Consider the following 72089-nt stretch of genomic DNA (forward strand, 5'->3'; position numbering starts at 1 on the left):
CCGAAATCCCACCAGACCACATCAAAATCGAGAAAAAGGAAATAGGGCGGATGGCCTTCCTAACCCCTTTAAACATTATTTATACATCTACACATATATGGGCATGCAATTGATAATATAAAGGCATAAATAAGCTTTCATAAGACATTTGAAACATAAATATTATTTCAAGAAAAGATCGACTTGATGTCAATCTATAAAACAATTTGAAGGCATAAGTTGATAAAACAGTTTAAGTATAAGGAATATATGTTGAATCACAGTTTGTAAATAAGTTTGGAAAGTAAAAGAGTTTGTAAAACATTTCAAAGTAAAGCAGTTTGATAAATAGTTTGAACAGTGGTAAAAATCATTGATTTCCTAGTTATTAATCACATGTGATTAAATGCAATCACATGTGATTGAAGCAATAACTATAAGTGTTTGACTTGTATTCCCCCCATAAAGTATTTAAAACATTTAAAATCATTTCAAAGGTTGATTAAAGGGGTATGAACTCACTTGTGGTGAGCTGTTTGAATTGCAGTGTCGGATACCGTGCTAGGTGGCAAACGGAGACTTGGTTACACGCACGAGCCTAGTTATCATATAATAAGCATATATATAACTAATTAGCCAAATAATAACTTAACAAATAAGTTAAGACACTTAGGAACATGTAAAACACTTTGCATAAGTGTTAAAGGTCCTAATGGTTGCATCTAAGTTGCTACGGGACAAGGCAAAAGGGTTTGAAGCATCAAATGACCTTGTATAAGAGTTCACCACCCAAAAAACCCCACCTTTGGAGTTTACGGCCGTAAACTCATGGGTTTATGGCCGTGAACTCCTCACTTGGTGGTTTTGGGTGTCCTAAGGTGTTATCTTGATCCTAGAATTAACCTAGCTTTGTTGGAATAATCCTTGAAGTAGTTTAAGGCCCTAGAATGCCCCATTGAGGAGTTTACGTCCTAATGACCATATCCCCAAGTGTTTACGGCCGTAAACTCCTATGGGGTGTTGGTTTTAATTTATTTGAGGCACTTGCACATGTAGGATAGCTTCCATGTTTTTATCTAACGCTGAAGGGGACAAGAGGCACACATTTGTGCCTTTACTTGGAGTTTACGGCCCAAGTGATGTTCCTTGGCCGTAAACTCCCTTTAAGGGATGGTTTTGATGTCTTTTACTCCCCATTCAAGTCCTATGTGTTCAAGGGTATTTGTCTTAAGGCCTTAGGGGTGTTTAGGATGCATTTCACCCTTAGAAAAGGGGTTTACGACCCAAGAGCATATCTTGGCCATAAACTCCTAAAACTTAATGATATTGAAGTGTTTTGGTGTCCAAAATAGCCACAAGCATTAGAAGGTAAATGTACTTAAGCTTTAGGGGTGGTTTAGGGCACTTAAAGCCCCTAAAAAGGGTTTATAGCCCAAGATATATCCTTGGCCGTAAACTCCAATAACTTGTGTTTCTTAAATGATTTCAAGCCTCTAATGATCATACATTAAGTCCCTAACTAGTTGTCTATCAAGGAAATGGGACTAGGAAGCTTATAGGCCTCGTTTTGGAGTTTACTCCCCAAGAACGTTCTTGGGCGGTAAACTCCCGGATCCTGTGTTTTAGACATGTAATCTATGTTATAAAGCATAAAACAAGTAATAAAACACATCTAGGAAAGTAGACTCACAATCTGGGATGAAAACCCGAAGATCCGTGAGAGAGAAAATGGCTTTTCTCTATATGGAATTGTGAATAATGAATTAATTAAATTCAGAAATCTATTTATAGTCCTGAAATATTTTAGCAGAAAATATTTTTATTCTGGAAATAGGACTGCAACATTATGAAACTTGGAATGCTCAAATTTCACAAAACCAGGAGCATCCACTCTCCTGATATCTCCTTAAACGTAAACCCTAATGTACACAAACTTGTTCAGAAAAGTATGAAAATCACTGAAACTGGACTAGCTTCTATTGAATAGATAATGTTGGTACAAATGGAAATTTCGGGTTGTCACATCATCCCCCCGTTAGAAGGAATTTCGTCCCGAAATTAGAATTTAAGCAAATACGAAGTTACAAATAATTAAGCGAAAAGATGAGGGTATTTCAGTTTCATCTGATCCTCGCGTTCCCAAGTGAATTCCGGTCCTCGCTTGGCGTTCTAGCGAACCTTCACGATAGGGATACGACTTTGCTTCGTCTGCTTGACCTCACGGTCCATGATCTCTACAGGTTCTTCCACGAAGTTGAGGCCCTCGTTGATCTCGATCTCGTCGAGTGGGATTACAAGAGTCTCGTCGGACAGACACTTTTTCAAGTTAGATACGTGAAATGTAGAATGTACGTTACGAAGGGTGTCGGGTAGGTCGAGTTTGTAAGCTACGGGGCCGACTCTTGCAAGAATCTCGAAAGGCCCTATGTACCTCGGATTAAGCTTCCCACGCTTGTCGAAACGTATCAAGCCTTTCCAGGGTGAGACTTTGAGAAGGACTCGGTCTCCCACCTGAAAATTCCAAAGGTTTTCTTCGTTTATCGGCGTAGCTCTTCTGTCGGTCTCTTGAGGCTTTCAATCGTTCACGGATTTGAACGATCTTCTCTGTCGTTTCCCGAATGATTTCCGGACCGGTGAGAGTAGTGTCGGAAGCTTGCCCCTAGCTAATTGGGTATCACCCACCTCAGCCCAGCACAGAGGGGATCTGCACTTTCGGCCGTAGAGAGCTTCGAATGGAGCAGCCTTGATGCTTGTGTGATAACTGTTATTATAGGAAAATTCGACAAGGGGTAAATGAGTATCCCATGCTTTCCCAAAATCAATCACACAGGCTCGCAACATATCTTCCAATGTTTGGATGGTCCTCTCACTCTGTCCGTCAGTCTGTGGATGGTAGGCTGTGCTCATGTCCAGCCTTGTTCCTAGGGAATGTTGTAGTGATTGCCAAAATCTTGAGGTGAACCTACTATCTCTATCGGAGATAATGGACATAGGTACACCATGTAGTCGTACGATTTCCCTAATGTATGTTCTCGTAAGTTTCTCCATCTTGTCGGTTTCTTTGATAGGCAGGAAGTGTGCAGACTTGGTCAATCTATCAACGATGACCCATATGGTGTCAAGTCCACCCGTTGTCTTGGGCAACTTGGTTATGAAATCCATAGTGATCCACTCCCACTTCCATTCTGGGATCTCTGGTTGTTGCAATAAACCAGAGGGCTTCTGATACTCGACCTTAACCTTTGCGCAAGTAAGGCATTTACTTACGAAGGTAGCAATCTCTGCTTTCATATTAGGCCACCAGTATAGCTTTTTAAGATCCAGATACATCTTATCTGAACCTGGGTGGACGGAATACCGAGTGTTGTGCACCTCGGTCATGACCAAGTCTCGGAAACCACCGTGTTTCGGTGTCCAGATCCGGTTCATGAAATATAATGCTCTGTCACCCTTGGCCTCTAAATTCTTGTCCATTCCCCTAAGGGATTCACTCGTCACATTTTCAGGTTTCATGGCTTCAAGTTGAGCCGCCTGAATTTGCTTAGACAAGTGTAAATGGATGGTAATTGATAATGACTTGACTTTGCGACCAGAATATTCCTTCCGACTTAGGGCGTCTGCTACTACGTTGGCTTTGCCCGGATGATAACAAATATCGCATTCGTAATCACTGAGTAGTTCGACCCACCGTCCCTGTCTCATGTTGAGCTCCTTCTGATCGAAAATATGTTGTAAACTCTTGTGGTCAGTAAAGATAGTGCTCTTCGTTCCATACAAGTAATGTCTCCAGATCTTCAGAGCAAACACTACTGCTCCTAGTTTAAGATCGTGGGTCGTGTAGTTAACCACATGTGTCTTCAACTGTCTCGAGGCGTAGGCGATGACCTTACCTCGCTGCATCAAAACACATCCGAGTCCTTGATTTGAGGCATCGCAATAGACTACGAAGTCTTCTATCCTTTCGGGAAGGGATAGTATTGGTGTGGTGCACAAGGCTCGTTTGAGCGTTTGGAACGCTGTTTCTTGTTTCTCTTCCCAGTCAAAGGCCACGCCTTTCTGGGTCAGGGTCGTAAGAGGTTTCGCTATTCGGGAGAAGTTCTGAATGAACCTGCGGTAGTAGCCAGCGAGACCTAGAAATTGACGAATTTCTGTAGGCGTTTTGGGTGCTGACCAGTTCTCAATGGCTTTTATTTTGGATGGGTCCACGTGGATTCCCTCTTCGCTTACCACGTGTCCTAAGAATTCGACTCTTTGAATCCAAAATTCACATTTCGAGAACTTCGCATAAAGTTTCTCCTTTCGTAAAGTTTCTAGGACTTGTCGCAGATGATCGCCGTGCTCTTTCTTACTTCGGGAGTAGATCAGGATGTCGTCAATGAAAATGATGACGAACTGATCTAAGTAAGGTCAGCATACTCTATTCATCAGATCCATGAAGACTGTGGGCGCATTGGTCAATCCGAATGGCATCACCACGAACTCGTAGTGTCCGTAACGAGTTCGGAAGGCTGTCTTCGGCACATTCTCCTCTAGCACTCGTAACTGGTGATATCCGGATCTCAGATCAATCTTGGAAAAATAGTTCGCCCCTTGCAGTTGGTCGAATAGATCATCTATGCGTGGCAGAGGATAACGATTATTGACCGTCAGTTTGTTGAGTTCTCTGTAGTCGATACACATACGGAATGATCCGTCTTTCTTCTTAACGAACAAGACCGGTGCTCCCCAAGGTGAGAAACTTGGTCTTATAAAGCCCTTGCTGAGCAGTTCGTTAAGTTGACCAGAGAGTTCCTGCATCTCAGCTGGTGCTAAGCGGTAGGGCGACTTGGCTACTGGGGTAGCTCCTGGGACTAAGTCGATTCTGAACTCGACCTATCGTTGCGGAGGTAACCCGGGTAGTTCTTCTGGGAAAATGTCAGGGAAGTCGCTCACTACTGGGATGTTCTTTAGTTCTTTCGTTTCTAGGCTCGTGTCGACGACGTGAGCAAGGAATGCGTGGTATTCTTTGCGCAGGTATTTCTGGGCTTGAATACTCGATATAATGCGAAGACTCGCACCAGGTTTGTCGCCGTAGACTATAAGAGTTTCATTAGATGGGAGGTTTAGACGGACTGCTTTCTCGTAGCACATGATGTCGGCGCGATGAAGACTTAACCAATCCATGCCGATAATAACGTCGAAAATTTTTATTGAGACCGGCATAAGGTCGATTGGGAATGAATGGTTATCTAAAGTTAGGGTACAACCCAAGTATATGCTATTTGTACTTTCAGTTTTCCCATTGGCCATTTCTACTGTGAATTTATCATTAAGTGTGTGTGGTTGTTGCTTAAGCATGCGAGCAAATTTGTGGTTTACGAAGCTTCGCTCCGCTCCACTATCAAACAGAATGCATGCATAGGAGTTATCAAGGAGGAACGTACCAGTCACCACTGTCGGGTCAGCAACTGCTTCCCCGTGGCCTATAGCTAGTACCCTCCCTGCTCCTCCAGCATTCCTCGCTTTGGGGCAGTCCCTTTTAAAGTGGCCTGTTTCGCCACATCCATAGCAAGTTGGGCTCGCGCCTGAGCCAGGAACTTGGGAGATCGGTCGTGCCGGGAATTTACAGAAACGGACGGTGTGTTCTTTTTTGTTGCAGTTAGAACACTGCATTTCACGGCAGGCGCCGTTGTGATGGAAGTTGCATTTGTTGCACTTCGGCAAACTTCCAGCATACTGCTTCCCCAGAGTAGTAACAACAGTAGGGGTTACCGCGGCATGTACTGCCAGGATTTGCTGCCTTTTGGCAGCTCGCTGTTTCTTCTTCTCATCCCAGAATTTCCGCTTATTGTCAGCGGGTTTGGAGGGTTCTGGGATGGCTAGGGTGGTTATGGTTGCATGGGTCTTGACTCCATGGTCAATGAGTCTTTGTGCCAAACGCTTGGCATTGTCGAAGGTAGCGGGGTTTGATGCTAAGACATTCCCCTGATACTGAGGCACTAGCCCCCATATGTACCGTTCGATCTTCTTCCCCTCAGTGGGAACCATATTGGGGCATAGGGCCACCAGTTCGCTAAATCTGGCAGTGTAAGCGATCACATTGGTGCCCTTCATGGTCAGGTTCCAGAGTTCATGTTCCAACTTCTAGACTTCGCCCCTCGGGCAGTATTCCTCATTCATGAGGTCCTTCATCGTTTCCCAGCCAATGTCGTTAGCCACGATGAGTGTTAGGGCTTTAACGTGGCCGTTCCACCACGTTAGGGCTTTCCCCTCAAAGGTGCATGCGGCATATTTCACTTTGCACGTAGCAGGGCATGAACAGATTTCAAAGACTGATTCAGTCTTCTCGAAGCATTGCGAGAGGGCAATGACTCCATCGGTGCCATAGAAAGGCTTCGGCTTGCAGTTTGTAAAATCCTTGTAAGAGCACTCTCTCAAGCGCACAGGGATTTCGACTGGAATAGATTCAACAGGGGTTCCACCTCTGCTGGCATCGGATGAGTGATACTGAGCCATGGCAGTTGCCACTGCTGCAGCTACGGCAGCATTCAGGGCTGCAGTATCGATGACCGGAGGCAGTGGAGGTGCAGGATTATTCCTATTCCTGGGACATTTGCGAGGAGGCGTCTTTCAGCTATAAGTTTATAAAGATAAGAAAAATGGTAAGAATCAATTTGTAAGTAATGTGAGAGTGGCACATGGACTAACTAACCATAGCCCAACTGTTGAATGAGTGTTTGAAATCACAAAACGGAATATTAGTAGGAAAACACAAGTGTACAGGTTTTTCCCACAGATTAGATAGGTTTCAATAATACTGGTATTACAGATGTAATAAGTTCAGGAAAAATCGACCTAGCAGTAGGTCTTACATCATACCAAATGGATAAGTTCCACAGTTCTTAGATTCCTAATTAGAGTACCGAAAGTTAGGAATATTTTACAGACAAGTGCTACTTAGAGCACTGATGTTTAAAGGCTAATCCCTAATCAAAAGACAGAGATGTACTAGACATCATCTAATGGCAATGGGAATTCCCCGGGCGAGTCCTGAGGTCGGACACTTGACGAAACACCTCTTGAAGGTGTCGATCCTAAGCCCTCTGATGAGCTCGAAGTTCCAAGATTTCAGTTCGTGAGGCAGCCAGCTGCTGCTGCAGGGTTTCATCGGTTCTCCGGGTCCGTTCCATGTCTTCTTCAAGACGGCGGATGCGGACTGTGTTGACACCTGAATTGGCATCAATCTCCATGACCCGGTCGATGGCTGCTCGACCTTACTCGACATTACGAGCTATTCTGCGGATAATGACAGGCAGAGCTCTGTCAGCAGAGCCACCATCGCTGATGTTGTAAAAGGTTCGGTCCCCAAAGTACGGTAAAGGTTGACCCTGCTCATCACTCCAGCGATTCATGTTGGTTGCCCACATGGGAGTAGGACCTGGAAAAGTTGGTCGGGGATTGTTGTTCGGGGCTTGACCTATAAGCGGTAGGTTGTTGACTTCAGGCTCGAAGTCGGATCCATCAGAAAAGCCTTCTGCGAGGTGATCATCCAAAGGGATTGGATGCTCATCTTCGGGCTCTTCATCGATCCACCCGGCATTGCCTTCATTTGGAAAGTACGGGTCGCCATGATGGAATCCAGCCATTTAGATCTACGTGAGAAGAGAGGTATAAGAATATAGTATACGTGTAACTAGTAGTACAAAATACACCTATTGTATTTTAAGTTTAAGTTCTACTGATCTTCTTGTGGTATTGTTGGTAAGTTTTTAGACTTGTTAACATATCACAACCATTCTAGGGCATATGCTAATCACTCCTAGGACCAGCATAGTTGATCAGGCTATGCCATTCCCAGGACTGACCATACATCCCCGAGCTCACTTGTGATATTTAACAATCGTAATACTTTTGTTCTTGTCATTGTGACACTGATTTTAGTATGAATGCAGACTAGTATACTTAATTAAATATTTTAATATTTAAAGTATAGACTCTTGGTCAGAGTGTTTTAATCCCTTTTGGGTTTATAGTTTAGTATATCTTTTATGGGTTGATATACTTGATTCACTATAAACAGTGCTCTGATACCAATCTGTCACTCCCCAAAACCAAGAACGGCGGAAACGTTCTGGGGCGGAGGACGTCATGTATAGTATCACAACACAGTAAATGTAAATAAGCAAACAACATCATCCATTGCATTAAATATATAATTTTAATACAAGCATGTTCTGTACAGATATAGACACCAAAATAATGTAAGTCAAAATAATCAGATGAGTCTTGAATGCGCTCCATCTTCTAAAAAAGTGGCCTCGGTACCTGTCTACTGATGACCTGAGAATACAAGTTATTTTGAAAGAGTTTATCAGCATTAAGCTAGTGAGTTCATAAGTATTTTAGTGTCAATGTTTGTTGTCAAAACGTTTGAACCTGTCTCAATGTATAAGTTTGTAAAAATGTAAGTAAGTGTTTGAAAGTGTTTGTAAAAGTTTGAATCTCTCAGAAAATCCTATATTTTCTATTAAAGTAACCTTCTACCAAGGCTTAACTGTTTTGTATACTCGATTGTTGTACAAGTGTGAAATTTCCCAAGTGTAACTATCTTTTAATAAAATATAGTTTGTACATTTATGCTTAAGTGAGGTTATCACTAAAATATGTAATGGGTAAATCATGGTAGTACTGTAGTTTTGTATGATAGGAACTACTGATGTACTAACTACCTTAAACCGGATTTATATTAAGGTAATATGTGATAAATTGCACCATGCTATCGACTGGTAACAACGACATAATGAATGGTCGTAATAAAGAAAATGACGTTTGGCACCCGCAGACCTGCAGGTCCGGCTGTAGCTAGCAGCAAGGTGTAGGATAGTCAATCCAGTATAGATCTATACGTAAACTCACGCTCTCCCTCCAAGAGAATTCTGGCTACAACTCGGGCCATGACATTTAAGGCATGCTCCGACACAGTGGATCACAATTGTTAACGTGTTCATGTATATGTAATGTTTCTCGTTCTAGTATAATTGTATATGTTCTCCTTCTAGTATAGATGTATATGTCCTGTTTCTAGTATAGATGTATATGTTCATGTTTCTAGTATAGATGTATATATTCATGTTTCTAGTATAGCTATATATCTTCATGTTTCTAGTATAGCTGTATATGTTCATGTTTCTAGTATAGCTGTATATGTACTCATAGTATAGTTGTATATGTTCATGTTTCTAGTATAGCTGTATATGTACTCATAGTATAGTTGTATATGTTCATGTTTCTAGTATAGCTGTATATGTACGATCATGTGTTACCCCGATGGTAACTAACTAATGATGTGTCTAGTACGTAAGTATATGGAAGTACTTTTATGTCTATATATGTATATTTGATATATAATTAATATTGAAACGACCTTCGGATGGTCATCCGAAATCCCACCAGACCACATCAAAATCGAGAAAAAGGAAATAGGGCGGATGGCCTTCCTAAGCCCTTTAAACATTATTTATACATCTATACATATATGGGCATGCAATTAATAATATAAAGGCATAAATAAGCTTTCATAAGACATTTGAAACATAAATATTATTTCAAGAAAAGATCGACTTGATGTCAATCTATAAAACAATTTGAAGGCATAAGTTGATAAAACAGTTTAAGTATAAGGAATATATGTTGAATCACAGTTTGTAAATAAGTTTGGAAAGTAAAAGAGTTTGTAAAACATTTCAAAGTAAAGCAGTTTGATAAATAGTTTGAACAGTGGTAAAAATCATTGATTTCCTAGTTATTAATCACATGTGATTAAATGCAATCACATGTGATTAAAGCAATAACTATAAGTGTTTGACTTGTATTCCCCCCATAAAGTATTTAAAACATTTAAAATCATTTCAAAGGTTGATTAAAGGGGTATGAACTCACTTGTGGTGAGCTGTTTGAATTGCAGTGTCGGATACCGTGCTAGGTGGCAAACGGAGACTTGGTTACACGCACGAGCCTAGTTATCATATAATAAGCATATATATAACTAATTAGCCAAATAATAACTTAACAAATAAGTTAAGACACTTAGGAACATGTAAAACACTTTGCATAAGTGTTAAAGGTCCTAATGGTTGCATCTAAGTTGCTACGAGACAAGGCAAAAGGGTTTGAAGCATCAAATGACCTTGTATAAGAGTTCACCACCCAAAAAACCCCACCTTTGGAGTTTACGACCGTAAACTCATGGGTTTATGGCCGTGAACTCCTCACTTGGTGGTTTTGGGTGTCCTAAGGTGTTATCTTGATCCTAGAATTAACCTAGCTTTGTTGGAATAATCCTTGAAGTAGTTTAAGGCCCTAGAATGCCCCATTGAGGAGTTTACGGCCTAATGACCATATCCCCTAGAGTTTACGGCCGTAAACTCCTATGGGGTGTTGGTTTTAATTTATTTGAGGCACTTGCACATGTAGGATAGCTTCCATGTTTTTATCTAAGGCTAAAGGGGACAAGAGGCACACATTTGTGCCTTTACTTGGAGTTTATGGCCCAATTGATGTTCCTTGGCCGTAAACTCCCTTTAAGGGATGGTTTTGATGTCTTTTACTCCCCATTCAAGTCCTATGTGTTCAAGGGTATTTGTCTTAAGGTTTTAGGGGTGTTTAGGGTGCATTTCACCCTTGGAAAAGGGGTTTACGGCCCAAGAGCATATCTTGGCCGTAAATTCCTAAAACTTAATGATATTGAAGTGTTTTGGTGTCCAAAATAGCCACAAGCATTAGAGGGTAAATGTCCTTAAGCTTTAGGGGTGGTTTAGGGCACTTAAAGCCCCTAAAAAGGGGTTTACGGCCCAAGATATATCCTTGGCCGTAAACTCCAATAACTTGTGTTTCTTAAATGATTTCAAGCCTCTAATGATCATACATTAAGTCCCTAACTAGTTGTCTATCAAGGAAATGGGACTAGGAAGCTTATAGGCCTCGTTTTGGAGTTTACTCCCCAAGAACGTTCTTAGGCGGTAAACTCCCGGATCTTGTGTTTTAGACATGTAATCTATGTTATAAAGCATAAAACAAGTAATAAAACACATCTAGGAAAGTAGACTCACAATCTGGGATGAAAACCCGTTATAAAGCATAAAACAAGTAATAAAACACATCTAGGAAAGTAGACTCACAATCTGGGATGAAAACCCGAAGATCCGTGAGAGAGAAAATGGCTTTTCTCTATTTGGAATTGTGAATAATGAATTAATTAAATTCAGAAGTCTATTTATAGTCCTAAAATATTTTGGCAGAAAATATTTTTATTCTGGAAATAAGACTGCAACATTATGAAACTTGGAATGCTCAAATTTCACAAAACCAGGAGCATCCACTCTCCTGATATCTCCTTAAACGTAAACCCTAATGTACACAAACTTGTTCGGAAAAGTATGAAAATCACCAAAACTGGACTAGCTTCTATTGAATAGATAATGTTCGTACAAATGGAAATTTCGGGTTGTCACAAAACTCAAATCCCAAGTTCCTAGTACCATTACACGTCCGTAGATGTCACCCGGGTCACTCCAAACACTCATTTTGAGGTGTTTAACCTCATTGGAGTGTAATGTTCCATCTAATTAGTGATTTTAAATCTAATTAGATATATATGGACATTATTTCATTTTACATAGGGACATCGCGAGTAATCAAGCCCCGAACCAACATTTAGTGTCCGAAACCATCGCATTTCCTAGCCTGGTGAGTTCATACCCCTACCCTTTTCACTGTTTTTCACTGTTTTCAGTGGGGGAACACAAGCAAAGTACAAGGGATTAATTATACTCAAAACTTGTTTTCGTGTGTGTGTTTCACATTTTATATGCTTTTAACACTGATTGATACAACTGATAACCGTTTGAACATGCAGATCACGTAAATATATTATTTGTGAAATGGGTTTATAAACTGTTATTTTTTATATATTTCACAAATGGTTTCTACATTTTATAAGTTAAAAGCATGTCATTAGAACATTTGAAACATAAAATTTGTACACTGTTTGTCATCGGTAACACTCCACAGAGATATGCGGGTGGAGGATTATCATATTATTACTAGTAAATTTGTTAGTCCTGTATGATTGGAGAAAAGTCCTCGGCGAACACTCCACAGAGATACGCGAGTGGAGGACTACACCCGTAACCAGAATCTCTGGGATTAGAGAGCGTGACTTGAGTGTATAGATCTATACGGGGTTGACTACCCCACACCTGGCTGCTAGCTACAGCCGAACCGAAATGGTTCAAGGGTGACGAAAGTCATAAGGAGATGTGGACTACTTATTGCCATATCTAGTGTATCGTATGGTTATGGAACTCGCAATTAGGATAACAATGATTTACTTAATAGTAATAATGAATAACTTAACACATTTTACAAGATAACCGGGTTTCAGAATACATCTTTTACATTGATAACCAACATTCAGGAAAGCATGGGGCTTTCCTGGGGAAAACGTTTACATAACTGGAAAAGTGTAACAAACCGGATAACTTTACATCTTTTACAATTCGTAAAACACAATTAGGAAAAAAAACAGTTTAACAAACCATATAAAGAAAATGTTTAACAAACCATATAACAAACCATATAACAGTTTAACAAACCATATAACATAACTGTACATTTTCACAAGGGTAAACGTGTTTTCAGTGTACAACTTTACTTTACATGTTGAGAACAAAACCCAACCTTATTAAGAAAATGTGAGATTTTCTTGGTGTGTGTAACCTTTTCAGAAACATAATGAAAACTCGAAAATTTTCACAAAACAGAAACCGCTTATGAACTCACCAGCGTTATGCTAATTTTCAAACCGCTTGTGTTCTCAGGTCAACGTTAGAACAGGTACCAGAAGATCATTTTGTTTCCAGGTTGGAGTGCGCAGAAGACCAGTTTGTTTTGTTATTATATACTATGTATCACAACTGTATAACTTTACTTTTGAAACAAATGTAAAACTTTTCTATATGTAATGTAATGGTTGTTCTACTTTACTTACTATGTGCATTGGATTTGATACTCATCGTAGAGTCAACTCCGGAAATGTTTCCGCCTTCGGTTTTCGGGGTGTGACATAACCTTTATATATACATATATATATATATATATATATATATATATATATATATATATGTATATATATATATATATATATATATATATATATATATATATATATATATTCTAGTGTTTAAATCTTACGGCTATAGTTAACACATGCACTCTTTTAAATTATAATTTTTTTTGCATGATTTTGCGATGCTGCTTTTATGTTATTGTTCTTTAAAAGCAATGATTGATTTAGAAAAATGTGCCAGTGATAAAGAGGTTCTGGAAAAGTTAAGTTCCATAAAGATTGCTAAATGTCTTGATGACGCGGCTTCCAAATATTGATGTTGTGCTACAATTTTCACTAGGTTTAGAACATATAGCTCCTGGTTTAGCATCTAAGTTTAACTAACTTTGTATGGTCCCACTCATTACACCATGCCCTTTGTTGATTAAAAACGCTAAAAAGACAAATATACCCTCCTCTTATTGATCTAAAAAATATCTTTTTTCTACGGTTTGTGAGAACTTGTCCCTAGCATTTGCAAAATTTAGACCTAAAGTAAACCCCAATGTAAGTTTCCAATCTTTTTATATAACCTAATCCATACATGTATTTAGAATTTTATGCACCTGCTTTTTTTATCATTAGAGATACATGTTTTTTTTGTGAGGTCACTCCAATAACTTAATTAAATTCACAACAAATTACAAAAATGGACATTGTTTTCTGTATGGAAGTCGAACTCTCATTCATAATTTTGGTTTTATTTTATTGTGGAGAAATAGTCTAAATTACAATCACTATTTTGTTTCCTTTTTTAGTACTTTGTAACAAAAAGTAAAACTAAGAAAAATAGCTCTCGCTCGTGCTCTCTCTCTCTCTCTCTCTCTCTCTCTCTCTCTCTCTTCACGTTCATGTTCATGTTCACCATGTTATCATCGAAAAAATAAATCATAGCTGCACAAGACTGAAACTCCACCTACCAATTAAAGATTCAACATGCTATAAGATAAAATGCACACTATATTGTCATCGTTGTTTCTTTCTAACCGTATAGTTTAACTCGCCAGAGCTCAGCATAATTGGTTTGACTTTGAAAATAAATGGAGTTAATAATCCAACTTCCTCAAACACTCGATGAAACTAGACTTCGTATTTTTGGTATCTTGAGATACATTTTGTTTTCTTACTTTTTGATAGTTGAAATATTTAAGTAAATACATAAAATATTAATGAATATATTTTATAAACCTATATCACTATGAGGTCATTGTCAAAACAATCAAAATAATAATGAATATATTTTCTTATAATTAACTATTTTTTTAATTTATTTTAAAAAATGCTCTCATATAATGTGTCATCTTTTCACATATTAGTTATATTTTCAAAAATTATTACTTGACATTAGTATTTAACTAAGTAAAAGAATTTTATAATATAATCAATGTTAGAATAATATTATTTAATATTTGATGTTTGCGTCATATGAAAGTTTAAAATTAACGTTCTTAATCATGTAAATTTCAATGAAATATATTCAATTAAATAGATAAACTCATCATAAAATAATAATTTTTAGGGATACTTTCATATATATGCTCTTCATAAACATCAAAATATCATATTTGTCCAACTTAAATTTTTATTATCATATTTACGCTTTATAAGCCTTTAAAATATCAAATGCCCAAATCTTATTTTTGTAATGTTTTGAATAGTTTACAATCATTTTTTTATATCTTAAAATTGTTATAATAATTTAAAAAAAATTGACCATATTATCCACGTATCTATAACAATGGAACGTTTAATTCTAAATTATTGTAATGTCGATCTCTTGAAAAACATAATGCTTCATCTTCAGCCCTCTTTATGGAATGTACGCATTGATTGTTTAGTTTCTGTTAATACTTTAAGATAATTTGATATGTAAGAAGTCATATATGACATTTTGATGTTAACCAAGGGCATACATGATGTTTTAAAATTTTCTATTAGATAAATATGATATTTAGACATTAATTTGGACAAATATAATTTTTTTATGTATAATAAGGATATATATATATATATATATATATATATATATATAATATATATATATATATATATATATATATATATATATATATATATATGAAATTCTAACTAATATATAAATATTTAAATATTAGTATGGCATAATTTATTATTAAATGTACGGTCTAAAATAGAAAACAACTACAAAATGATTAAAATAATGAACTTTATTAACTAGTTGGAGAGTTTTCTTAGAAAAAACTCTTGTGCCCATTTATATATAATTTCAAAAAACTTTTTGAAATAATAAATAAATTAATATTAAAATGTCCTAAACAAGTTATTGTCCAAATATTCAATATATATATATATATATATATATATATATATATATATATATATATATATATATATATATTCTAAAACATATATTTTCTACAATGAATACTTATCAATGAAAGCATTGCATTTGTGCACATAAGCATCGTTTGGAAGATTCAGTTGAATTTTTATTTTATTTTATTTTTATAAAACTGCTAAAGTTTTCAAATCAAAAAACATAGCAAAAGCATAATAAAATATTAGAAAGGAATGGTCAATTTGTCTAATAAAAAAATTTACAGATATATTTCATATAACTTATAAAAATGATCATCTGTCATGTCATTCTCCGCACGACTCCATTTTTGCTAGGAAATACGTGTCGCTTGAACATACCACTTAAAAAAGGAAAAAAATAGAAAAAGTTGATTGTTTTTTCTTAACCGGCAATGGAATATGCTGAGAGGGAAAAATGGGATTATAACATATGTTAAGAGACGTCATGTAAGCATAACGTAACTGACGTTAAAACCATACTGGATAACCTAAATGAAATTTGGTGCCTTTGCCAATTGTTTGGAAAAAAAATGACAAAATATTTGGTTTCGACTTTAGAGTTTATTGTTTTTTGTCTCACAAATGATTTACGAAGTTAACTTAATGAATATCGTAAATGAAAGAAACGTTTTTCATAATTTATATAATGCATGTCCTAAATGAAAGAAACTTTTTTCAAAATTACTCAATGCATATCCTAAAGAACAAATTATTGAAATAGTCCTTATGCTTTACAAAATTTCATGTTTGGTCCTTACGTTTTCATTTGCACTCGGAGAGCCCCTACGTTTTGGTTTTATTGCGTTTTTCATCCCCTTGTAGAGACGAAAAGACCATATTGTCCCTCGTGTGACATTAACATTGTCGGGGACGATGGGATAGGGTCAGGGTTTGTCGTCTCGACAGAAGGTAGAAGCGGAACGACAAAGGGAGTGGTGAAGGGCTGTGGCAGAAAAGGTGGACTTCCATGGGGTCGACCATCTAGTTGAGAGGGAAGAACAGGTGGTCAGTGACATACTTTTTGGTTGCAGCGACAGTGTCATGAGGGTGGTGCTAACAGAGGCCTGCTGAAGGTTCAAGAGAGTAAGTATAGAGACAAAAGAGATGTGGGAGAAACGATGGCATGTAGATGATATTAGGGGTTTCCACGTTTAGACATAGGGACGTGTAGAGATGGGGAGAAGGTACGTCTTCATTATGCTTAACAGATTTGTACATATTGTTAAAACAGGTGTACCTCTTTATATTCAAGAAATGGGCAATATGTTTAATAATATAGTGTGTATATATATATATATATATATATATGTGTGTGTGTGTGTGTGTGTGTGTGTGTTCAAATAAAAACAGTAAATAGTGTGAAACATAAACACATTATGTTTATGTTATTATATGTTGTATATGTGTATTGTTGAAGTAATTCTAATATGAATATTAACATTCGATTATTCATATATTCAATAAATGTTATTATTCTATTACAAATATATGTATGTGTATTTTTGTAGTAAATTGCAATTATAGCTTTAACCTGTAAGTATTCATTTATTCATTGCTAAATAATGATATAAAGCTATGCATACAAAAATTCATTGTAAAATAATAACATAAAAGTAGTGTTTTTATATTTTTTTTTGAACTCTCTCTCTCTCTCTCTCTTTATATATATATATATATATATATATATATATATATATATATATATATATATATATTCTAAAACATATATTTTCTACAACTAAGACTATCAATGAAAGCACCACCCTTGTGTAAATAAGTATCGTTTTGAATATTTTGTTGAATTTTTATTTTTTGTAGAATAGCTTAATTTTCAAATTAGAAAAGTAAAAAAAAAAAAAACCCTAACAAAACATTAGAAAATAATGGTCTGTTTGTCTAATAAAAAAATGTACAAGTATATTTCATATAACTTATAGGAATATATTATATAAAACTTGTAGAAATAATCACCTGTCATCTCATTTTCCTCACGACTCCATTTTTGCTAGGAATACACACCACACCATCACACCACTTAAAAAGAAAAAATAATAAAAAAAGTTGATTATTTTTCTTTTCTTCACCAGTGTTGGAAAATGTGAGGGCAAAATGGCTGAACACCACAAGAAAGCAAAACAGTTTTCACATAATATAACATATGTTAAGAGATGCCATGTAAGAATATTGTAATTGACGCTAAAACCATACCACAAAGCCTAAATTATATTTGATGCCTTTGCGACTCGTTTTGAACAAAAAGGATTAAATATTTTGTTTCGACTTTAGACTTTACTGTTTGCCTCACAAGCGTTTTACATAACTTGATGCATATCATAAATGAATCAAACATTTTTCATAATTTAGATAATTCATGTCCGAAATGAAAGAATCTTTTTTGTAATCACTCAACGCATACCCTATAAAACGAATTACGGAAATGGTCCATACGGCTTCTAAAAATTTCACATTTGGTCCCTATGTTTTCCTTTGCACACGAACGGTCCCTAGGTTTTGGTTTTATTGCACTTTTCATCTCCTCATAGAGATGAAAAGACCATATTGTCCTTTGTCTTTATCTTTTTAGTTTTTTTTATTATTATTTGTTTATTATTAATGAATATAAATGCTTAAAATTACGAAGGACAGCAAGGGTGACTGCCTATGCTTATTTTGAGCATGAAAGAAAGCACATAATCACAAAGACCCGTTGTTTTTCTACATAGCACAGATGCATGCAAAGAGTGGCTACACCCATTACTTTGAGGTATAAAATTACAACGGTAGACTCGTCATTTATTTCATTTGACAAAAGACTTTGATTTAATGAGTTCTTTTTAATTCAGGTTTACACTTCACGTAGATATATTTCAGTGGTCATTGGTTCATGTAACCATGGAGAACGTACCAAAAACCACACTGCCTATGAAGATGTGAGCATTGAAACTTTTTGTATTTGATTTATGCAAAAAAAGAATATGGCTAAATGCCAAAAAATAAGAAATAGCAACATACTTTCATAAATATTTGTTTATTACAACATCCTACTTTGCAAAACATCTATCCAATTATAGCAATGTGATTCATATAGAAACCAATTTTTTTGTTGGCATAATTAGGAAGACTTTTGGTAGTACAATGGAGAATATACTAATTATCCTTCATGATCTCAAACCATAAAGATAATTTTAGTTTCATATATTATGGATCCAGGCTCTAGTTTCATCATGGAAAAGAGGTGACACAATTCCATTTGTCTATGACACATTCATACTTCTTCACAATTGAATTTTTCAAATGTCATTCATTATATATTGTTAACATTTTTATGTTTTAGGTGTGGGACCTTTTAAATTTGGTAAATTCTCTAACCAAAAGAGATGATATAGACCATTCCAAGATAGGAATCTTTGGGATATCACTTGAAGGTTGAATTTTAATATATTATTAAACACATCATCTTGCAATAGTAAGAGCATGTGTGTGTGTGTGTGTGTATATATATATATATATATATATATATGCTTTTATTATGAGTTATCATGCATTTAATTCCATAACTTATTTATTGATATGTGATAAAGGAATGCATGCATGGTTTGCTGCTTTTGTTGATATACATTATTTAGGTATTGTTTCTTTTTTTGACTTAATGGGCTTAAACACTTAATCTGGCCTGATGACTATATATGAATGTGTAGAACTTTCGGTAGGCCGTAGATAATGACCAATGGCATGCTCAGGTAAATAGTATTAAATCTGTGTTCGAAGGTAATCAAGACAATACTTTACAAAATAAATATAAAATCTAAAATCTATATTTTTAACTATTTTTAATCATCACTTCTATGTTGAATAAAACACATAAGTTATATATGGGTGCTTTTTTTTACTAAATGCAGATCAAAAGAACAATTTTCAGTTGTAAATTTTTAATAATTTCCCTTATTTATATTCTCAAATATATTTATAAAAATTGATTAAATATTACCTTTATATATACATACATATATATATATATATATATATATATATATATATATATATATATATATATTCTAGTGTTTAAATCTTACGGCTATAGTTAACACATGCACTCTTTCTAAATTATAGTTTTTTTTTTGCATGATTTTACGATGTTGCTTTTATGTTATTTTTCTTCAAAAGGAATGATTGATTTAGAAATAGGTGCCAATGATAACGAGGTTGCGGAAAAGTTAAGTTCCATAAAGATTGCTAAATGTCTTGATGATGTGGCATCCAACTATTGATGTTGTGCTACAATTTTCACTAGGTTTGGAACAGATAGGTTCTTGTTTAGCATCTAAGTTTAACTCACTTTGTATGGTCCCACTCATTACACCATGACCTTTGTTGATTATAAATGCTAAAACGACCAATATACCCTCTTCTTATTGATCTAAAAAATATTTTTTTTTCTACGCTTTGTGAGAACTTGTCCCTAGCATTTGCAAAATTAAGAGCTAAAGTAAACCCCAATGTAGGTTTCCAATCTTTTTATAAAACCTAATCCTTACATGTATTTAGAATTTTATGCACCTGCTTTTTTTTTTATCATTAGAGATAAATGTTTTTTTGTGAGGTCACTCCGATAACTTAATTAAATTCTCAACAAATTACAAAAATGAACATTGTTTTCTGTATGGAAGTTGAACTCTCATTCATAATTTTGGTTTTATTTTATTGTGGAGAAATAGTCTAAATTACAATCACTATTTTGTTTCCTTTATTTAGTACTTTGTAACAAAAAGTAAAACTAAGAAAAATAGCTCTCTCTCTCTCTCTCTCATGTTCACCATGTTCTCATCGAAATAATAAAACATAGCGGCACAAGACTAAAACTCCACCTACCAATTGAAGATTCAACATGCTATAAGATAAAATGCACACTATATTGTCATCGTTGTTTCTTTCTAACCATATAGTTTAACTCGCCAGAGCTCAATATAGTTGGTTTGACTTTGAAAATAAATGAAGTTAATAATCCAGCTTCCTCAAACACTCGATGAAACTAGACTTCGTATTTTTGGTATCTTGAGATACATTTTGTTTTCTTACTTTTTGATAGTTGAAATATTTAAGTAAATACATAAAATATTAATGAATATATTTTATAAAGCTATATCACTATCAGGTCATAGTCAAAACAATCAAAATAATAATGAATATATTTTCTTATAATTAACTATTTTTTTAATTTATTTTAAAAAATGCTCTCATATAATGTGTCATCTTTTCACATATTAGTTATATTTTCAAAAATTATTACTTGACATTAGTATTTAACTAAGTAAAAGAATTTTATAATATAATCAACGTTAGAATAATATTATTTAATATTTGATGTTTGCGTCATATGAAAGTTTAAAATTAACGTTCTTAATCATGTAAATTTCAATGAAATATATTCAATTAAATAGATAAACTCATCATAAAATAATAATTTTTAGGGATACTTTCATATATATGCTCTTCATAAAAATCAAAATATCATATTTGTCCAACTTAAATTTATATTATCATATTTAGGCTTTATAAGCCTTTAAAATATCAAACGCCCAAATCTTATTTTTGTAATGTTTTGAATAGTTTACAATCATTTTTTATGTCTTAAAATTGTTATAATAATTAAAAAAGTTTGACCATATTATCCCCGTATCTATAACAATGGAACGTTTAATTCTAAATTATTGTAATGTCGATCTCTTGAAAAACATACTGCTTCATCTTCAGTCCTCTTTATGGAATTTACACATTGATTGTTTAGTTTCTGTTGATACTTTAAGATAATTTGATATGTAAGAAGTCATATATGACATTTTGATGTTAACCAAGGACATACATGATGTTTTAAAATTCTCTATCAGATAAATATGATATTTAGACATTAATTTGGACAAATATAATTTTTTTATGTATAACAAGGATATATATATATATATATATATATATATATATATATATATATGAAATTCTAACTAATATATAAATATTTAAATATTAGTATGACATAATTTATTATTAATTGCAAGGTCTAAAATAGAAAACAACTACAAAATGTTTAAAATAATGAACTTTGTTAACTGGTTGGAGAGTTTTTTTTAGAGAAAACTCTTGTGTCCATTTGTATATAATTTCAAAAAACTTTTTGAAATAATAAATAAATTACTATTAAAATGTCCTAAACCAGTTACTGTCCAAAGATTCAATATATATATATATATATATATATATATATATATATATATATATATATATATATATTCTAAAACATATATTTTCTACAATTAAGACTTATCAATGAAAGCATTACATTTGTGCAAATAAGCATCGTTTTGAAGATTCAGTTGAATTTTTATTTTTTATTTTTTTATATAAAACTGCTAAAGTTTTCAAATCAAAAAACTTAGCAAAACCATAATAAAACATTAGAAAGGAATGGTCAATTTGTCTAATAAAAAAATTTACAGATATATTTCATATAACTTATAGGAATGATCATCTGTCGTGTCATTCTCCGCATGACTCCATTTTTGCTAGGAAATACGTGCCGCATGAACATACCACTTAAAAAGGAAAAAAAATAGTAAAAGTTGATTGTTTTTTCTTAACCGGCATTAGAGTATGTTGAGAGGGCAAAATGGGATTATAACATATCTTAAGAGACGTCATGTAAGCATAATGTAACTGACGTTAAAACCATACTGGATAACCTAAATGAAATTTGGTGTCTTTGCTACTCGTTTGGAACAAAAAATGACCAAATATTTGGTTTCGACTTTAGAGTTTATTTTTTACCTCACAAACGATTTACGAAGTTAACTTAATGAATACCGTAAATGAAACAAATTTTTTTCATAATTTACATAATGCATGTCCTAAATGAAAGAAACGTTTTTCGTAATTACTCAATGCATATCCTAAAGAACAATATACTGAAATAGTCCTTATGTTTTACAAAAATTCATGTTTGGTCCCTATGTTTTCATTTGCACTCAGGCAGTCCCTAGGTTTTGGTTTTATTGTGTTTTTCATCCCCTTGTAGAGATGAAAAGACCATATTGTCCCTCGTGTGACATTAACATTGACGAGGACGACAAGATAGGGTCGAGGTTTGTCGTCTCGACAGAAGGTAGAAGCGGCACGAGAAAGGGACTGGTGAAGGGCGATGGCAGAAAAGGTGGACTTCCATGGGGTCGACCATCTAGTTGAGAGGGAAGAACAGGTGGTCGGTGACATACTTTTTGGTTGTAGCGACGACGTCATGAGGGTGGTGCTAACAGAGGCCTGCTGAAGGTTCAAGAGAGTAAGTATAGAGACAAAAGAGATTTGGGAGAAACGATGGCATGTAGATGATATTAGGGTTTTCCACGTTTAGACATGGGGACATGTAGAGATGGGGAGAAGGTATGTTTTCATTATGCTTAACAGATTTGTACATAGTGTTAAAATAGGTGTACCTCTTAATATTCAAGAAATGCGCAATATGTTTAATAATATAGTGTGTGTGTGTGTGTATATATATATATATATACGTGTGTGTGTGTTCAAATAAAAACAGTAAATAGTGTGAAACCATAAACACATTATGTTTATGTTATTATATGTTGTATATGTGTATTGTTGAAGTAATTCTAATATGAATATTAACGTTCAATTATTCATATATTCAATAAATGTTATTATTCTATTACAAATATATGTATGTGTATTTTTGTAGTAAATTGTAATTATAGCTTTAACCTGTAAGTATTCATTTGTTCATTGCTAAATAATGATATAAAGCTATGCATACAAAAATTCATTGTAAAATAATAACATAAAAATAGTGTTTTTATATTTTCAAACTATTTACAATTTTTTTTTTGAACTCTCTCTCTCTCTCTCTCTCTCTCTCTATATATATATATATATATATATATATATATATATTCTAAAGCATATATTTTCTACAACTAAGAATATCAATGAAAACACCACCCTAGTGCAAATAAGTATCGTTTTGAATGTTTAGTTGAATTTTTTTTAGAATAGCTTAATTTTCAAATTAAAAAAGTTAAAAAAAAAAACCATGAAAAAACATAAGAAAAGAATGGTCTGTTTGTCTAATAAAAAAATATATAAGTATATTTCATATAACTTATAGGAATATATTATATAAAACTTATAGAAATAATCACCTGTCATCTCATTTTCCAAACGACTCCATTTTTGCTAGGAAATACACACCACACCATCATACCACTTAAAAGGAAAAAAGAAAAAAAAGTTGATTGTTTTTCTTTTCTTAACCAGCGTTGGAAAATGTGAGGGCAAAATAGCTTAACACCACAAGAAAGCAAAACAATTTTCACATAATATAACATATGTTAAGAGATGTCATGTAAGAATATTGTAATTGATGCTAAAACCATACCACATAGCCTAAATTGTATTTGATGCCTTTGCGACTCGTTTGTAACAAAAAGGATCAAATATTTTGTTTCGACTTTAGACTTTACTGTGTGCCTTACAAACGATTTACATAACTTGATGCATAGCATAAATGAATCAAACGTTTTTCATAATTTACATAATTCATGTCCTAAATGAAATAAACTTTTTTTGTAATCATTCAACGCATACCCTATAGAAAGAATTATGGAAATGGTCTCTACGGTTTCTAAAAATGTCACATTTGGTCCCTATGTTTTCCTTTGCACACGAATGGTCCTTAGGTTTTGGTTTTATTGCACTTTTCATCTCCTCATAGAGATGAAAAGACCATATTGTCGTTTGTCTTTATCTTTTTAGTTTTTTATTACTATTATTTGTTTATTATTAATGAATATAAATGCTTAAATTAAAATGGAACCCTAGTGTTTTTAAATCGGCGGTGTCTTGTAGTTCCCTGGATCCGGGAGGTTTCCGGTGGCGTCTGGTGTTTTACGGTGATATCTCGGGTTTTCTGGTAGTGTTTGTTGTTTTCCAGTGACGTCTACTGTTTTAATACATGGAGTTCGTGTAACAACCCGAAGTTGTCCATCGTCGAAAACCCGTTCTACCCATAAAAATGCGCCCTTATGAATTCGTTCCGATTTCGTTTCTGGGCTAAATTATTTAAAGTTATATCTTTATTTTAATCACATGAGTGTCGAAACCTCTTAGGAAATCATGAAATTGGCCCAAAATGTTTAATTGAGTAATTTTAGAAACGTCCCCGCCGGGTTACGACAACTTAATCGGGTGTGACCAAAAGCCCCGTTTAACGCCGGTATCGGGTAGAATTACACCGTGTCCAAACCATAGAACCTATATAAAGGGGTTTAAGCTTCCATTTGAAGCTTTTGCTCCCTCTCTCTACTCTCTCTCTCTAACCTCTCTCCTCAAATCAAGTTTAAGGTCCAAAATCATCAAATTAAGGCTTCTAATCATCAAGGTATCTTCCCTAACTCCTAGTATATCATCTTTGGCCTTCAAATTCGAGATTAAATCATGATTTAGGACCTTGTTCATGTGTTTATGGCCCTGGAACATGCTTGGGCCGTAAACACATATTAAGGGGGTTTTATGCCCTTAAACCCTTCCAACACACCATTGAGGCTTAGATATGACTTGTAGAATTATGGAATTGGCCTTGGAACACCTTGAACATCAATTTAGAGGAGTAAACATGAGTTTAATGCACAAGAACATGCTTGGGCCGTAAACTCATTAACATGGGGAGTAAACTCTTTCTAATGTGTTAAGATGCCACTTAAACACACCATAAGCCTTGGGATAAATACTAGAAGTGACCACAATCAAGTTAAGGACCTTAAAACATATTAAAACACCCCCCTAAGGAGTTCACGGCCATGAGGTGGAGTCATGGGCCATAAACTCCTAAAACCATGTCAAAAGTCACCCTAAATTCCATACAAGGCTTGTAGAATTAATTGGAATCACATGTGATTGATTAAGGACCCAAAACATCAAGGATTTAGTGTGAGGGGGAGTTTACGGCCGTAAACTCCATGTTTACTGCCATAAACTCCAATAAATGGTTCTTAAATGAGTTTAATTCATCCCAATGCCCTAGATGTAATCCTTGCTAATTTATCCATGTGATATGAAGCCATTTAGCAACCAAAAGTACCCCACCATGAGTTTATGGCCATAAACTCATGGGAATATGTCATTAGGGCCAAAAACTCTAGTAAGAGTTTACTCTTGAAGAGTAAACTCCATTTCAAATCTTTATGTGTCCTTAAATGCCACCTGGGTCCTTCCAAACACTTGTAAGGGAGTGTTTCCGCAACTAGAAGTGTTTGTCCCTAACTAATAAATAATTCAAGTCCTAATTAGATACAAATGTGTATCTTTTCATTATACATAGGAACCTCGTGCATTTGCAAACCTAGAACTGACATTTAGGATCCAAGCAGACACATTCCTCGTCCGGTGAGTTCATACCCCTACCCTTTTTCAATGGTTTCAGGGGGGAATACAAGCAAAATAGAAATTTTTCAAAACCATAAATTGATGTATTTCAATAAATGTCTGACAAACTTATAAATATCTTTACCCCTTATGTAATATGCTGAGCATAAGGGATGTTTTATCAATCAGAATTATATGGATTTCAGAAAGGGAAACAATCAAACAAATCAAAAAGGGAAACAATCAAACTGATCAAATTATAATGGGAATAATTTGGGGATCTTTAGTTCTTGTTTAAACACGTACTGATATATATAAAGTTACTAGATAAACTATGTCTGATTCAGTTTATCTCTGTTTCATTTAGAATGTATTGGCAGATAATTTCATCATATATAATCGTTTTCACTGTATTATGTTTCATAATGTTTAGTATGTTTGATATTGTTTGAGAACACCGTGAATAATTTAGTACTAGCTTATGAGATTTGTCATTACCCTTTGGGTTATCAGTAAATCCTCCCCGGAAGTGTAACCAGAGTCTCCTGGAGGGAGAGCGTGGAATTTGTGAATAGATCTATTCGGGAATGACAATCCCACACCCTAACTGCTAGCTACAGTTAGGCGGGCACGCTTGGGGTGACAAATTCTGGATATCGTCCGACGTCTGACAAGCGTCAAGGAGGTCTTGTTGTCGTATCAGCATGGTTACCCAACTCACAATACGTATTAATATAAGTTTATTCACGGTTTGGTTTTGGTTTCTGATTTGATTTCATATCTACTTTCTATCTATGGTTCCTATATCAAGTACGGGATGATATTCCCATGGTTTTCAGTCTATAGATTTTGTATTTAGTGCGGGATGTTATTCGTATGGTTTTCAGTATATATACATAATACATATCTAGTGCGGGATGGTAGTCCCATGGTTAGAATCTATATCTAGTACGGGATGGTAATCCCATGATTTTCAATCTATATCTAATATGGGATGATAGTCCCATGGTTTTCAATATATATCTAGTTCGGGATGGTAGTCCCATGGTTTTCCATCTATATTTATCTATTGTTTCGTGTATATCAAGTTATATTATATCTAGTTCGGGATGGTAGTCCCATGGTTTTCAATATATATCTATCTATAGTTTCGTGTATATCAAATTATCTTATATCTAGTTCGGGATAGTAATCCCATGAGTTTCAGTATATAGTTTTATGTATTAAACTATACTCTGTGATATTCAACCAAACTTACACTTAGGAAAATATGGGATTTTTCTGGGATAACATAACAACTCGTAAACGAATTAAGAAAAAAATGGATAAATAAGATATTAGGAAAATATGGGATATTTTCCTGGATAACAAACCTTTTCAGAAAACTAAAGGAAACTGGTACATTTTTCAGAAAACAAACATCTTATGAACTCACTAGCTTTATGCTGATTTTCAAACCGCTTGTATTCTCAGGTCCGCATTAGACAGGTACCCAATGATCTCTTTTGGCGAACACGGAGTGCGAAGAAGACACGTCTTACTTTTGTTCATATATACTATGTATCATACTTGTACAATTTACTTTTGAAACTAATGTAAACTTTTATATATGTAATGTAATGGTTGTTTACTTTTCTTACTATGTGCATTGGATTTGATACTCAACGTGGAGTCAACCCCGGAAATGTTTTCGCCTTCGGTTTTCGAGGTGTGACAGATTGGTATCAGAGCCCTTGTTTATAGTGGACGGAGCATACCAAACCTTACACGGTATAAGACTATAAACATTAAGGGGCCAAAGTGCTCTGAACTAAAAGTATACCTCAAAATATAAGTATTTTCAAAACTATACAAGTATATCGAACCGTCGAGATCCGTAACTACAAGTAGAACATGACATAAGTAAATGGGTGTTGTACGCTGCGGTTAAACATGGGCAGTTATGTAGTCGTGTCTAGGATCAATATAGCCTGGCCAACTATATTCATTCGAGACACGTCCAACATGTGCTTGGGAGTGACTGTGGTATGCGACATGCCTAAAACTTACCCTAATACCACAAACATCGAACCAGTGTCGTAGCGAATCATGAAATACTATGGGAGTATTTCACAGGCCAATCCTTTGTAGAAATCCTCGTATACGCGTTGTTCCTTGATCATCCCTCTAGCGATAAATTATCTGCTTTGATAACTCTTTCCTGGTTTATCGCTTAATAGAATGCTATATCTGTCTTGATGAGATATCCCCTGTTCTATATCTCTTGATTCAATTCAGAGGACTTATGATCCTCTCTTTCCTGATCTTTTTAGATCAAGATGCCTCCAAGAAAGAGACCCAACTCAAAGACCAATAACTCTCCGCCACCACCTCCTCCTGAATTTGACCCTGTGATGTTCCAGGCCATGGTGGCAGCTGCTATGTCTCAAAGAAACCCTGATGGTTCCGGTGGTTCGGGAGGTGGTACCCAAACCCAAAACCAAGAAAGCAGTCAGGGACACTGAAAAGAGGGTTGCTATAAAGACTTCATGAACGCGAAACCCACATCCTTTGATGGCACTGGAGGTGTCATTTCCCTCACCCGATGGTTCAAGAAAATCGAATCAATCTTTGAAATATGTGCCTGTTCGGAATCTGACAAACTAAAGTTTGCCGCCTGCACCTTCCTTGAGAAAGCCCTGACTTGGTGGAACGGCCGACTCAAATCCTTAACATTACCTGTAGCAAATGCTATGGGTTGGGAAGTTATGAAGGAGCTTCTGCTCGCAGAGTATTGCCCTCGGGGAGAAATGCAGAAGCTAGAACACGAACTCTGGAACCTGAAGATGAAGGGTTCTGATATAGTCGCTTATACTTCAAGATTCGATGACCTGGCGTTACTCTGTCCGATAATGGTTACCCCGGAGAGTAAGAAGATAGAGAGATTTATTTGGGGATTGACCCAGCCAACAAAAGGAAATGTCTTCGCTGCGAGGCCGGATACATATGACAGCGCTAAATGTCTGGCGCAAACCCTGATCGATCACGAAGATAGCTCCGATGAGGAGGCTACCACTCCTGAGCCAGTCAAAAGTGGAGGTGGAAGTAAAAAGAAATTATGGAACAAGCAGAAGGCCCAAAGTACGCAAGGATCCTCTAAGAAACAGCAAACGGTAGCAGTCCATGATGCTACTGCCCCTGTTGCTGTTTCTGCTGTCGGATCCACGGCCCAAACTCGTACCAGTGGATACACTGGTACCCTTCCTTGGTGCACGAAGTGCCGCTACCATCACCGTACTCTCGGTCCATGTCGCGAAAGAATCTGCGACAACTGTGGCAAGAAGGGCCACCTTGCTCGTACCTGCAGAAAACCAGCCAAATCAACAAACCAATCGTCCGGAGCGGGAATTAGTCCGGCCTGCTACATTTGTGGCAAAGTAGGGCACTTCAAAAGAAATTGCCCTAAGGCAGCAACAACTGGCAACATCGGAAGATTCCTAGCAATAGGACGAGAGGAGATAACCGCTGATCCCACTGTCGCCGCAGGTATATTCCTCTTTGACATCTCTTATACCTGCAATTCGTTTCGATTCTAGTACTAAAAGAGAAACCTGTTATCTACCCATTCAAACATCTTTCTAAACTCAATCCTTCGTTAGTAATAGAAAATGTGTACCATCAAGTTGGTTAACCAGTGAGAGAGAGAGAACACTAACGTCATACCCATAGATTGTATCCCCAATCCGAACGATTATTCTATTCCATTCGACTTAATGGAAAAATTCTCATGAAATGCTTTGATGCTATGTTTGACATGTAATGACCGAGTCTCATTCATGTTGTTATTCTTGGTTTCGAAAGGGTCGCCCGTCTAAATCTTTTCCCTGACCTGACTCTCGTGATCTTTGGCATCAAACCCCAATCCAACCTTTGCATCATTTCGTGCATCAAAGCTTAAAAAGTTTTCCCGATCGGAGTGCCATGCATTCTTTGTCCGTGTGATCATCGGAAAACGGGAAGTCTGGAGCTCTTTCCCTAATGTCTTTCCCGAAGGATTCCCGAGAATTCCTTCCGAACATTTAGTCTAGTCTCGCACCGGCCTAATCCCTGGAACTACCTCGTAACCAAACCTCAGTAAGAATAACGTGTCCAAGACGGTGACCAAGGCTTGATATGATCACTACGAGTTAGTAGTGGTGCCCTTCGGTGAAATCATCTTCCCTGAGCATGTAGCTAAGCAAAGCAGTCATACCTGCAAACCTTTCCAAAAACTAAGGCGATAAGGAATTAGTCGGCACCAGAGATACCCATAGAAACCTGTCGATTCTTGGGTCCCATCGACTATTATCGCAGACCCATCCAGAAATTTCTTCTAGAACCATCAGACCCTTAACTACTTTGCTACATGAAGATGTGCCTCCCTATTGGAGCGTGTGTCCTGTTGAAGGCCTTATCCCAGAAAAGTATGATATGCTTTGGGAAGTGTGAAATACTTCACTCGTGATACATTAGACCCTTCACGATCCTCGTTAGGATCGATTCCATAACCTTCGAACTCTGGCTACCTTCAGAACTTAGTAACATCCATCTTGTCTTCCACGTCTCGAATCCTTAGAAGCACCTACCCAACGAAACCGTAGTAATTCCTTTGATGAGACCGAAGTCAACGAAAGTCTGAACTTCCATGGGAGAACCAATTGAGATCATGGATTGAAAGAGTGAATGCACGAAACAAAGGCGTTTCCCGATAGTGAGGGTTCGCTGGAACGTCAAGCGGAGACCCGATTCCACTTGGGAGCGTGAAGATCCGAGGCAACAAATTTATCCATGTCTCATTAAAATTCATGATCTGTATCTTAATCTTTGAATTTCGGGACGAAATTCCCTCTAACGGGGGGATAATGTAACAACCCGAAGTTGTCCATCGCCGAAAACCCGTTCTACCCGTAAAAATCCGCCCTTATCAATTCGTTCCGATTTCGTTTTTGGGCTAAATTATTTAAAGTTATATGTTTATTTTAATCACATGAGTGTCCAAACCTCTTAGGAACTCATGAAATTGGGCCGTAAACTCATTAACATGGGGAGTAAACTCCTTCTAATGTGTTAAGATGCCACTTAAACACACCATAAGCCTTGGGATAAATACTAGAAGTGACCACAATCAAGTTAAGGACCTTAAAACATATTAAAACACCCCCCTAAGGAGTTCATGGCCATGAGGTGGAGTCATGGGCCGTAAACTCCTAAAACCATGTCAAAAGTCACCCTAAATTCCATACAAGGCTTGTAGAATTAATTGGAATCACATGTGATTGATTAAGAACCCAAAACATCAAGGATTTAGTGTTAGGGGGAGTTTACGGTCGTAAACTCCATGTTTACTGCCGTAAACTCCAATAAATGGTTCTTAAATGAGTTTAATTCATTCCAATGCCGTAGATGTAATCCTAGCTAATTTATCCATGTGATATGAAGCCATTTAGAAACCAAAAGTACCCCACCATGAGTTTACGGACGTAAACTCATGGGGAATATGTCATTAGGGCCAAAAACTCTAGTAAGAGTTTACTCTTGAATAGCAAACTCCATATCCAATCTTTATGTGTCCTTAAATGCCACTCGGGTCCTTCCAAACACTTGTAAGGGAGTGTTTCCGCAACTAGAAGTGTTTGTCCCTAACTAATAAATAATTCAAGTCCTAATTAGATACAAATGTGTATCTTTTCATTATACATAGGAACCTCGTGCATTTGCAAACCTAGAACTGACATTTAGGATCCAAGCAGACACATTCCTCGTCCGGTGAGTTCATACCCCTACCCTTTTTCAATGGTTTCAGGGGGGAATACAAGCAAAATAGAAATTTTTCAAAACCATAAATTGATGTATTTCAATAAATGTCTGACAAACTTATAAATATCTTTACCCCTTATGTAATATGCTGAGCATAAGGGATGTTTTATCAATCAGAATTATATGGATTTCAGAAAGGGAAACAATCAAACAAATCAAAAAGGGAAACAATCAAACTGATCAAATTATAATGGGAATAATTTGGGGATCTTTAGTTCTTGTTTAAACACGTACTGATATATATAAAGTTACTAGATAAACTATGTCTGATTCAGTTTATCTCTGTTTCATTTAGAATGTATTGGCAGATAATTTCATCATATATAATCGTTTTCACTGTATTATGTTTCATAATGTTTAGTATGTTTGATATTGTTTGAGAACACCGTGAATAATTTAGTACTAGCTTATGAGATTTGTCATTACCCTTTGGGTTATCAGTAAATCCTCCCCGGAAGTGTAACCAGAGTCTCCTGGAGGGAGAGCGTGGAATTTGTGAATAGATCTATTCGGGAATGACAATCCCACACCCTAACTGCTAGCTACAGTTAGGCGGGCACGCTTGGGGTGACAAATTCTGGATATCGTCCGACGTCTGACAAGCGTCAAGGAGGTCTTGTTGTCGTATCAGCATGGTTACCCAACTCACAATACGTATTAATATAAGTTTATTCACGGTTTGGTTTTGGTTTCTGATTTGATTTCATATCTACTTTCTATCTATGGTTCCTATATCAAGTACGGGATGATATTCCCATGGTTTTCAGTCTATAGATTTTGTATTTAGTGCGGGATGTTATTCCTATGGTTTTCAGTATATATACATAATACATATCTAGTGCGGGATGGTAGTCCCATGGTTAGAATCTATATCTAGTACGGGATGGTAATCCCATGATTTTCAATCTATATCTAATATGGGATGATAGTCCCATGGTTTTCAATATATATCTAGTTCGGGATGGTAGTCCCATGGTTTTCCATCTATATTTATCTATTGTTTCGTGTATATCAAGTTATATTATATCTAGTTCGGGATGGTAGTCCCATGGTTTTCAATATATATCTATCTATAGTTTCGTGTATATCAAATTATCTTATATCTAGTTCGGGATAGTAATCCCATGAGTTTCAGTATATAGTTTTATGTATTAAACTATACTCTGTGATATTCAACCAAACTTACACTTAGGAAAATATGGGATTTTTCTGGGATAACATAACAACTCGTAAACGAATTAAGAAAAAAATGGATAAATAAGATATTAGGAAAATATGGGATATTTTCCTGGATAACAAACCTTTTCAGAAAACTAAAGGAAACTGGTACATTTTTCAGAAAACAAACATCTTATGAACTCACTAGCTTTATGCTGATTTTCAAACCGCTTGTATTCTCAGGTCCGCATTAGACAGGTACCCAATGATCTCTTTTGGCGAACACGGAGTGCGAAGAAGACACGTCTTACTTTTGTTCATATATACTATGTATCATACTTGTACAATTTACTTTTGAAACTAATGTAAACTTTTATATATGTAATGTAATGGTTGTTTACTTTTCTTACTATGTGCATTGGATTTGATACTCAACGTGGAGTCAACCCCGGAAATGTTTTCGCCTTCGGTTTTCGAGGTGTGACAGATTGGTATCAGAGCCCTTGTTTATAGTGGACGGAGCATACCAAACCTTACACGGTATAAGACTATAAACATTAAGGGGCCAAAGTGCTCTGAACTAAAAGTATACCTCAAAATATAAGTATTTTCAAAACTATACAAGTATATCGAACCGTCGAGATCCGTAACTACAAGTAGAACATGACATAAGTAAATGGGTGTTGTACGCTGCGGTTAAACATGGGCAGTTATGTAGTCGTGTCTAGGATCAATATAGCCTGGCCAACTATATTCATTCGAGACACGTCCAACATGTGCTTGGGAGTGACTGTGGTATGCGACATGCCTAAAACTTACCCTAATACCACAAACATCGAACCAGTGTCGTAGCGAATCATGAAATACTATGGGAGTATTTCACAGGCCAATCCTTTGTAGAAATCCTCGTATACGCGTTGTTCCTTGATCATCCCTCTAGCGATAAATTATCTGCTTTGATAACTCTTTCCTGGTTTATCGCTTAATAGAATGCTATATCTGTCTTGATGAGATATCCCCTGTTCTATATCTCTTGATTCAATTCAGAGGACTTATGATCCTCTCTTTCCTGATCTTTTTAGATCAAGATGCCTCCAAGAAAGAGACCCAACTCAAAGACCAATAACTCTCCGCCACCACCTCCTCCTGAATTTGACCCTGTGATGTTCCAGGCCATGGTGGCAGCTGCTATGTCTCAAAGAAACCCTGATGGTTCCGGTGGTTCGGGAGGTGGTACCCAAACCCAAAACCAAGAAAGCAGTCAGGGACACCGAAAAGAGGGTTGCTATAAAGACTTCATGAACGCGAAACCCACATCCTTTGATGGCACTGGAGGTGTCATTTCCCTCACCCGATGGTTCAAGAAAATCGAATCAATCTTTGAAATATGTGCCTGTTCGGAATCTGACAAACTAAAGTTTGCCGCCTGCACCTTCCTTGAGAAAGCCCTGACTTGGTGGAACGGCCGACTCAAATCCTTAACATTACCTGTAGCAAATGCTATGGGTTGGGAAGTTATGAAGGAGCTTCTGCTCGCAGAGTATTGCCCTCGGGGAGAAATGCAGAAGCTAGAACACGAACTCTGGAACCTGAAGATGAAGGGTTCTGATATAGTCGCTTATACTTCAAGATTCGATGACCTGGCGTTACTCTGTCCGATAATGGTTACCCCGGAGAGTAAGAAGATAGAGAGATTTATTTGGGGATTGACCCAGCCAACAAAAGGAAATGTCTTCGCTGCGAGGCCGGATACATATGACAGCGCTAAATGTCTGGCGCAAACCCTGATCGATCACGAAGATAGCTCCGATGAGGAGGCTACCACTCCTGAGCCAGTCAAAAGTGGAGGTGGAAGTAAAAAGAAATTATGGAACAAGCAGAAGGCCCAAAGTACGCAAGGATCCTCTAAGAAACAGCAAACGGTAGCAGTCCATGATGCTACTGCCCCTGTTGCTATTTCTGCTGTCGGATCCACGGCCCAAACTCGTACCAGTGGATACACTGGTACCCTTCCTTGGTGCACGAAGTGCCGCTACCATCACCGTACTCTCGGTCCATGTCGCGAAAGAATCTGCGACAACTGTGGCAAGAAGGGCCACCTTGCTCGTACCTGCAGAAAACCAGCCAAATCAACAAACCAATCGTCCGGAGCGGGAATTAGTCCGGCCTGCTACATTTGTGGCAAAGTAGGGCACTTCAAAAGAAATTGCCCTAAGGCAGCAACAACTGGCAACATCGGAAGATTCCTAGCAATAGGACGAGAGGAGATAACCGCTGATCCCACTGTCGCCGCAGGTATATTCCTCTTTGACATCTCTTATACCTACAATTCGTTTCGATTCTAGTACTAAAAGAGAAACCTGTTATCTACCCATTCAAACATCTTTCTAAACTCAATCCTTCGTTAGTAATAGAAAATGTGTACCATCAAGTTGGTTAACCAGTGAGAGAGAAAGAACACTAACGTCATACCCATAGATTGTATCCCCAATCCGAACGATTATTCTATTCCATTCGACTTAATGGAAAAATTCTCATGAAATGCTTTGATGCTATGTTTGACATGTAATGACCGAGTCTCATTCATGTTGTTATTCTTGGTTTCGAAAGGGTCGCCCGTCTAAATCTTTTCCCTGACCTGACTCTCGTGATCTTTGGCATCAAACCCCAATCCAACCTTTGCATCATTTCGTGCATCAAAGCTTAAAAAGTTTTCCCGATCGGAGTGCCATGCATTCTTTGTCCGTGTGATCATCGGAAAACGGGAAGTCTGGAGCTCTTTCCCTAATGTCTTTCCCGAAGGATTCCCGAGAATTCCTTCCGAACATTTAGTCTAGTCTCGCACCGGCCTAATCCCTGGAACTACCTCGTAACCAAACCTCAGTAAGAATAACGTGTCCAAGACGGTGACCAAGGCTTGATATGATCACTACGAGTTAGTAGTGGTGCCCTTCGGTGAAATCATCTTCCCTGAGCATGTAGCTAAGCAAAGCAGTCATACCTGCAAACCTTTCCAAAAACTAAGGCGATAAGGAATTAGTCGGCACCAGAGATACCCATAGAAACCTGTCGATTCTTGGGTCCCATCGACTATTATCGCAGACCCATCCAGAAATTTCTTCTAGAACCATCAGACCCTTAACTACTTTGCTACATGAAGATGTGCCTCCCTATTGGAGCGTGTGTCCTGTTGAAGGCCTTATCCCAGAAAAGTATGATATGCTTTGGGAAGTGTGAAATACTTCACTCGTGATACATTAGACCCTTCACGATCCTCGTTAGGATCGATTCCGTAACCTTCGAACTCTGGCTACCTTCAGAACTTAGTAACATCCATCTTGTCTTCCACGTCTCGAATCCTTAGAAGCACCTACCCAACGAAACCGTAGTAATTCCTTTGATGAGACCGAAGTCAACGAAAGTCTGAACTTCCATGGGAGAACCAATTGAGATCATGGATTGAAAGAGTGAATGCACGAAACAAAGGCGTTTCCCGATAGTGAGGGTTCGCTGGAACGTCAAGCGGAGACCCGATTCCACTTGGGAGCGTGAAGATCCGAAGCAACAAATCTATCCATGTCTCATTAAAATTCATGATCTGTATCTTAATCTTTGAATTTCGGGACGAAATTCCCTATAACGGGGGGATAATGTAACAACCTGAAGTTGTCCATCGCCGAAAACCCGTTCTACCCGTAAAAATCCGCCCTTATCAATTCGTTCCGATTTCGTTTTTGGGCTAAATTATTTAAAGTTATATGTTTATTTTAATCACATGAGTGTCGAAACCTCTTAGGAACTCATGAAATTGGGCCGTAAACTCATTAACATGGGGAGTAAACTCCTTCTAATGTGTTAAGATGCCACTTAAACACACCATAAGCCTTGGGATAAATACTAGAAGTGACCACAATCAAGTTAAGGACCTTAAAACATATTAAAACACCCCCCTAAGGAGTTCATGGCCATGAGGTGGAGTCATGGGCCGTAAACTCCTAAAACCATGTCAAAAGTCACCCTAAATTCCATACAAGGCTTGTAGAATTAATTGGAATCACATGTGATTGATTAAGAACCCAAAACATCAAGGATTTAGTGTTAGGGGGAGTTTACGGTCGTAAACTCCATGTTTACTGCCGTAAACTCCAATAAATGGTTCTTAAATGAGTTTAATTCATCCCAATGCCGTAGATGTAATCCTAGCTAATTTATCCATGTGATATGAAGCCATTTAGAAACCAAAAGTACCCCACCATGAGTTTACGGACGTAAACTCATGGGGAATATGTCATTAGGGCCAAAAACTCTAGTAAGAGTTTACTCTTGAATAGCAAACTCCATATCCAATCTTTATGTGTCCTTAAATGCCACTCGGGTCCTTCCAAACACTTGTAAGGGAGTGTTTCCGCAACTAGAAGTGATTGTCCCTAACTAATAAATAATTCAAGTCCTAATTAGATACAAATGTGTGTCTTTTCATTATACATAGGAACCTCGTGCATTTGCAAACCCATAACTGACGTTTAGGATCCAAGCAGACACATTCCTCGTCCGGTGAGTTCATACCCCTACCCTTTTTCAATGGTTTTTAAATGTTTTCAGGGGGGGGGGGAATACAAGCAAAATAGAAATGTTTTCAAAACCTTAAATTGATGTATTTCAATAAATGTCTGACAAACTTATAAATATGTTTACCCCTTATGTATTACGCTGAGCATAAGGGATGTTTTATCAATCAGAATTATATGGATTTCAGAAAGGGAAACAATCAAACAAATCAAAAAGGGAAACAATCAAACTGATCAAATTATAATGGGAATAATTTGGGGATCTTTAGTTCTTGTTTAAACACGTACTGATATATATAAAGTTACTAGATAAACTATGTCTGATTCAGTTTATCTCTGTTTCATTTAGAATGTATTGGCAGATAATTTCATCATATATAATCGTTTTCACTGTATTATGTTTCATAATGTTTAGTATGTTTGATATTGTTTGAGAACACCGTGAATAATTTAGTACTAGCTTATGAGATTTGTCATTACCCTTTGGGTTATCAGTAAATCCTCCCCGGAAGTGTAACCAGAGTCTCCTGGAGGGAGAGCGTGGAATTTGTGAATAGATCTATTCGGGAATGACAATCCCACACCCTAACTGCTAGCTACAGTTAGGCGGGCACGCTTGGGGTGACAAATTCTGGATATCGTCCGACGTCTGACAAGCGTCAAGGAGGTCTTGTTGTCGTATCAGCATGGTTACCCGACTCACAATACGTATTAATATAAGTTTATTCATGGTTTGGTTTTGGTTTCTGATTTGATTTCATATCTACTTTCTATCTATGGTTCCTATATATAGTATGGGATGATATTCCCATGGTTTTCAGTCTATAGATTTTGTATCTAGTGCGGGATGTTATTCCTATGGTTTTCAGTATATATACATAATACATATCTAGTGCGGGATGGTAGTCCCATGGTTAGAATCTATATCTAGTACGGGATGGTAATCCCATGATTTTCAATCTATATCTAATACGGGATGATAGTCCCATGGTTTTCAATATATATCTAGTTCGGGATGGTAGTCCCATGGTTTTCCATCTATATTTATCTATAGTTTCGTGTATATCAAGTTATCTTATATCTAGTTCGGGATGGTAGTCCCACGGTTTTCAATCTATATCTATCTATAGTTTCGTGTATATCAAATTATCTTATATCTAGTTCGGGATAGTAATCCCATGAGTTTCAGTATATAGTTTTATGTATTAAACTATACTCTGTGATATTCAAGCAAACTTACACTTAGGAAAATATGGGATTTTCCTGGGATAACATAACAACTCGTAAACGAATTAAGAAAAGAATGGATAACTAAACTATTCGGAAAATATGGGATTTTCCTGGGGGTAACATACAACACGTAATCGAATTGGTAACAAATGATAACTAAACTGATTTACATAAGAAAATATGAGATTTTCTTGGATAACAAACCTTTTCAGAAAACTATAAGAAACTGGTACATTTTTCAGAAAACAAACATCTTATGAACTCACCAGCTTTATGCTGATTTTCAAACTGCTTGTATCTCAGGTCCGCATTAGACAGGTACCCGATGATCTCTTTTGGCGAAGACGGAGTGCGAAGAAGACACATCTTACTTTTGTTCATATATACTATGTATCACACTTGTACAATTTACTTTTGAAACAAATGTAAACTTTTATATATGTAATGTAATGGTTGTTTACTTTCCTTACAATGTACATTGGATTTGATACTCAACGTGGAGTCAACCCCGGAAATGTTTCTGCCTTCGGTTTTCGGGGTGTGACAGTTCGTATATGAGGTTTTCTTCTTCAATTCAAACTTTATTCGGTTGGGCTACCACTTTATTTCAAAATATTATTGTTTTTCTTAATAATTCTAATTAATAGGCATATAATATTATTAGTTTCTCTATTTAAGTTATAAAAAGTTGCTTAAACTAGAAGGGTGCATGTAGAAAAAACATCATCTGACATCCATACCTTCGTCGAAATATCTACAAAGAGATTGATAGTCAGACATTCCAAATTTACAACTACAAATCACATGTGCAACTTGAAAGGTATAAAAGTCATACATGCTATCTTCATGTAACTCATCTTGTCCTTTTACTAATCATCATGTATCTACAATAAAACATGGAAATTGCAGCACACTATATCGTATTGGAATGTAAAATACACAAGAAATAAGTCAAATCAGTCTATCAGACTGCAACTTTAACATTTGTATTCATTTAAAGTGTTTAGCCTCCCAAATTCCATGAATATATCTAATGATTTCTCTATGTTTTTATGCACTTTGCAAAGTTTGCAACAATATGAAAATAGACTTTAAATTTTGATACAAGTTGCATTCAAATTAGGAGGACAAATAAGAAAAGATTTCATGTGATTATGTATATTTACAAAAAACATAAACATAAATAATAGGTGCCAAATGCATATGGTTAATGATTAAAGCAAAATCATACTACTATATGGAAGTAGAAAAGATAAAATCTATGTTGTTTGTTTTCTTATAGCAGTGACTTGCATCAACATAAAAATTAATGCATGAAATTAGGATTGAAAAATGTGAAGGACTTACTTTAAGACAACATTAACCCAAATTGACATATATTGCCACACCTTTATCCCCTGAGAAATCACGATCTCATGGTGACAAATATCCTAAATGAAACAAACGATTTTCGTAATTTACTCGATGCATATCCTTAATGAAACAAACGATTTTCATAATTTACATAATACGTATCCTAAATGAAACAATCAATTTTCATAATTTACTCGATGAATATCTTAAATTAAACAAACGATTTTCATAATTTACTCTATGCATATCCTAAACGAAACAAATGATTTTCGTAATTCACATAATGCACATCCTAAATGAAACAAACGATTTTTGTAATTTACATAATGCATATCCTAAATGAAACAACGATTTTCATAATTTACATAATGCATATCCTATATGAAACAAACGGTTTTCATAATTTACTCGACGCATATCCTAAATGAAACAAACAAATTTCTTAATTTACATAATGCATATCCTAAACGAAACAAAAAAATTTCGTAATTTACATAATGCATATCCTAAATGAAACAAACAATTTTTGTAATTAACATAATGTGTATCCTATATCAAACAATCGGTTTTCGTAATTTACTCGATGCATATCCTAAATGCAAGGTTGTGAAAATCGTTCGGCTGTAGTTGGGCTGGCGATAAGCAATTAATCGGACTAGGCGGGGATTAATCAATGCCGACCATAAATTATTAATAAAATTATTTAAAAATTAATATATTCTAAAAGAGTAAGTATTTGATAATTTAAAATTTTAAAAACTTGAAAATTTGAAAATTTTAATATAATATTTTAATATTTGAAAATTTAATATTTTAGTGTAATATTTGAAAATAAAATTTTTTGAATTTTTTAAATATTTCCGACCTATGACCGCCAAGGACCGCCTAAGTACGAGTTTGACAAAATTTGACCGATATCCGCCAAACACCCTAATCATAATGGGTTCAAGGCCGCCAAGCGATTCGGTCGCCGATGCCAAAATCTACAACAGTGCCTAAATGAAACAAACTATTTTTGTAATTTATTTGATGCATATCCTAAATGAAACAAACAATTTTTGTAATTTACTCGATGCATATCCTAAATTAAACAAACGATTTCGTAATTTACATAAGGCATATCCTAAATAAACACAAACAGTTTTCGTAATTTACTCGATGCATATCCTTAAATACAAATTAAAGAAATGGACCATGTGGTTTGCAAAAACTTCACGTTTGGTCCCTCTGTTTTCGTTTGCACTCAAACAGTCCCTAGGTTTTGGTTCTATTATGTTTTTCATCCCCTCGAAATATGAAAAGACCATATTTTCCTTTGTCTTTATCATTTTTAGTTTTTTTTATTAATTTTTTATTATTATTGAATGTAAATGATTAAATAAACTTAAAATGGAACCTACCCAGAACCCTACATCCCACACTTCTCATGTACTTCTCTCTCATTTTAATTCACCATCACTTCTGAAGCCCTCCCACGGAAAGCTTCATCAGACAAATGATAAACAATCACCACCACCACCAGCGTTGTCTCTTATCTTTCTGAAAATATCTCTCCCTACGTTGCCTCGTGCGTCTTGTGTTTTTTTTTTCCGGTAGTGTTTGGTGTTTTCTGACAGTGGTCGGTCGTTTGCAGCGTTTATGAACTGAAATGAGAGAGAAGGTCATGAGGGGTGTAGTGTTTTGGGTGGGTCCAATTTCAAGTTTATTTAATAATTTGTATTATTTAATAATAAATAATAATATAAAAAATGAAAAATATAAAAATAAAGGACAATATAGTCTTTTTTTAGCTCTATGAGGGACCGTCCAAGTGAAAACGAAAACATAGGAACCAAATGTGAAATTTTTGCAAACCACGTGGGACCATTTTAGTAATTTGCTCTCTCCATTCACACTCTATCCCCTACAAGTCCAAACACCACATATCATAGGTGTTCCATCACTCTCACCTGCTCTCATATTGCGATTACTCTACTATAAATATAAACACAACACATTGTCTCAACGTGTTCACCTCACCATTGCTCATCAGAATTTCGAGAAGATGGATCCCGTCGAATCAGCAGCCAACCTCCGTTCACGATTTGTTGAAGTTCTCCGTAGTCGCCGTTCTCCTAGTAAGCTGCTTTCATAGATTTGGTCAATTTTTATGTTTAGTTGTTGCGAATACTTGGGATCATAACATACTCTCCTCTACTCTCATACAACCATGTGAGTTCTTTGCCTATAATAATTAAGCTATATAGAAAAATAAGGAGTAGTTTTGGGATAGACATTGCCGCTAGACTGCTAGTAGTAGTAGATTTCTTTTGAGCTGATTAAGATATAGGCTATGGAGATCACAACTAAAGTGTGTGTGTTTTATGTATCTAGATTTGTTTATGAATATTTACAATTTCCTCAATCCTGTAAGAGTAGTATAACGACAGTTGCTTTCATTATAAAATAACTCATTTGATTGTCCAAAGTCAAAGTGAAAAACTTGTCTGAATACATGTAGTTTTTATTGTAACACTCAATTTCTTTGTTTTCAATTAAGTTTTGTCTAAATAAAGTAATTGAGAAGGAAAAACTAAGCTAGTGTATATTTGTAAAAAGTTAGGACTTAATTGGAAAAGCCTCATTTCCCTAACTTTTTCAATTAAGGTTTTCTCTTGCATCAACTCAAAAAGAAACGTAACTAGCTTACCAAATTAAGTCATGACTCCATTAGATAACAAACAAATAATACCAAACTTTGTTCTCTGTCTCTCATTGTCTTGTTTGGAGAGGAATTAAGTTTAACTTTTTTCATCAATAACTACAGTTATCACTCTTATCCAGCAAGTATTACCTTTATCAACCATTTCATAGAAATATGACTTCATCTCTTTATTTGTCAAAATTTGGATTCATAATATACTTCTGCTGCCATTTTTTTTTCAGTTCCACTTCAGACACTAGCTGCAAAATGTGTGGAGGACCCCTTATATCAGGGAACGCCTTGTGACTATAAGGTGGACATTACCTGTCATATACTTTACGTTTCTGTTAATCATTGTTAGAAGTTATCTTAATTGAACACTATCAGGCAATGAAATCCGTACCGGAAGCACGCACTCATAACTTCAATGAAGAAGACTTCTACCTACTTACTGAGGTTACTTTCACCCTGTTTCTTTTTCCTTTTTTCTCATTCAATGCTAACTGGATAATGTTAATATGAATATACGATATTTGAAAGATATATGAGAAAATAACTACATATATGGAACTATGGTTGTACGGAAGGATTGAAGGAAAAAATAAACGAGAAGAAATTTGTAAAAGGCTAGGAATTAAATTCGAGCTTTTTCTATAAATTCATTCTTTTTGCATTAAGTTAAAAATAAACACTCATATTCGAGGAGTATTCTTTCCTTGACTTTGTCTTTTAAGTCATTCTCTTTTACATTAAGTCAGCAAGAAACATTTATATATATATATATATATATATATATATATATATATATATATATATATATATATATATATATATATATATATATACACACACACACTTCTCTCTATTCAATGATTTCCTATGAGCACCATTATGAACAAACTAACATGTGAGTTTATTATTCCTGATGTTAACATGACGAAACTTATTATTTATTCAAATTAGGAAGGAGAGCAAGGGCGACTACCCGTGCTCATTTTGAGCATGAAAGAAAGCACACCTTCGAAAAGACCAGCTGTTGTTTTTCTACATAGCACAGGTGCATGCAAAGAGTGGGTACGCCCTTTACTTGAGGTATAATATAAAATTACAAGGGTAGATTGGTCATTTACTCATTTTACAAAAGACTTTCATCTAATGATGTCTTCCTTTCAATTCAGGATTATGCTTCACGTGGATATATTGCAGTTGCCATTGATTCTCGTTACCATGGAGAACGTGCCAAAACCCCCACCGCCTATGAAGATGTGTGCATTGAAACCCTTCTTCATTTTTATTTGCTTTATGCAAGAGGGAATAACGATAAATGCAAGAAAATATTAAAAAGCAAGATATTTCATATATTTGTTTATTATAGCATCCTACTTTGAAAAAAATCTTTCCAATTATAGCAATGTGATTTATATGGAAACCAATTTTTCTTGATATATATATATATATATATATATATATATATATATATATATATATATATATATATATATATATAGTTGAGTAGATTTTTTAGAGTATAATGGACAATATTCTAATTATATTTCATGATCTCAAACCATGAATTTATCTTCAATTTTATATATTCTGGATCCAGGCTCTGGTTTCATCATGGAGGAATGGAGATACAATGCCATTTATATATGACACGGTTGTACTTCTTAACTTCTGAATTTTTCAAATGACATTATAAACTTTTAATGCCCAAATCTTTAATATTTATTATGTTTTAGGTGTGGGACCTTTTAATGTTGGCAGATTATCTAACCGAGAGAGATGATATAGACCATTCCAAGATAGGAATCCTTGGGATGTCACTTGGAGGTTGAGTTTTAATATTTTATTAAACACGATATCTAGCAAAATCAAGAGAGAGAGAGTGTGTGTGTCTATATATATATATATATATATATATATATATATATATATATATATATATATATATATATTCTTTTATTATGAGTTATCATGCCTTTAATTCCACAACTGAATTATTCATGTGTCAATTTGTGCGGTAGGAATGCATGCGTGGTTTGCTGCTTTTGCCGATACACGTTATTCAGTAGTTGTCCCAATAATTTCTCTTCAGGTATTTTTTCCTTTTGACTTAATGGGCTTAATTAAACACTTAATCCGACCTAATCACTTAATATAAATGTGTAGAGCTTTCGGTGGGCCATAGATAATGATCAATGGCATGCTCGTGTGCATAGTATTAAGCCTGTGTTTGAAGGTAATCAAGACAATACTTTACTAAAGAAATATAAAATCTATATTTTTAGTATGTTATCACTTCTATGTTTAATAAAACATGTAAGTTAAGTTATATATGCGTGTTCTTTTACTTAATGCAGAAAAAACGACTTTGAGTTGTAAATTTTTACAAAAACTCCCTCATTTAGTTCGTCAAATATATTTTATAAAAATTGTTGAAAATTCTCTTGATATATATATATATATATATATATATATATATATATATATATATATATATATATATTATATATATTATGGTTTTAAAATCTTACGGCTGTAGTTAGCACATGCACTCTTTCTAAAATATAAAAAAAATATCGCATGATTTTGTGATGTTGCTTTTATATTCTTTTTCTTCAGAAGCAAGGATTGATTTAGGGAAGGAAGCGATTGACAAGGAGGTTGTGGAAAAGGTATGTTCCATAAAGATTGCTAAATGCGTTGTTGACATGGCATCCAGCTGGCATTTACTGTTGATGTTCGGCTACTATTTTGACCAGGTTTGGAACAGAATAGCTCCTGGTTTAGCATCCGAGTTTGACTCACTTCATACGGTCCCGGTTATTGCAGTACGCCCTTTGTTGATTATAAATGGTGAAATTACCAATCTACACACTCTTCTTGATCCTATATATATATATATATATATATATATATATATATATATATATATATATATAGATATTTCTGATCAAATAATAACATGGATAAAACTATTAGGTGAAGATGATCCCCGTTGCCCAGTGGAAGGTCTTCATGCTACCATATCAGCAACACAAAAGGCTTTCGATGCCCTATCTTTGACTCATTTCAAGGTATTGACTTTTGACTTTTAACTTTTGGGTCTTGACCAATGTTTCTTGCTTTTTCTAAAATGTTTCTTGCTTTTTCTAACTGGGCAAATTGCACGGAATAGCAACATACCTTACTAACAAAAAATATTAGTATGTTGATATTATAGTTAAAAAAGAGAGTAGATTGTCTATATTTGTAAACAACAGTAAAGTATATTGTTATATGATGTAATATTGTGTTGTATATAATGTACTTATGTGTTTTGTTATGAATGAAATTTAGGTGATAGTCGAAACAGGAATTGGACATGAAGTGACGTTATCAATGTTTAATGAAGCGAGTGATTGGTTTGACAAGTTTCTCAAACTGTAGAAATTTCTCATTCATGTGTATGTATCATATCATTAGGCCCTGTTTTTAAACTTGGCTGAATATTGTTCTACATCTAAACTATATGTGTATATCACAAAAATAAAGCTTTGGGATTGTTGTTTGTATTAAACACATGAAAAAGCCTTACAATAAATAAAGCTTATTCCAAATTGGATTATGTATCTTTTTTCTTATAAATGTGAGGGCCAAATTTAACTGTGTCTCAAGATTTGTGTTGTAAATTTGAAAGACATAGTTGTTGGATATTCCGTCTCTGAAGTGGCAAACATTTTAGAAACTATATTCCTATAACTGTGATTTATCATTTAGAAGTTATATCCTTATAAGTGTGATTTATCATTCTTCGAATCGTGGCTTTGTACATTCTTAATAACTACATAAGAAAATACTTAATATTGTTGAAATTCAAAAGGAGAAGCAAAAAAACTAAGCATAAAGCGGAAGTTACTTGGCATAGTAGTGTAATTTATGCAAAAGTGTTGCTTTTTAAGCAACCACCATGTAAATTAAGTACACAACGACCCGTTAGTTTGATACAATGGTAAAAACTTTGTTCTTAGTACAACCAAAACTTACATTATATTTTATTTGAACATTCAAAAGTGTTTCACTATAAAAAGAGTCATGAGAAGACAATCCCAAAGTCATCATATTGTGGAAACATGGGTGGATGTGTTGCGATCAAGCCAAACCCTTCCCTTTCAAACCAGAAGAACCTAAAACCATAACCATAACACCATAAGCACAAAGCTTAGTGAGTCCCCTAAATACCACATATCATACATATCATTGGACCTAGCCCTCATATTAGGCCCAAGGCCCAGCCCATTATAAGGGGCATAGCCCTGAAAAGCAAATAGGCCTAGCCTGATCATACAAATGCAAAAGTCACAAAGACAGTTAGCACCCCATGTAACATACAATAGGCCTAGCCCTTACTGATCCACGGGCCTAGCCCAACATACTAATGGCTCAACATACTAATAGGCCTAACCTAACATACAAATAGGCCCAACCACATATACCATGAAAGAGTCACAAAGACAACTAGCGTAACATATCCTAGTGGGCCAACATTGGTGCCTTCGACCCATGAGTACAGTGAGGAGACTCTACTCAATCCACTGATAGACAAATAACTGCTTGGGTTGTTGAACTGGATAACCTTGCCCCAACTAACAATAAATACAACCATAATTAATAATTAATATAACAACCTAAAATCCAAGGCCCAATCCAGAATCAAACTTCCTAAAGGGTAAAAGACCATTTTACCCATTTCTTACTTGGCATAAAACCAAGGCCCATCCTATTTTTCTCAAAAATCCCGATTCACTTAATTGCATACCAAGGCCAAATATTTGCCATCATCCTAATTGCGCTAAAAACTATCATGGACCTAATTCCAAGTAATCTCTTAGTCTATCCATAGCCCAAAGTCAAAAGTCTAATGGCCTAACAAGACTCAAATCTTAAAAGGCTCAAAATTGACATAATGGGGGAGTATGTCCCGTGTATTAGAAGGGTATGCCCCATATACACACCTCCGAAGCACAAGGTACAAGTCCAATATGCACCACACCAACATTATGATGCGCGTACACTTACAAACTCATATATTGCCCGAAATTTTCATTTGTATAAACTCCACAATCAAGCACATCAAAATTTTTCCAAATTCATCTCAAAACATTTTGGCCGGTTTTAAGTCCGTTTGAGTATTTTATTTTAATTTTTCGTCAAACGAACAATTAAATGGAAGAGTCTGTTAGGAGTGTTATGTAGCAAATAACCATTTAACACCTTGAGTAGGTGTTTACGGCCAAACAAGGGAGTTGGGACCGTAAACTCCCTATGGCATGGACTCATGCATATAGCATGAGTTTACCCTCCATTTCCCATTTTTCACTTCCTAGTTAAAGAACACCCAAGAAATTCTCTCAAGTATCATATCACATTTCCGTCAAATCCGCCAAAATGTAAGTGTTTTCTTACTAGATTCGTTCATATAACACTTTATCTAGTGTTTATACTCGATTTCATCCATGGAAATCTCCTCTTTTCTTAGACCTTCAAGTGTTCTTCAAAACACCAAGAACACACACTAGTGTTCTTGGGCTCTAATCACTCATTCGAGCTTCCCATAAGTAAGTACACTGCTCCCATCAAGTTATTTGCTTAGAATACATGTGTTTACGGTTTGGGAAGGTCTCCCAAAACCGTAAACACCTTCCAATGGTGTTTAAGTGCCCTTAACACCTTCTATGGCTTGTATAAGTGACTAGAACCTTGCATGCATAAGCTAGAAACACCAAAACACGAAAAGGAATGGGAAAACATGAGTTTACGGATGTAAACACATGTGTTTACGACCATAAACTCCCAAGGAGTGGTCCAAGGACCGTAAACTCCAAAGAAAGGTCATTTCAAGCCCCAATCACTTCCTAAGCCCTTGATTCGAGTCTATCATAATTCCTTAAGTGGTTTAGGACCTTTGAACACCCAATGGCACCACTTCCGTGAGTTTACGGTCGTAAAATCATGGGGGAAGTGGTCCAGAAACTGTAAACACCCCTAAGGGCCACCATTTGAGGAGTAAACTCCAATGTGAGGCCATACTCTCTTTATATGCAACCCTTGGTACTCCTATCACTTGTAGCAAAGTGTTTTCATGCATTAGGATGTCCTTACTTGCATAATTAGTTATTAAATGACTAATTATATACTTAAATGTATCATTACATGTTAAATAGGATTCGTGTGTGTGGTCGAGTCCTCACTTGACACTTAGCATCTTGTACCATCCGTTTATCCGAATCACCCACGTAAGGTGAGTTCGTACCCCTGAATTAACCTTTTAAATGATTTTAAATGCTTTTCGGGGGGGGGGGATACAAGTTTAACTATAGAGTTATTATATCAATCACATGTGATTAATAACTGTATAGCAAATATATTTTTCCATGTTAAACTGCTTTATCCAGCTAAAGGTTTTCAAATCTTGTTTTTATAAATTGACATCAAGTCATAAATTCTTATTGTTAGATTTTCCAAAGGTGTTACCAAAACTTCTCTTATGCTTTTATATTGTAAAATGCATGCCTATATATGTATAGTTATATAAGAAATGTTTGAAGGACTTAGGAAGGCTAACTCGCTTTAATTCCTTTTCCTTGTTTGGATGTGGCTTAGGGTAATCGGTTATCCATCTGAAGTTCATTTAAATATTAGTTATATATCATGTATACATATGTAGTCATAAAAGTTCTATCATCCATATCATCATCCTTTGGGTAGCAAAGGCATCTAGATAAATTTTCAAGTAAAGTGTAATAGGTATAGTTTAGAAACCAACCATAACTTTCATGAAGGGGAACCTAGTTATATCTATATTCTAAACACTTATACTTTTAAATAAAGAGAAAGGTTATAGAATTCGAAACACGAGATACATCCTCATGACACGAATTCCACCGTTGTCAAGTTGGTAACCAGAGTCTCCTGGAGGGAGAGCGGACATTGTGTGTATAGATCTATACGGGATAGACACTCTTACATCCTGACTGCTAGCTACAGTCCCGGGCGACCAAGCCAATGGGTGACAAATGTCACATTCATTCTGACGCAGCAGGTCGTCAAGTTTTCGATTGTCAATCAGTATGGTTACGAGTATCTTTACGTTTACCTTATAATTCATGGCTTTAAGGTAATAAGTATTATCACGGTATTTTCTATATATGAAACCATCATAACCTATTTTCCTAGTTATATATACTAGGTCACATTATAAATCTTTAAACCAACCCACATAGGATTAAAGGCTAGTTTAGACTCTCCGAGGCATGTTGTTCATTCAATACCATCCTGGAGTCTGTATTTTATTCTTTTAGACTCTCTGAGGCGTGTTGTTCATTCAACACCACCCTGGGGTTTGTATTTGATCCTTTTAGACTTTCAGAGGCGTCCCGCCTGGAGTCTATGTTTTGTTTACCTTTAGACTTTGCTAGGCGTGTTGTTCATTCAATACCACCTGGAGTCTGTGTTTATTTACCGTTTTTAGACTTTGCGAGGCATCCTGCTTGGAGTCTATGTTTTGTTTACCTTTAGACTTTGCTAGGCGTGTTGTTCATTCAATACCACCTGGAGTATGTTTTTATTTACCCTTTTTAGACATTGTGAGGCGTCCCACCTGGAGTCTATGTTTTGTTTACCTTTAGACTTTGCTAGGTGTGTTGTTCGTTCAATACCACCTGGAGTCTGTATTTATTAACCCTTTTTAGACTTTGCGAGGCGTCCCGCCTGGAGTCTATGTTCTATGTACCTTTAGACTTTGTTAGGCGTCTTATTCATTCAATACTACCCGAAGTCTATGTTTTATTTACTTTTAGCCAGTAGCATTACTGCTGAGGTAAAAATAATATTTCGCCTATTACTTTTGATTATGATTTTCTCACATATTTTTTTAAGTATAAATCATATTTTGATAAGGATAGTATCTTTAAGGGGAAAATGTTTCATAAACATAAAACAGATGGGTCTTGGTAGAAGACTGCTTTTAAAAGAGATACTCTTTGGTTTAAACATAAAACAATTGGGTCTTGGTAGAAGACTACTTTTATTAGAAAATATAGGGTTTTCTGGAAGGGATTCTAATACTCTGTAAACTCAAATCACCATCATTGTTTGAGATTATTTCTGAAGTAAAACATGTATTAATACCAATGTCATTAAATACTTATGAACTCACCAACATTTAAAAATGCTGATACTCTTTGGGAGCTTTTGTGAAGACAACCTTCGGGAGCTTTTGTGAAGACAACCTTGTACTGAGGTGCACCTTATGTTATTCTCTGTATTTACTTTGATGTTATTGTTAAATGTGACCTATGTAAAATTATTATTATTAATTCAATGGTTGTTGTACTTTGATTACTATACTGCATATGTTGTGATAATTGACATGACGTCCTCCACCCCGGAACGTTTCCGTCGTTCCGGTTTTAGGGTGTGACACAATGTTGGCAGCTTCACTCCTTTTCATGTCTTAATGCAACCAAATGCTCAATAAAATCCATAATAAACACCCAAACTCATGCATGGTCCAAAATAACTCTTCAAAATGACATTTTTATGAACAAGGGACCTCACAAATGCCAAGATTCAACATTTGGAGTAGCTTATTCACACATGGATGATCCTAAGAAACATAATGAACCCAAAACATTCATAAGACTAGATCTAACACCTAGAGTCATCAATTTAGAAACTTTATACCTCTAGAAGTTATAAGACCCTAAATTACGGTTTGGATCAGAATGGAGTACGCCATGCGTAATTCTTGTACGTCGAACGTACTCCGAAGGGTACCCATAAACTCTTTGCCTAGTACCCCCAGTGTACTCCCCAAGTATGCCCAACGTACTAGGCTTAGCCCTTAAACCTTCATACTTTCGTATGCCATATCTTCTTTGTTCTAATTTTGTTTTCGACAATCCTTATGTTCACGAAAAGGTAAAAAGAAGCTCTACACTCCTATCAAATAATCCTTTCCTTAAAACGTCCCGAACTAAAATCCAAAATTTATAAAAGGTCCAAACTGCCGATTTACGGATATACCCTTGGGCTTGAAATCATAAATCGGACTCCCGGATCTGTGGGATAAGGTGTCTAAGTCCATAACAATACTTGAGATGCACTTAACCCGACCCGGCATGGTCCATTTGGGTTGCACTTCACCCGAACGATTTTCATAACCTTTTGAGAATAATATATTTATGATTTGTGAACATATTATAAGTTATAATATATTAATATGAAATCATATTATTAGTATTGATCATAAATTAATTTAGAATTGATTTAGTGATAAAAAGGTGACTAATTAAATATAGGCTCATGTATTTATATAGTGTCGGCTAATACTCATTTGGAATGGGCTAGACATGCATGGGAGTCCATGGATGGTCCATGGAGCTTTTAACACATTGATCCTTGGAAAGGAAGAGTCATGGGTATTAGGGTTTACATGGATGTAACCCTAATCCTCCACACTATATAAAGGAGTCCTTGGCACTTGATTTGGCACTAGTTGTGTGTGAACAAGAGTGGTGGCCAAATTCAAGAGTTTGAATTATTCTCTCACGAGTTTTTCCAAAGTTTGTGGTCATTTGTGATTTCCATTTGAGGCATCCACACTATTGGTGCTAGGCTCTCAAACTCCAAGGAATCAACCACTACTAAAGGTATATCATTCTACTAGTACTTTTATGATTCAAGTTCCCCATTCCATGCTAGTTAGGATGTAAACCTTGGAAATTCTTATTTGCATGTATTTTAGAGAAAACATAGATCCAAGGTTTATAGGGTTGCATATACACCATAGGAGTGTTTGAATGCTCAAAACCCAACAGTATCATCTAACTTACATCACCCACACGCAAATAGGTCTAGATCTCTCTTTCCCAAAGGCCCTAAGCCTTATGATAACCGATCATCCGGTCACAACCCCAAATTAAGAAACGATTCAGAACAGGGTGTTACATCTCTCCCCCATTTAAATTAGATTTCGTCCTATAAATCACTCCTCACCACCCTCCTAGGAACCAACGTTCCGAACAAAACCTCTTAATGTTGAACAAATCACTAATCCCTTAACTGTTGAACCAATACATTATTGCTATAATTCTGAAGCCCTATAACTTTCTTGACCATTATATAGGTAGAACCATTCCAAAACATAATCACAATGACCTCTTTCTACCATCAGAACTGAAAGCATCCTTTTGACCCAAAACCTTCCAACTAATATGTTGGGCATACAGATTCCTTAATCCATAACTTTCTGAGGTAAAGATCTTACATATATACACTAATGATTCCCAATGCGAGTCTCGACCAAAATCCAACTCAGTACATAACTCATAACCAGATATTTAAGGATTGGCACTTGCATTTCACCGAAAATCTTCTGATCCACGAAAACCTTTCACTAAAATTGGATATAAAATCTTGAATGCCCCTCTAGGATTGCTGATCTCACACATGTCCAGCTACTAGGTTTCTAAGAGTCTATGTGATAAAGCCACCCTAGCCTATACATCACTCTTATGCCACTCACTGACCACATAATCATACCACTCTAGCCATGATCAAATACTGATAGTTTATTTTATTTCCTTCTTTTTTATAGTTTGTTTTAGATGTTTAACTCTTTTTATTAGTATTGCATTGTATATTCTTTATTTTCTTTATCATGGATGGTGTTGGGTACTTTCTATTTTGCATGAGGTAATTTGCCGGGTTTTGGAGCTTGTTGCGGTTGTGGATTAGCTTGGGGATCAGCTCTGTGGGCTTTAAAGGCTCCATTGGGCTTTATGGATCCAACAAAGGAGAATTGGGCTTAAAAAGTTGAAGAATTGGATGAAGTGGGCTTATGAAGATGGGTCGTGATTCTTATTTTGGGCTTAGACTATCCACATTTGAAGTTTGAAGATGATTGGCCAAATTTGAATCATGTGAGGTATGGATGGGACCAAGGTAATCTTGAGTAGGAAGGTGGTGTGGTGGAGAAAAAAGATCCAATAACTTTCTAGGAACACTTGCGAGGGTGGAGTCTCGGTCGCGCAACACTTGCAAGGCTACCTGCACAACTGCACAATTTGGGGCATTTTGGTCATTTTCCTCATGATTTACTTTGGGGTTAGGGCTAGCAGCCCATACTTCGATTTTCAACCATTAGAGAGCATTGGAGATGATTTTTGGGAGCTTGATACACATTCTTCTTATCTTTCTATCAATTGTTAGTTTCTTGATCCAAAAACACTTTTATGATTGTTATCTTCTTGCCATGAGTGGCTAGTTTCCTCATTTCGGTTAACTTTGGCTAAAATCCTTGGATATTTCTGTTTTTTGAAGGATTCATTCTTAATTTTCTTTTATCTTATGTTTATGATTCAAGTTCATATTTCTTATGCTTGTTTAATATTTTAATCATGAGCTTGGTACTTGAATGAATAATAGTTAGTTTATTTGTTTGGTTTGGCATTGAGTCATTGAATTTACTTTGACCAAGGGCTTCATGATGCTAGAAATCATCTTTAGCTTATGAATCATGGATCCTTTATGGATGTGTAAGCATTGGCATCCACTAGGAATTGGGGATTGCTTCATTCTTCAGGATAATCAACTTTCTTGGGAATATTCTTCAATTGAATCCTTGATTTTGATTAAGAAGGTGTGTTGTGTGCTTCCCCAACCTCCATACTACGTATGAGTAATCTTGGCATATCATGCTTCATGATTTCTATAACCAATTTTCTATAAATGATAAGCTTCATGTTGAATCCAAATTATAAACACACAAGTGTTCATTATGTTGATTTACATTGGTTGACCAGTTCTCTCTCTAGTGTTTAAGCATCTCACCATCTTGCTTAATTGCAAGCTTTTTAGTTATTCAATTCTTTTAGTTTTCAAGCAATCGCAACACCCCCTTTTTAGTATAATTGTAGTTAGTTAGTTTTATTACAATAGTTCTGTTCAATTGCATTGGTGATTGAATGCAACCATTTCCTCGAGGATCGATACCCCTTTTTACCATTACGTTTTATTTGCAAACAAAGGGTGTAATTTTCTTGGTGGACTTAACATCCCACCAAGTTTTGGCACCATTGTCGTGGAAATTGGTTATTGTTATTTGATTATTTATGCCTCTCTCTACAATAATCGTTGAACTACTCAACAATCTCGAGATTAAAAAAGATGTGAAAATGTTGAAAAAGTTAGCCAAACAAGCAAAGAAACAACAACTTGTTCAAGCTTCTTCCACTTCTCCACTAATCAATATAAAAGAGCAAGCGCATACTTGAATTGATACTGAAACTGAATCGAGTTCTCCAATTGTTGGTTATTCCTTTGAAGACATTCCATTTGAAAACTACATATGTCACACCCCCAAACCGGAACAAAGAAAACGTTGGGGCGGAGGACATCATGTACAGTATCACAACAATGCATAATAGTAATCAAAGTACAACAACAACCATTGTATTTACAAAGTTATAAGTTTTACATCTGTGTTCAAAACATAGTATATCTGACAACAAAAGTACAAGTTTAATAGACACGAGTTATAGAGTTCCGTCTTCTCAAAAATCCAGGTGTACCTGTCTACTGATTCCCTGAGAATACATCTAGTTTTGAAAAAGTGTCAACAATTAAGTTGGTGAGTTCATAAGTATGTTTGTATGTAAAATCTATTTTCTTATTCTTTGATAAACTAATCATGTCTTTCCTAGAAAATCCTATATTTTCTGTTGTATTATACTGTAAGCAAAATGTGTGAATGTTTCTATATTAGTGAAATGTAGTTTACTTCACATAAAACCATCAAAAGTATCTTTTCTCTATACTGAAATAGTATTCTGTACTTATACTTGTAAAATACTGTGGTATAGTTTTATGATTAAATAAAACTATGTGAAGTTTTACTTACTCATACACTAATCATTTTGTTCAATATCAAATTCTGAGTTATTATAACCATGCTAGATGACCTATCATCGCCTAAACATGACGTTCTTCAGGCGTCGCAGTTGGTAGGACATTTTTCACCCCAGACATGCTTTCCTAACTGTAGCTAATAGTTTAGGTGTAGGGTTGTCAGTCCCATATAGATCTATATACGAGTGTCGCGCTCTTCCTCCGGGAAAATCTGGTTATAATTTCAAGACTTGGTGTGTACTTAGAAAAGTACATGAAGGTTGTCTCACAGATGCTATATTGATGATTATGTATAGAATATTGAAAAGTTACATTCTAATAAATACATTATTAGTATGTTTCATAAACTATATAAGATATAGTTTATATGTTTGTTTACTGAAAAATGTTCTCTACTTGTTTTCCGTTATGTACTTTGTTTGTTTTCTGTTATGTGCTTTGAACTTTGAAACCAATGAATGAGTTCTCTAAACTATACCTATTATAGTTTAACTGTTTGTTTTAATATAATGAAAACCTTTGTTAACTTTTGTAAGAATCGGTAATACAGTTATTTCATGAAGTTCGTTGTTTGTACTCAAATAGTACTAAACAGTTTGAAAACCATTTTATATTTATATAAATATAATATTTATATAATTGTGATTAATTAGACCTTTGAATAAATAACTTTACCCCAAGCACAACCAAAGAAGGAACAGGAAATGAGGTCAAATTACATATTCTAAATCTTCTGAATCCAAATTATATAATTTACACATATATAAATATGTAATTTTGATAAATATAACAATTTATATATATTAAAAACATTTTAGATATTAACACAAATTTTATTGTGTTTCACTTGCATTCCCCCCCCCCCCCCCACACACACACACACTAAAACATTTAAAAATCATAAAAATGTAGGGGTATGACACCTTTTGTGAGTGATTCGATTGGAGGTTCGATTTAGGATGTTTTACCACAAGTTAGATCCTGAGGCAAATGAGTCCTATAAGCATTTCATGTAATATATATATATATATATATATATATATATATATATATATATATATATATATATATATATATATATATATATTGTCACACCCCAAAACCGGAACGGCGGAAACATTCTGGGGTGGATGATGTCATGTCAAGTATCACAACACATGCATTATAGTAATCAAAGTACAACAACCATTGCATTAATAGTAATAGTTTTACATGGTTTACATTACAATACATCAAAGTAATACAGGTAATAATATAAGTGCAGTTTGGTACTAAGTTATCTTGATCAACAACTCCGGGAATGTACCTGTCTAATGCTGACCTGAGAATACAAGTTATTTGAAAAGCGAGTATCAACATTTTTACAAATGCTGGTGAGTTCATAAGTATTTAGTGTCATTTTATCCAAATAACTTTAATAAAAGTGGTAGTTTTAGAGTAACCATTACATTATTGTCTTTTCCAGAAAATCCTATATTTTCTTTAATAAAAGCAGTCTTCTACCAAGACTGGACAAAGTTATGTGGTAAAAAGTAGTTTTCCCTTAATCGCTATCATTATCAAAATACAGAATTTGATTATTAAAGAAAGCAAAAGAAATCAGGGAAATAACATATGCCTCAGCAGTGAAAACTGCTGACGAAGGCAAAGGAATCATAGACTCCAGGAGAGTATCGAACAAACAACACGCCTGGCTCAGTCTAACAAAGAGAGACACAGGCCCCAGACGGTACCAAATGAAAGGTACGACTAGCAAGGTCTAAAAACAGAGGATACAGACCTCAGATAGTATCAAATGAAAGATATAGCTAGTAAGGTCTAAAACAAAGAATACAGACCCCATACAGTATCAAATGAAAGATACAGCTAGTAAGGTCTAAAACAGAGGATACAGACCCCAGACAGTATCAAATGAAAGATACAACTAGTAAGGTCTAAAACAGAGGATACAGACCCCAGACAGAATTAAATGAAAGATACAACTAGCAAGGTCTAGAAACAGTGACTCTGAGAGTGGGTTCCCAGCGTACAGTGTAAAATACCATTACCTTAAGGCCATGAATTATAAGGTATCCTGGGATACTCGTAACCATACTAACCGACACTAGAGTACCTGACGCCCTACAAGCGTCTATATAAAATATGACATTTGTCACCCCTTGGCTTGGTAGGCCGTGGACTGTAGCTAGCAGTCAGGGTGTGGGGGTGTTAATCTCGTATAGATCTATACACACAATGTCCGCTCTCCCTACAGGAGACTCTGGTTACCAACTAGACGATGGAGAAGGCCGTGTCCCGAAGATGCATCCCAAATAGTGGGTAGTGGGTTTCCAATACAAGTGTTAAACGAGTGGTAGAGACTCATAACTGAACTGACTAATGTAAACCTATATGTCTATGCTTGTGTACATAATATATAACTAATGATCAAATGACCTTCGGATGGACATCCGATCCCACCAGACCACATCTCAACGAAGAAAAGGAAATAGGGCGAACAAGCCTTCCTGAGTCCTTCAACCATTATTTATATGCATCTATACAAGCATAGGCATACATCCAACTACGTTTGATTGTGTAACAAGTGGAAACGTATCGTGAAGTCTAACCGAATCGTGATGTATAACCGAATTGTGTGGAATAACCAAATCATGAAGTGTAAACGAACAGTCTGGAATAACCGAATCGTGAAGTATAAACGTACAGTATGGAATAACCGAATCGTGAAGTATAAACGTAAAGTGTGGAATAACCGAATCGTGAAGCATAAACGTACAGTGTGGAATAACCGAATCGTGAAGTATAAGCGTTACCAAATATAAGTGTATCACGAAGTAGAAGCGATAACAAGTGAAGTAAGAGCGTCTAATAGGCATAAGAGACTACAAGTATAAGCGAAATAGAGGCAATAACAACTATAAACGCATCACGAAGTGAAAGCGTTATCAAGTAGGGGTTGAAACTTAGAGGGAGTATCAAACATGGAAGAAAACCTTTATACTTGAGAAAATCACAACTTGGTGTTCTTTGGTAAAATAAGTTTGAAAACCTTTAGAAATTCTTTGGAAACCTTTCATAAACTAGTTTAAAATGAACTTGATAAAACAGTATAAGTAAGAGTTTTGAACAAGTGAAAACCTTTTGGAAAACAATTTATAGTATCCTACTTGGTAAAACAGTTTACAGTGTGGTAAATCCTTGTGCATGCGGGTTATCAATCACATGTGATTGATATGATAACTGGCATGTTTAACTTGTATTCCCCTCTTATAAAACATGTAAAAACATTTAAAATGTTCATTCAGGGGTATGAACTCACCTGGTGTAAGTGGATCCGACGAAGGTGTCGGTTGGGTGCTAGGTGTCAAGTAAAGACTTGGACACACTTAGTGACCTATTTAACATATGATAACATATGTTCACATACAATTAGTACATTTAATACTAATTAAACAAGTATACACACTCTAAGGAGCGGCAAACACTTTGGTTAAGTGTTTGGGGTGTCCCGGGTAACATGTAAGGGTTTGAATGGCTTAGGAATGGAGTTTACTCTCCAAGATTAAACTCTATACATAGTGTTTACGGCCCTGGGACAACTCCCCATGAGTTTACGGCCGTAAACTCATGGTGAGGGGGTTCTAGGATGTTTAAAGGCCTTATCTCGACCGTGGAATTTTGCTATGTCCAAATCTAAAAGGTATGAATGGATTTAAGGCTTTTAAAGGGACCAAATGGGTGTTTACGGCCCATGAACCACCCCTATGGGAGTTCACGGCCGTGAACTCCTATACCTTGATTTTATTGAAGTTTTAAGCCCTTATTACAATCCTAGTGATTTATAATGAAGCATAAGGTCATTTGGGGGGATTAAAACTACCATTTGACATGGTTTGAAGGTGTTTACGACCTAAGTATATGCTTGGGCCGTAAACTCCAATTTCACCCCTCAAATCTATGTGTTTAATTGTTCTAAACCCGAAATAGCAAGTCCCTAATTTATGTCTTAAGCCTAAAGGGGGTTTGGGAGTGTTTTAGACATGATTTAACAAGCTTAGAGGGTGTTTATGGCCTAAGCATGTGCTTGGGCCGTAAACCCCCTTTTAAGTCCCAAAAGTTGTTGTTTTATGCTTCAAACACTCCTAGGCTAAATCCTTAATTGGTTCCCAGGCTCAAAGGGACAAATTTGGGTCATTTTGGCCTCATTTAAGGGGTTTACGGCCTAGGGAGGATCTTAGGCCGTAAACTCCTCTTTAATAGCTCACATGGTCGATTTTTGGGCTATATCAACAATCCATGATGTTAGAACAAGCTAGGGTAAGGGGACTTACGATTTAGAGACGTTTGGTTGCGGATTTTAGACGAAATCAGACTTTTATGAGAGAGAGTATAGAGAGAGAGTGAATAGGGGTGGAATGAAGTCCATTCCCCCTTATATATGGGTTGGAGTTGGAGCTCAGTGGGAATTTACCCGATACTGCCGTTATACGGGGCTTTTGGTCGCACCCGATTTAGTAGTCGTAATAAAATTTAACTTTCTCCAAATTAATATGGAAATGTAAAGTAAGTGTCTTTATTTCTTTTATGATGACGTTAACGACATATAATATAAATAAATAAAACATTTATTTATTTGGCGACCTCTAATTAACAGAACTTTTATAAAATGGAATACTCCGTTAACGGTAACGGGGTAATGTAACGGAATAAACTTTGGGTTGTCACATATATATATATATATATATATATATATATGTATATATATATATATATATATATGTATGTATACTTTTAGTGAATATAATCACAAATATGATAAGGAATGGACTAATTTGTAAGTTTAACTTACAAATAAGAGTGTTGGAAGCAAAATGGAAAGCTGATTGGAGTTTACGGCCAAAAGAGGTTAATGTTCTTGGGTTTTCGGCCACCTTCAAGTATGTGTTCTTGGTGTTCTTGGAGAAACCAAGAAGATTCAAGGGTTTTCGGCCCAAATTATGGAGATTGGTAGTGTTTATGAATTGATTACAAGATCAAGGTATGATTCTTACAAGATTCTATGTTGAATTCAAGAGAATTTCGCATGTTCTTGAGGAGATAGGAGGTTTTCGATTGATGATACTTGAAAGAGAAAGCTAGAGCTTTCGGCTGGGAGGTGTGGAATGAAAGAAAAAACATTCAAACATTTATATATACATAAGAGATTGTGGATGTAAACACCTCCCGAGCAGATAAGATCATCGGGTTTGCGGCTGCGAGGGGGTTCACGACTACGAACTGTTTGCGGCTGCAAATAGTTTGCGCCCCCTTCAATTTGCGGCCCGGAGAGAAGAAAAGAAAGAAGGAGAAGGAGAAGCAACGAGGGTTTGCAGCCGATGCAAGACTTCTCGGATTAAGGATTACACTTCTTATTTTAGCAATACTCCAATTAAAAAGGCTTTTAAACACATAAAGGTTATCAAACCAACCTTAATAAGAAATTCCAAACAATAAGTTGGACATTAGTTGACCCAAGTTTGACTTTTACAATATTGAAAATAACAGGATGTGTCATACCTCGAAACCGAAGGCGGAAACGTCTCGGGGTGGAGGTGACTTCATGGGAATATCATAACACAAAACATTACATTACATAGATTTCATTACATAGTAAGCAAAGTAAAACACAAAACATTACATTACATAGATTTCATTACATCAGTTGAAAAGTAAAGTAGTACAAGTTTCATAGATACATAGTTTATATGAACAAAATGAGACGAATCTTCTACGCACTCCGTCTTCACCAAAAGAGATCATCGGGTACCTGTCTAATGTGAACCTGAGAATACAAGCAGTTTAAAAATCAGCATAAAGCTGGTGAGTTCATAAGCGGTTTTGTTTTCTGAAAATGTACGAGTTCCCTTAGTTTTCTGAAAACGTGGTTATCCAAGAAAATCCCATATTTTCTTATGTAAAGTTATTTTCCAAATCTGAAAAGTAAAGTAAACGATGTACAATGAAAACATGATTGTTCTTGTGAATTGTAAAGTTTAGTTATCTAACTTGTTACACTTTTCTGGTTACATACTACTGTTACTCAGAAAAATCCTATATTTTCCTACATGTGTGTGTGAACTGTTACTGATTCTGTGTGTACGAACTGTTACTGGTTCCGATTATGTTCAATGTTGTCCCAAGGAAAACCCCATGTTTTCCTGAATTTGTGTGTGTATCTTTACCGATTCTGGTTATGTTCAGTGTTCTCCCCAGGAAAACCCCATGTTCTCCCGACTGTGTGTATGTGTATCATTACTGATTTTGGTTATGTTCAGTGTTCTCCCCAGGAAAACCCCATGTTTTCCTGAATGTGTGTATGTGTGTGCTTGTCATCCTTGAACGTACATTAGTTTTATTTCGTCACCCTTGAACCTTTGGGTTCGGCTGTAGCTAGCAGCCAGGTGCGGGATTGTCAGTTCCGTATAGATCTATACACTCAAGTCACGCTCTCCTACGTTAGGAGATTCTGGTTACAGGGGTAGTCCTCCACTCTCGTGCCACGGGACGTGTTACAAAGGACGTGTCTCCAATCTTTAAGATTACTCATCACTTCTCGCCTAGGGAAGTAGTATCTACGACTAACTAAGTTCTAATGTGCCTGTCCTTTACACTCGAGCCTAGGTGTTTTATTAAGAACATTACACTCGAGCCTAGGTGTTATCTAATGATGACTGTCCGTTACACTCGATCCTAGGTGTATTATTAAGGACGTTACAAATGATATATGTGTTATCTTATGGTGATTGTCCTTTACACTCGGTTCTAGGAGTATTATTAAGGACATTACAATTGATTTGTGTATTATGATGGTATTTATCTATCACACTCGAGCCTAGGTGTATTGTTAAGGACATACAGATGTTTTATGTTTTCTGATGGTGTCTGTCTTTTACACTCGAACCTTAGTGTTTTATTATAGACATTACAATGGTTTATGTGTTCTATCAGTTTAAATGTGAACAATCAAATATAAAGTATACAATACATCAATGTATAATAAGAATTGAAAATCGGGTTAAAACAAATAACTCTGCAAGTTAAAACAGTTTGTTAAAAGGTTTTCAATTCTTAAAAATGTACAATTATGAAACCATTTAACTGAAATCATGTGTTTAAGTACAAGATATTCTTGTACTTTTGCTTGTATTCCCCCCCCCCCCCTGAAAACATTGAAAAACCATTGAAAAAGGGTAGGGGTATGAACTCACCGGACGCGGAAATGTGTCGATTTCAGATGCTAAACGTCGAATCAAGGCCTGATAACACACGAGGTTCCTATGTAACATGAAATGGCATACAAATATATCTAATTAGATTCATAAACTCTAATTAGATATGAAGTTACACTCCAACGAACGAAAACACCTCAAAACGAGTGTTTGGAGTGACCCGGGTGACATCTACGGACTTGAAATGAAGCGAGGGACTTGGGATTTGAGTTTACTCCCCAAGAGAAAACTTCCTAATGAGTTTACGGCCTTATACACTACCCACACATGAGTTCACGGCCGTGAACTCATGTTGGCAAGGGTTATGGAGCTTAAATGGCCAATATCACTTAGGAAGGGTTGGAACAATTTTATCTAAGGCATGGAATGAATTTAAATCACCAATAACAACACTTAAGGGAGTTTACGGCCCTAGCATGGAGCTTACGGTCATAAACTCTCATACTCCCTTGAATAAGTGATTTTAATGTCCCAAAGTTAATCACGTGTGATTCTAAAAATTCCTACAAGCCTTGAAATGAATTTGGGGCACCAATTGACATACTTTTAGGAGTTTACGGCCATGGGACACATGCTATGGCCGTAAACTCTCAAATGATAAGCTTGGTTGTGTTTAAGGCCCCTAAACTATTTTTGGTTGGATCTATGATTTATTCTAAGGCTTTTGGTGGTGTTGGATGACTTTCTAACACATTGGAAATGAGTTTACACCCATGTTTGAGGAGTTTACGGCCCAAGCACATGCCTTGGCCGTAAACTCATAAAAATCCCTCAAAATTTATGTTTAATGTGTTCTAAGTCCATTACCAAATTTCTAAAAGTCATATCTAGGTCTAGTTTGAGTCATGGAAGGGTTTAAGGGATTAAAAACCCTTTAAATATGGGTTTACGGCCTAAGCACCTTCCTGGGCCGTAAAATCATATACAAGGCTCTAAATCATGAATAAATCTCGAATTTGAAGGTCCAATATGATACACAATGAGTTAGAGAAGATACCTTGATGATTTGAAGCCTTAAACTTGAGATTTTGACCCTTAAATCTAGTTTGAGGAGAGAGGTTGGAGTGATTGTTGTAAAATGAAGCAAAAGATTCAAATGAAGACTTGGATCACTTTAAATAGTGTCCAAGTTCGGGACACGATAGAATTCTACCCGATACCGGCGTTAGACGAGGCTTTTGGTCGTACCCGGCCAATTTGCCGTAACCCGATATGGTTGATTCTAGAAATGTTCCGATCATTAATATGAGGCGTTAGAATGAGTTCTAAGGGTATTTGCGCACTCATTAATTCATAAAATAAAATATTCAATAATGACTTAATAAAATGCCGAAATCGGAAACGAAATCGGAAACGACGATTGGATGATCGGAACGAGTCGTGAAAAGGGTTACATTTAGGGATATGAATTTCGGGTTGTTACAGGATGTTACATTATCCCCCCGTTAGAGGGAATTTATGTTGGATTAATGTCTAAGTCCATAACTATAATTGGTGAGACTTGACCCGACCCGACATGGTCGATTTGGGTTACATGGCATCATGCATTTGGATAGACTATAATGAGAGAAATAACACTTAAGGATTATTAATATATATTATAAGTTCTAATATATTAATAGGATTATTTAATTAGTATTGGTCAAGAATTAATCTAGGATTAATTAAGTGATCAAAAGAAGAATAATTAAATATATGGGTTGATTGTGTAAATCATCCATACTTGTATAGTGGGCTAAAACCCATAGGATGCTCCATGGTGTATTTGAACCCATGGATCCAAGGAAATGGAAAGTTATGACCATTAGGGTTTACCCTAATTGTAACACTATATGAAGATCAAACTCTTGGAAAAATCGGCCACTATTTAAGATAGAGAAGGGCTAGCCAATTTCAAGTGTTCTACATTTCTCTCAAGGTTATTCCAAAAGCCTATGATGTTGTGTGAACCATTTGAGGTGTCACACTTGGGGCACTAGGCACTCAATCTTCATGAAGATATTCTACACCAAAGAGGTATGTATTCTATCTTGTTATATTCATTTTTTTGTATGCTAGATTAGGATAATACCTTAGAAGTTCATATTTGCATGTATAATAGAGAAAACATAGATCCAAGGTATTTAGGGTTGCATGTACACTTAGGAGTGTTAGAATGCTCATAACCCAACAGTGGTATCAAAGCCTAGGCTTGTTTTCTTGTTATACTTGCAAAAGTAGCTGAAAAATCGAGTTTTGATGTTGTCTGCCCAACAGACTCGCCGAGTCCAAGGCAAAATGCATCCAACTCGCCGAGTTGGTTCGTGCACTCGACGAGTTGACTTATAAACTTGTTTTTCACATGGTAATGTTCATGCTAATCCAATTTCAAAGATAATGGTCAATAGATTCATGTTTTGAATTAGTTTAAGATTTAGACTAATTACATGAAAAAGTTTGATCTGAATTATCTTGTTCTTATGAGTTGATTAGATTAATAGGAAGTTATTTGAAATTGTTGTTTTCAATCCATTTTAATCTAAGAGTTGATTCTAAAATGTGTTTTTGTAATTTGTCCTCAAGTTATATGAAAAGTCACATTTAAGTTTCATAAAACTCATAAAAGTTGGCAAAGGTTACAAAAATGAAGAGTCTTGTCTCATTGAATGGTTTGATGACTCCATAACTTGTCCTCAAGTTATGGAAGTTCAAGAGTCACTTCATTAAGTAATAAAATAAAAAATAAAAAAAAGAAGTGTAACCTTAATAAATTCCATAAGTTATAAAATAAAGATAAGTTAATTCTTTTATTAGTTTAAAGTCTTCCATAACTTGTCCTCAAGTTATGGAACTCGAAGAGTTTTTGGATTAAAACTACTTTAAACACATAAGTTATGGAATTAATTAGTTTTGAATAGTTTCAAAACTTTCCCTTAAGTTTTGGAATTTGTAAAGTTTTCTCCTATGAATACTTTAATTCCAAGTTAGCCCTTAGAATTTTAAAAGTTAAAATTCAACCCTTATACTTTTTAACATTATAAGTTAATAATATATATGTATAAGGGGGGTATAAGGTTACTAGGCCTCATTCACAAAGTCGGTCTATAAGGGGGGTATAAGGTTACTGCCTATAAAATGGCAGTTTAATGGGTGTCCACTCTCACCCACCGCTTCCTTGACTGGTGGAGGGTTGTTAGCCGAACGGGTCTGACAAGACTATAATTCTCCCTTCATTAAAAGTATTAATGATAAATACTAAGTAACTAAACCTTTTAATAATACCCAATCTTAGTTACTTAGGAAAATGTGAATAAGGTGCTAATCCATGAAATTACACTTTCCACTTTGTTTAAGTCGGTTAGTGGAGCGTGTGTGGTTAACCGGCACACTAACTCGTATTTAACAAGGTAGGCAAAGGGAAACTTAATGTTTATCATAGTATCGATGGAGCGTGTGTGTTTAACCGGCACATCGATTGAGGGGTAAACATTTAAGGGTACCAAGTAATTTGCATGGTTACTTCACACCTTGTTATGTGATCCTCGGCATCCCAGTCACAAAACCTCAAGGGCACACTCAACATTGAAACATGCCATTGAACAGTTCAATGAATCTCAAAGATCTAGGAGTTTCAAATCCAATTAAAACCTAATAATACATTTCGTTTATCTTGGTGGAAATTGGTGAATCGTCATTCACCTACCTTCAAATATTTTATAGCTTGGATTACGACATCCGTCTTCCAAGTTATAAAAATATTGTGTTGGGTCCTAGCCTTAATATTTCATATTGGGTGTCATATTAAGGACTTTAGATCAACTATATTGCATATCTCCCAAAAGATGTCTGGTTTAGACATCTATGATCTTCCCAAATCTCTTGAAACAAGCTTTCCTAAATAAAGATGATGTCCCATGGAAATCATACTTCCTTCCCCTCCTCCTATTATTCTCCCTAACCCACAAGTTCTTGAAAAGTTTAAGGTCACTCAAGCCCTATTGGCAAGGCAAGGTCTAGGTATGGTCACATCTTGGAGATGTAGTCACATATTGACAAGTCGGGAGAGTTGGTTGTCAAAGTCTTGAGAAAGTTGGTGGCTCAATCACTTTCTAAGTCACACAGTGAGGTCCTTTGGGACTCCTATGAAACAGACTAAGACAAGACCCTTAATGATCTTATCTATTTGCTAAGATCAACTTCCTAAAAACTTTATGGACATTGACAATGATGACACTGGAAATCCAGAAAAAGCATTCTCTTCCCAATGGAACGGGATCGGCCATAGTCAACTCAGTTGACCAAATGGTAAAGAGAAAGGCTAAGTCTGTGATAGTCTCGTGTACCATTACCAAAGAGTCCATGTGTTAAATTGCCAAAGGAAGGGGCATTGGTTGCGAAGCTACCAAATTTACCTAAGTGTGTTAAAGTCAATAAGTTTGACTCTACTTCAGGTAAAGTCCACTATCTAACTCTGCTAAGTTTCTATTCTGAGATTCTTTATACATGATGTGACTGGGTCACATGTTGATGTTTTAAGAATCAAAGAAAAGTAAAGAAACTTAAAGAAAGAATATGTTGAATCTGATCGCGTACATGGATTTCTATCGCATAGTTTGAAGATTGGATTCTTGAGCTACTTCTTAGGAGTTATGAGATATTGCTTAGGAACAGATAACAACAAGTTTTCATATGGATTGTAAGGATAAGTTTTCCGCAAAGTTTTAAAATAAAAGGAAATTTTTGATTTTATTTATTTTAAAAATATCCTTACAATGGCATTTGAGGAAAAGTTGTTGCTTGTAAGATTCCATTAATAGCAAGAGTGGAAATATGAAATTGATTCTGTCATTTGTGGTAATGTCTAAATTTACCAAATAAGGAAAGATTCTCATCACCCAAGTTTCAATTGGAGCGGAACTTGGAATCATGCAAGTTGTATAGCATGATGAATGAGAACTTTCAAGTATTGGAAAATTAAGACTAATTACTTGTTCACATGGATGTGTGAGTCAAGTAATGGACTAAGGGATCGAGTACACAATCTTGTGCACTGATTAAGTCCACCACAAAAGATCAATAAGATTATTCGTCATAGTGTACTAAAGCTCAGTAAATATGATTATACTTACAAGCTTAAGTGTAATTCTGAGACATTGGAAAAGCTTCCAATGTAAGGCAGAGCGAATAAGAAGAATCAACTTAGGCAGAAGGATAAAAGTTTCTCAAATCTGAAAAGATGGGAGAGTACTTTAGTATCAGTTTTTATGATCATCTTAATGATTAAGAAACCATAGCACAATTAGTTCTCTAAGGAAATCTTAGTGCATTCTTATAAGAAGAGGAACTTGAATTGTTGAAATGGTTAAATCAAGAAGATGAGTCATACTTCGTTCCAATACAAGTCTTAGAGTCATACTCCAAGATTGTAATTTCAGTGACATGTCTTAAAGAAGGTTTAAAACACTTGTCAAATGTAAGAGTAAAAGTTTTTCTACTCTTGTACATTTGAAATTGGTAAGTTGTGATGTTTTGGATAAAACAAAGACCAACTAAGGCCAATTGTGTGAAGTATTTGTCTTGATTAGAATCCACACTATCTCTTGAATATCTAACAAGAGAGTCTTATATGTCAAGAGGACAGTGGGAGTCTTTAAGGTCTTGAAAGTCTCAAGAACTAATCAAGAATAAAACTTGAAGTTCTTCACTAGCACACGACTTGAGGTTTATAACCTATCGTGTTGACATATTCTATGCGCATTCAAGTTAAAAGTTGGCTTTGCATATGAGTTCTTAGAGTTCTCAATTTGTTGCACAACAACATGGAAGCAATGGCAGGCCCTTGAGCTGCCAGGTGGCAAGAAATTAAGATTGAGTTCAGTCCATATGAGTTTGGATTTGTCATTATCCTTGTCTTGTGACTATGGTTTTGACAATTCACATGGATAAGAACACATACACCAGTAAATCTAAGTGTCATAAGGTTTCTCTCCGATTCATGAAAATGATGGTGAGGAAACACTTTTACTAAGTAGATTTTAGCTAGATAGCAATTATGATATTTGCATTCTCAAAGTCGTTAGTGGAGCGTGTGTGGATTACCGGCACACTAACATGGACTTGTGAGAAGTGGCAAAGGTCTAAACAATTGAGACTATGATTACGGCATCCCTTTTCATAGTTCTTAAAATTGTTTAGACACACTTGTGAACTATCTAAGATAAGGTGTATGATTTTGATAAAGTTTTATCAAACCAATCTAGTATCAGAAATCTGAACTTTGGTAAGAAAGTCGGCTAATTTCTGAGTACATGTCAAAGCTAGTGGGAGCATAAGTGTTATGCTAATAATCATCATGTTAGTGGGAGCATGATAATTATGATAAAGTATTGCAAGTTAGCAATGTTAATTATAGAAAACAAAAGTTTCAATTGGGAAAGAGTTGTTTTGCTATAATTAAGGGAGAGAAATTATACTTCATCTCAAATCTAAAAGCTTAGATTGACGTTTTAATCGTATTTAGTCAAGGATATATATATATATATATGAATTTCATGTTGAAATGGCTCAACATAAGGAAATTCTGTATATGGGTCCATTATTTGCATTCTAAAATTCGATTATGATTACGACATCCCTTTTCATAATCTGAATTATGAGAACTTGGCAAATAGAAATGGAAATATTATAGCAAAAAGCTGGTTTAGTCTTTATGTGAGACATCATGAATCGTGTCCATATGCTTCGGATATAGGATCGATTACATGTGCTATATTCATCCTTTCTAAAATTTTCCAAATGCCCGGGGTATTAAGAAGGGAAAAGTTTTAGAACTGGATATGACTAAAAGGATTAAATAATTGTCGAGGACAATCTAATGTTTACCAAAGATTGGTTGCTCAAGGACAGTTGGAAGTATAGTGATAATTCTGGAAGGACCATATTGACATAATCTGTAAGGAGGCAACTCTTGTTCGAAAGTGATAGTCAAAATGGAATCTGAAAATGTTTCAAAGTTAGAAATTATTCAATATGTGTAAGATTAGGAAACTTAATGCAGGAAGGATGTTTCCAAGGAGTTGATCTCCTTTGGAATACTCTGTACTGATTGTTGCCAAGTCTTTGTGACTTTGTGCATAATCATTACAAAAGGATCAATGCATATAAGTTTAGAATCAAACAGATTTCAGTGAATGGAATGAATTTGGAATTCTTGAATTTGCAGTAAGGATTTGGGACTATGAAAGAGGATCATTGGAGTTAGGTTCAATTGATCTAATTCACAAATGAAGATCATAGACAAACATAGTATGCATACTTGGTGTGTGGCATGACTAGTGTTTAGAAAAACATAGTGTACATGCTTGGAGCATGGGACAACTATTGTTTTAATTCAAGAATAAAGTTGATAGCTGAAACAGTATACAATAAATAATGTGTAATCATATGGTGATAAATAAAAGGTGTTTTATTTATATTCATAAGTTCTGAAACCATATTGGATTCAATTATTCTTGTGTTTCATTTTGCATGTTTTGATTTCCAGAATAAATTAGGTTATTCTTTCGGAATGACTAAGTTATTCAAACCATCCACAGTCGGTCATATGTTGGAAGTAGATATGAATCAAGACTGTCATGGGTTGGGTTTGGAGAGGTCTAAGATGTTGGACAAGGTGGTGCTACAACACTCATGAGTGCTCAAAAGTTCTGAGTATTGGATTCAACCCGCGCTCATCGGAATCACCTCATGGATTTTTGATGAGTTATAAAAACTCTTTGATCGATTAGATCTTTGTAACAGGTAAATAATGAACGTAAAAACAGTGAAATAAAACACAAGTATGGATCTGAATGAGTCGAATGATTAGATTACTCAATCCTCAGCAGAGCTCGACTAAGAACTTCCGCTGTAGAGGATTCTAGGGTTACAAAACAAGAACGAGGAATATGCTTGAAAATACTTCTCTAATCGTTACGTTCTAGGATGCATGCAAGCATCTATTTATAATAAACCCTACATAAAACTCACGGATGGACAGGCCCATACCAGAGACAAAACTTGGACTAGCTAACAAGCCCAAAGGATGCAACATCAAACTGGACCTAACAATCTCCCCCTTTGCGTCAATTTGGAGCGAGACTATCATTTCTTCTTGCTTGGACCAGCTGCTGGAACTTTCTTGGTTGTATTAAACAGACGCGAGATCAGGGCGAGGATTGTCTGTCTGAAGTGAATGTACCATTGAATCATATCATCAAAGTACTTTTTGTCATCCGCCGAATTCTGCTTGCACCGATGGATGATCCCTAAGACATGTTCCAGACATGCAGTGGTATAGAGATGTTTGTCTGCCAAAGCGAAAAGACATTTCTGTCCTTCGTTTCTGGTAAACATAACAGAGTTTCTCTTCGGGTCTATCTTCCCCATCTGCATCATGTTTAGGTCACTTGCTGAGCCAACAGGAGATATGGTAGGCTTTTTCTTGAATACGCTCGCAATCTCCTGATCCATCTTTGCGACTTCCATGATATAACAAACAAGCATCCTCTTAAAGTGGTCGATGATCGGACCATATTCAACTTCATTAGTAAGAAGGATGTTGTGCAAGATGATCCAGTCGTGTGGATTCAAGTTGGGAAGATCAGCAAGCGAGATGGCATGTTCGGTCTTTGCAGATCCCCTCAGCACCTTAAACCGAACGTTGGTGAAGTTTCCTTCCCTGTACGGCTTCAGAACCCGAACATTGATAATCTTCTGAGCGCTCCATGTTTGGTACTGTGGTTGAGAGGCCCTCAGATAGAAATCAACTAAGTCCCTATCAATCTTTGGATGTGGATGAGGGAACTCAGCAATGTTGTCAAAGGCATGGAATACAAACGCCTTTCGGGTCAGTGGCATATCGAACTGAGAATTGATAGTGTTAGAACGATCTAAAGAGATCACCGGTTCTAGCCAGAAGATGTTGGGTGTTTCGATGGCTTCTTTTAGCAGCTTCTCAAGAGTCCAAGGAGGAAAAAGAGTTTTCCTGCTCTTGAGAAGGTCGTGAGCTTCTTTCTGTCTTCTTTCGGCTTCTTCAGCCTCTCTAGCTACACGAGCGCTGATGTCAGCATCTCTATCTCGACCTTGCCTTTTCAGAATGTCAGCAATGGTCTCCTTATCATCATCATCGCTCTCCTCAGCAA

The 72089-nt window shown here is 35.8% G+C and overlaps 1 protein-coding gene and 1 long non-coding RNA gene across 3 annotated transcripts; both read left to right on the top strand.

Annotated features, from left to right (window-relative positions):
* The first annotated feature begins 18087 nt into the window (after positions 1-18087).
* LOC145069213 (uncharacterized) lies at positions 18088-22975 on the top strand. Of its 2 annotated transcripts, XR_013689367.1 has the most exons (3): positions 18088-18224; positions 18304-18390; positions 22524-22975. It is a non-coding gene; the product is annotated as an uncharacterized LOC145069213 (long non-coding RNA). The 2 variants fall into 2 exon arrangements; XR_013689366.1 differs by lacking the exon at positions 22524-22975 and having other exon boundaries at positions 18304-18555.
* A 19003-nt stretch (positions 22976-41978) lies between these two features.
* On the top strand, positions 41979-46320 carry LOC145070150 (uncharacterized). The gene is made up of 13 exons (XM_079017094.1): positions 41979-42140; positions 42949-43019; positions 43094-43162; positions 43670-43798; positions 43885-43971; positions 44313-44366; positions 44449-44539; positions 44734-44804; positions 44879-44948; positions 45332-45384; positions 45472-45565; positions 45692-45786; positions 46049-46320. Exons 1-13 carry the CDS (start codon positions 42068-42070, stop codon positions 46136-46138), a joined length of 1047 nt encoding a protein of 348 aa, XP_078873220.1. The 5' UTR covers positions 41979-42067; the 3' UTR covers positions 46139-46320.
* The last annotated feature ends 25769 nt before the right edge of the window (positions 46321-72089 follow it).

This window comes from Lactuca serriola, chromosome 8 (assembly GCF_051521515.1).
Source record: "Lactuca serriola cultivar US96UC23 chromosome 8, Lser_US96UC23_V15, whole genome shotgun sequence".
In the NCBI taxonomy this organism is placed as follows: domain Eukaryota; kingdom Viridiplantae; phylum Streptophyta; class Magnoliopsida; order Asterales; family Asteraceae; genus Lactuca; species Lactuca serriola.

What these genes read in the sequence shown, in the direction of transcription:
- LOC145070150 (XM_079017094.1), top strand. Translation starts at nt 42,068, where the DNA reads ATGGATCCCGTCGAATCAGCAGCCAACCTCCGTTCACGATTTGTTGAA. An exon ending in TGCCATTTATATATGACACG is followed by an intron (nt 44,367 to 44,448) that starts GTTGTACTTCTT and finishes ATTATGTTTTAG; the next exon opens with GTGTGGGACCTTTTAATGTT. An exon ending in ACAAGGAGGTTGTGGAAAAG is followed by an intron (nt 45,385 to 45,471) that starts GTATGTTCCATA and finishes TATTTTGACCAG; the next exon opens with GTTTGGAACAGAATAGCTCC.